At 43.5% G+C, this 71127-nt stretch overlaps 4 protein-coding genes across 6 annotated transcripts; 3 read left to right on the top strand and 1 right to left on the bottom strand.

Annotated features, from left to right (window-relative positions):
* The first annotated feature begins 16775 nt into the window (after positions 1-16775).
* Positions 16776-28670, top strand: LOC123999302 (zinc finger CCCH domain-containing protein 7B-like). Of its 2 annotated transcripts, XM_046304915.1 has the most exons (23): positions 16776-16959; positions 17215-17282; positions 17434-17470; positions 17752-17949; positions 18380-18538; positions 18951-19031; positions 19269-19322; positions 19794-19836; positions 19940-20136; positions 20231-20651; positions 20798-20859; positions 21054-21162; positions 21838-21996; positions 22155-22363; positions 22786-22886; positions 22973-23154; positions 23466-23542; positions 23653-23810; positions 24101-24206; positions 24442-24550; positions 26805-26932; positions 27152-27321; positions 27530-28670. In XM_046304915.1, the coding sequence occupies exons 2-23, from the start codon at positions 17224-17226 to the stop codon at positions 27708-27710; spliced, it is 3000 nt and encodes a 999-aa protein (XP_046160871.1). In that variant the 5' UTR covers positions 16776-16959; positions 17215-17223; the 3' UTR covers positions 27711-28670. The 2 variants fall into 2 exon arrangements, with proteins under 2 accessions (XP_046160871.1, XP_046160872.1); XM_046304916.1 differs by lacking the exons at positions 16776-16959; positions 17215-17282; positions 17434-17470 and having other exon boundaries at positions 17752-17812.
* Positions 28671-39992: 11322 nt separating this feature from the next.
* Positions 39993-44377, top strand: LOC124000239 (thyrotroph embryonic factor-like). Of its 2 annotated transcripts, XM_046306466.1 has the most exons (5): positions 39993-40244; positions 40908-41318; positions 41723-41940; positions 42203-42414; positions 42926-44377. In XM_046306466.1, exons 1-5 carry the CDS (start codon positions 40205-40207, stop codon positions 42957-42959), a joined length of 915 nt encoding a protein of 304 aa, XP_046162422.1. In that variant the 5' UTR covers positions 39993-40204; the 3' UTR covers positions 42960-44377. The 2 variants fall into 2 exon arrangements, with proteins under 2 accessions (XP_046162422.1, XP_046162423.1); XM_046306467.1 differs by having other exon boundaries at positions 42203-44377.
* Positions 44378-51351: 6974 nt separating this feature from the next.
* Positions 51352-58214, bottom strand: LOC123999696 (protein Tob2-like). Its single transcript, XM_046305691.1, has 2 exons — positions 58004-58214; positions 51352-56376 (listed from the first exon to the last, which is right to left on the bottom strand). The coding sequence occupies exon 2, from the start codon at positions 56097-56099 to the stop codon at positions 54885-54887; it is 1215 nt and encodes a 404-aa protein (XP_046161647.1). The 5' UTR covers positions 56100-56376; positions 58004-58214; the 3' UTR covers positions 51352-54884.
* A 1281-nt stretch (positions 58215-59495) lies between these two features.
* On the top strand, positions 59496-70427 carry LOC123999334 (aconitate hydratase, mitochondrial-like). The gene is made up of 16 exons (XM_046304980.1): positions 59496-59775; positions 61320-61462; positions 62485-62743; positions 63261-63353; positions 63600-63758; positions 63889-64039; positions 64204-64308; positions 64460-64551; positions 64667-64772; positions 64993-65150; positions 65249-65434; positions 65532-65810; positions 66055-66246; positions 66364-66496; positions 66906-67027; positions 67147-70427. Exons 1-16 carry the CDS (start codon positions 59740-59742, stop codon positions 67276-67278), a joined length of 2346 nt encoding a protein of 781 aa, XP_046160936.1. The 5' UTR covers positions 59496-59739; the 3' UTR covers positions 67279-70427.
* The last annotated feature ends 700 nt before the right edge of the window (positions 70428-71127 follow it).

Here is a 71127-nt window from a genome sequence, read left to right as displayed (position 1 = left end):
TGCCAGTTTGAAGTCTGTTATAGGCCATATTGTTTACAAAAGGATATGATCTGTGTTGTATGTTGTTCAAAAATGTAAAGTGAAGCAGTACTGTACATGATTGGCTTCGGCCTGTAATTGACAGATTATTGAGGTAATGAATGGTAATAGGGCTGTGATTTGTGTGAAAATATTTTTGAACAAATGAATGATGTGACTGTTGTCATAATATTTTTAATATTAGTTGCACTTACTTGACTATTGTCATTTTGAAGTGTCTTGAAAATGACGTTAAAGATGAAAAGTGAAGCAGTACTGTACATGATTGACTTAGGCCTGTAATTGACTGATTGTTGAGGTTATATACAGTATGAATGGTGAATGAGTAATAGACCTGTGGAAATATTGAAAAATTGAATATGACTGTTATAAAATGTTGAATGATAGTTGCACTTACTTCTGATTATACCATTTGTATAATTGAATTAATTATTTGCTTGTGACTGACAGGTAACAAAATAAAGAATGTGAAAGTGGAACCACAATGTGGCCTTGTTTTTTTGTCATTTTTTGCAAGTGGTAGATCTTGGTTTACATTTAGACTTGGGATTGTCACGCCCTGATCTGTTTCACATGTCTTTGTCTCCAACCACCTCCAGGTGTCACCCATTTTCCCCATTAGTCCCTGGGTATTTATTTCGGTGTTCCCTGTTTGTCTGTTGCCAGTTTGTCTTGTCAAGTCAACCAGCGTGGTTTTCCATGCTCCGTCTTTTTCTTATCAGCTCTTTTGCTAGTTCTCCCGGTTTTGACCCTTGCCTGCTTTGACTCTGAACCCGCCTGCCTGACCATACTGTCTGCCCTGACCTAGGAACTGCCTGCCAATCTGTTACTGCCTGCCTGTCCACGACCATTCTCTTGCCTGCCCCTAAATATCAGAGACATACCATCTGCCTCCCGTTTCTGCATCTGGGTCTCGCCCTGTGCCCTGATAGAACGAACTGGCCATGACAGAGTCAGCAGACTTGGACCAGCTACGCCACGCTTTCACCCTGCAGGGAGGCATGAGGAGCTACTGCTGGACCTTTTGGAAGGGCTTCGTTCCCTGATGGAATGCCACTACCAAGGGTTCGAGGCTAATATGGAGAAAATCAGGGAGTTAGGCAGCCTGCCACCTCTGAGACCCCCCAACCACACAGTAACCTTTTTACTATTAGTGGTGGGTTTGTACAGCCTACCCCAGCTCCCTGAGAACCCTGCTTACCTCCTCCGTAGTGATATTCTGGGGATCCTGGAACCTGCCAGGGTTTATTTTGTTCCTCATTTTTGTGCTGCAGCCATTGGTAGCGTATATTTCTATTTTTAAGGGCGCTCTTCTGGGTTAAGGCAGTATGGGAGCAACAATCCGCTATTTGTCATAATCTGGAAGACTTCATGGCAGAGGTGAGGAAGGTTTTCAATTCTCCGGTATCCGGGAGAGAGGTGGCCCAAAAACTTGAATTACATCAAGACTCCCATAGTGTGGCAGACTACGCTGTAGACCTTTGCACCTTGGCTGCCGAGAGTGCCTAGAATCCGGAGTCCTTATTTGATACCTTCCTTCACGGATGATCAGAGGTGCTAAAAGATGAGCTGCTCTGGAGTTACCGGTGGACCTCAATTCCCTCATTGCCCTCACCATTAGGATTGATGGACATCTACGGGAATGCAGGAGTGAGAGTACCATGAGCTCCTGGAGGTTTTCAGCAAGGCTCGTGCTAACTCCCTTCCTCCACATCGTCCTTACGATTGTGCAATTAACCTCCTCCCGGGCACCACACCGCCTCGAGGCCGGCTATATTCCCTGTCTGGTCTTGAGACCAAGGCCACGGAGGAGTACATTGAGGACTCACTTGCTGTTGGGAGCATTGGTCCTTCTGCCTCTCCTGCTGGCGCAGGATTATTCTTTGTGTGGAAGAAGAACAAGACCCTGCGTCCATGCGTTGATTACCGGGGCCTCAATGACATAATGATCAAAAATCGGTGCTCTCTACCACTTCTCTCCTCGGCGTTCAAACCTCTCCACGGGGCTACCACCTTTTCCAAACTGGACCTTTGGAATGCCTACCACCTTGTGCGGATACGCAAAGGAAATGAGTGGAAGATGGCTTTCAACAGATGGCCCGCTGTTTTCCTGGTCAATAATGTGCTCCGGGACATGTTTAATCATTTTGTTTTTGTCTACTTCAACGATATTCTGGTTTTCTATTGTCCTGCCCAGGAACACATTCTCCATGTTTGACAGGTCCTTCAGCGCCTCCTGGAAATTCAGTTGTTTGTTAAAGCTGAGAAGTGCGAGTTTCACTGCTTTACTATCTCCTTTCTGGGATACATCACTGAAGGGAATGTTCAGATGGATCCGGGAAATGGTGAGAGCGGTGGTGGCTTGGCCCCAGCCCATGTCCAGGGTGCAACTAAAACGGTTTCTGGAGTTTGCTAATTTCTACCTCAGTTTCATTCGGGCCTACAGCAACCTGGCGGCCCCCCTCTCTGCACTCACCTCTCCCAAGGTACCATTCACATGGTCTCCAGCAGCAGACAAGGCTTTTGGGGATCTAAATCAGCGACTCACAACTGCCCCCATCCTCATCCATCAAATCAAAATCAAATCAAACTTTATTTGTCACGTGCGCCGAATACAACAGATGTAAAATGCTTACTTACAGGCTGTAACCAATAGTGCAAAAAAGGTATTAGGGGAACAATAGGTAAGTAAATAAATAAAACAACAGTAAAAAGACAGGCTATATACAGTAGTGAGGCTATAAAAGTAGTGAGGCTACATACAGACTACGGTTAGTCAGGCTGATTGAGGTAGTATGTACATGTTGATATGGTTAAAGTGACTATGCATATAAAGTGGGGCAAAAACAAGTATTTAGTCAGCCACCAATTGTGCAAGTTCTCCCACTTAAAAAGATGAGAGAGGCCTGTAATTTTCACCATAGGTACACTTCAACTATGACAGACAAAATTAGAAAAAAAATCCTGAAAATCACATCCTAGGATATTTAATCAATTTATTTGCAAAATATGGTGGAAAATAAGTATTTGGTCACCTACAAACAAGCAAGATTCCTGGCTCTCACAGACCTGTAACTTCTTCTTTAAGAGCCTCCTCTGTCCTCCACTCAATACCTGTATTAATGGCACCTGTTTGAACTTGTTATCAGTATAAAAAACACCTGTCCACAACCTCAAACAGTCACACTCCAAACTCCACTATGGCCAAGACCAAAGAGCTGTCAAAGGACACAAGAAACAAAACTGTAGACCTGCACCAGGCTGGGAAGACTGAATCTGCAATAGGAAGCAGCTTGGTTTGAAGAAATCAACTGTGGGAGCAATTATTAGGAAATGGAAGACATACAAGACCATTGATAATCTCCCTCGGAGGGGAATCCAAGGGAGTAGTAAAGTGGGGAATCCAGGACAGACTAGCAGGATGACGAGACGTGGGACTGGAGACAGGGACCAGAGTCAGAGCGGGCAGAACTGTAGTGGAGAGGAAAACAAGATCTGAATAGTAACAAACGGCTGGAAACGTAGACTGACTGAGCAGAGACTACAATCTGGCAGTGTGGAAGTGGCAGGGCTGAGTATTTGTAGAGGTCTTGATTATGAACAGGTTCAGCCGGTGGGGATCTGCTCTGACTACAGCACAACTGTCTCTGCCCACACAATCACAGACACAGAGAGAGGGAGAGAGTACTGGGTGAGTGGCGGCAGGTCAAGGAGAAACAGGATGAGCAGTAGAAAGTGTTGCAGGAGCAGATGTGACAGTAAGGACATAGGAGCAGGGAAGGCAGCACGTGATTCATGAATATAAATCCTTCCAATAGAAAGAATATATATATAGTTACAAATTGAATATTAATTAAATGAGTTGACTCTTCACACAGAATGATTTCACTGAACAACAATAGAAAGGGAATATTGTATGATCCCCAATGATCCATCGCATCTCCCAAAAACATTTTCAACATTGATAGTCTAGAAACGAAAGCTTTGGTTGTCTTCCTCTCAGGCTTCCATGTCTTCTCCATGGACATCCTCAATGTCCACATCTTGAACATCAGACTCTGAGGCCTCATCTTCACTGTCACTTTCCAACCTTGTTGAGGATAGCTCGTTGTCAGCCTCAAATTTGCCGTTCACCGAACACGGCCCGGAACCGGCGGGTGAACTTGGGGTAGTGATCCCTCGCCGAGTCTGGACCATTCCCCACTGCGTTGGTCCACTCCAGGGCTCGACCCGTCAGACAGGAGACGAGGACGCCCACGCTCTCCTCCCACGAGGGAGTCGGACGAACGGTAGCCAGGTACAACTCCAACTATAGCAGGAACCCCTGGCACCCAGCCGCCGTTCCACCGTACTCCCTTGGGAGAGCCAGACGCAGGGCACCGGATCCGGATGCTGAAGGAGGTGTAAGTGGTGCTGGTGGAAGAGGAGCTGGAGGTGAGGTAGGGAGGCCAATCCTCTCCCATCGGTCCATCCTCTCCATCATCTGGTCCATTGCCGACCCAATCCGGTGGAGAATGGCCGTATGATGAAGGACTCACTCCTCCATCGATGGGAGAGGAGGTGCGGCTGCTCTTGCTGACTCCATTCAAAAAGGTGCGTATTCTCCGGCACAAAACGGTCACGCCAACATACAGGGCGCATAAAACAGACCAGCCCAAACACAGGACCAAACAGTCCGTAGAACACAAACATGAAAACACATCCACAACCAACAGAGTAACAATCCCGCACAAACCTAGGCGGACCTAACAGGCTTAAATAGACACAAATCAAGAAACAAAACATGGAACAGGTGTAACCAATAAGACAAAATGAAACTAAAAGGAAAAAGGGATCGGTGGTGGCTAGTAGACCGGCGACGACGACCGCCGAGCGCTGCCCGAACAGGTAGTGGAGCCACCTTCAGTGGGTGTCGTGACAGTACCGGCCTCGAGGGCGACCCGGGGACAAGGCGCAGGGCGATCCGGGTGGAGGCGGTGGAAGTCCCTCAGTAATGAAGGGTCCAAAATGTCCCCCACCGGTACCCAGCACCTCTCCTCCGGACCGTACCCCTTCCAGTCCACGAGATAATGTAGGCCCCTCACCTGGCGTCTAGAGTCCAGAATCGCACGTACAGTGTACGCCGGGGACCCCTTGATGTCCAGAGGGGCGGAGGGACCTCCGGCACCTCACCTTCCTGGAGGGGACCAGCCACCACCGGCCTGAGGAGAGACACATGAAACGAGGGTTTAATACAATAGTAATGAGGAAGCTGTAATCTATAACACACCCCGTTTATCCTCCTCAGGACTTTAAATGGCCCCACACGCTGCGGCCCCAGCTTCCGGCAGAGCAGGCGGAGGGGCAGGTTTCGGGTCGAGAGCCAGACCCGGTCCCCCAGTGCAAACACGGGGGCCTCACTGCAGTGCTGGTCAGCGCTCCTCTTCTGCCGTCCACTAGATTGTTTTAACGATTCCTGGACTGCTCTCCAGGTGTCCTTTGAGCGCTGCACCCATTCCTCCACCGCAGGAGCCTCGGTCTGGCTTTGATGCCATGGAGCCAGGACCGGCTGGTAGCCCAACACGCACTGGAACATGTTAGTAGAGGAGTGGCGGAGGGAGTTCTGAGCCACCTCCTCCTATGGGACGTACCTCGCCCATTCACCAGGCCGGTCCACGCAATACGACCTCAGAAACCTACCCACGTCCTGGTTCACTCTCTCCACCTGCCCATTACTCTCGGGGTGGAATCACGAGGTCAGGCCGAGACCCCCAGCCCACCTGGCCTGACGTGGATTCAATCTCCTCTCTGCGCGGATGTACTCGAGATTACGATGGTCAGTCCAGATGAGGAAAGGGTGCTTGGCCCCCTCAAGCCAATGTCTCCAGACCTTCAGAGCCTTGACTGTAGCTAACAACTCCCGGTCCCCCACGTCATAGTTCTGCTCTGCCGGACCAAGCTTCCTTGAGAAGAAAGCACAGGGGCTGAGCTTTGGTGGCACGCCCGAGCGCTGTGATAGCACGGCTCCCACCCCAGCCTTGGACGTGTCCACCTCCACTATAAACGGCAAAGAGGGGTCGGATGAGCCAGCACAGGAGCGTCCGTGAACAGCTCCTTCAGACGACTGAAAGCTCTGCCCGCCTCTGCTGACCAGCGCAAGCAGGCCGCCCCCCTTCAGCAGTGAGGTAATGGGAGCAGCCACCTGACAAAAACCCCGGCTCAACCTCCGGTAGTAATTGGCAAACCCTAAAAACCACTGCACCTCCTTTACCGTGGTTGGAGTCGGCCAATTACGCACTGCTGTAACGCGGTCACACCATCACCACCCCAGTGGTGGAAATGCGATAACCCAGGAAGGAAACGGCTTGTTTGGAGAACACACATTTCTCAGCCTTGACATACAGGTCATGCTCTAGCAGTCGCCCAAGTACCCTTACGCACCAGAGACACGTGCGCGGCGTGTGGCAGAATAGATCAGTATATCATCGATATACACTACCACTCCCTGCCCGTGCAGGTCTCTGAGAATCTCGTCTACGAAAGATTGGAAAACGGTTAGAGCATTCTCAACCCATACAGAATGACGAGGTACTCATATTGGCCATATATGGTACTAAACGCGGTCTTCCACTCATCTCCCTCCCAGATACGCACCAAATTATACACATTCCTAAGGTCCAGTTTTGTGAAGAAGCGCGCCCCGTGAAATGATTCCACCGCTGTGACGATGAGAGGTAGTGGGTAACTAAATGCCACTGTGATGGAATTTTGACCTCTATAATCAATGCATGGATGCAGACCTCCCTTCTTTTTCTTCACAAAAAATGAAGCTTGAGGAGACGGGTGATGTGGAGGGCCGAATGTACCCCTGTCCCAGAGATTCAGTGACGTATGTCTCCATCGCCACTGTCTCCTCCTGGGACAATGGGTACACGTGACTCCTGGGAAGTGCAGCGTTTTGGGTCGCCCTCTTTTTGTGGTAGGTAATTGGGTCGCCCTCTTTTTACAGAAGGCGATAGCCAAATCGGCATATTCAGATGGAATGTGCACAGTGGTGGGTAGTCAAATGTCTTTTTACTGTTGTTTTATTTCTTTACTTAACTACCTACACACACACACTTTTTTTCCGCACTATTGGTTAGAGCCTGTAAGTAAGCATTTCACCGTCCCTGTTGTATTTGGCGCACGTGGCAAATAAACTTTGATTTGATTTGGTATCCCGAGTGAGTCATGTTTCCGTGAAATAGAGAATGTAACAATATCTGATGTCTCTCTGGAAGGCAACACGTGCTCTAATTCCACTTATTATCTCAAGATTGGACATTGGCGAGTCTGACAGTAGGCCTTCTGAGTCTGACCAGTAGGCCACTCCGTCTGCCTCTCCTGCGGCGACTGATTTGTTTTGGGTCGGCCTCTTGGATAAGATCACATGTCCAGAGTGGAGGTCCGAACCAAGGATCCGCTTCGGGAAAGACGTATTCCTGGTCGTAAGGATGGTAAAGTTGACATCGCTTTTATATCCAATAGTTCTCCCCAGCTGTATGTAATAACAGGCTAGGGGGTACAATATGACATTACACAAGGGCCTTAAGGGACATACACACATTTGTAATTCTAACAAATTTTTTGTTTGTTGGCAGAGTATTGTTGGCAGAGGATTTAATTGTCTTAAAATATAGGTACATTTATTTTTGCAAGGTAGTAAAATGTGGTGTTTTGTTTGTAAATTTACATGTGTGAATATGAAATTTGGCCAAAAGAATAATGAAATTAATTATATAAGGGCACTGCATTCATCCACCTCTGGCCTGCTCGCCTCCCTACCACTGAGGAAGTACAGTTCCCGCTCAGCCCAGTCAAAACTGTTCGCTGCTCTGGCTCCCCAATGGTGGAACAAACTCCCTCACGACCCCAGGACAGCGGAGTCAATCACCACCTTCCGGAGACACCTGAAACCCCACCTCTTTAAGGAATACCTAGGATAGGATAAAGTAATCCTTCTCACCCCCCCCCCCCCTTAAAATATTTAGATGCACTATTGTAAAGTGGTTGTTCCACTGGATGTCATAAGGTGAATGCACCAATTTGTAAGTCGCTCTGGATAAGAGCGTCTGCTAAATGACTTAAATGTAAATGTAATATAAAATTGTTTCAACTTACTTATATTATTTCTATCATAAGAAAAAATTCAAGTTTTATAGAAGACACATTTAAAAAGTTCTACCCAATGACATCATCAAAAGTTAAAAACATTTACAAAACTGTAGCTAGGTGTCCATCCAATTGGCGACACATTTTAATGTGAATATTTTAAAATCTACATAAAGAAAATATGCGTTCTTCCCACCAGGGATGTTTCCACCAAACTGACTTTTGCGGATAAAAAACACATTTTTCATGTAAGTTTTCATGTACTGAATAAATAGCAAATGTGGCTACTCTGGTATCCACACATGCATTCTAACCAGCAGTTCACAGATACAGTGTGGATAGGTTAGTTTACATGATACGATTGTATGGATAAGCGCAAGAACGGCAGTCAAGCACCTATCATATGTCACCAGAAATAAGACCCTTGATATTTATTTATCTCAGTCAGTTAGAAAAGCTAAGGCTAGCTTTTTCAAACAGAAATATGCATCCTGTAGCACTAATTCCAAAAAGTTTTGTGACATTGTAAACTCCTTAGAAAATAAGAACACCTCCTCCCAGCTGCCCACTGCACTGAGGCTAGGAAACTCTGTCACCACCGATAAATATTTGGTAATCAATCATTTCAAAAAGCATTTTTCCATGGCTGGCCACGCTCTCCACCTGGCTACCCCTACCCCGGCCAACAGCAACTGCAGCAACTTGCCCAAGACACCCCCCCCCCCCCCATTTCTCCTTCACCCAAATCCAGACAGCTGATGTTCTGAAAGAGCTGCAAAATATGGATCCCTACAAATCAGTTGGGCTAGACAATCGGGACCCTCTCTTCGAAGGGGGAGACACTCTAGACCCAAACTTATGGATCTATATCCATCCTGCCCTGCCTTTCTAAAATCTTCGAAAGCCAAGTTATAAACAGATCACTGACCATTTCGAATCCCACCGTACCTTCTCCACTATGCAATCTGGTTTCCGAGCTGGTCACGGGTGCACCTCAGCCACACTCAAGGTCCTAAACAATATCATAACCGCCATCAATAAAAGACAGTGCTGTGCAGCCGTCTTTATCGACCTGGCCAAGGCTTTCGACTCTGTCAATCACTGCATTCTTATCGGCAGACTCAGTAGCATTGGTTTCTCAAATGACTGCCTCGCCTGGTTCACCAACTACTTCTCAGATAGAGTTCAGTGTGTCAAATTGGAGGGCCTGTTGTCCGGACCTCTCCATGGGGGGTGCCACGGCGTTCAATTCTCGGGACAACTCTTTACTCTGTACATATCAATGATGTCGCTCTTGTTGCTGGTGATTCTCTGAACTACCTCTACGTAGACGACACCATTCTGTATACATCTGGCCCCTCTTTGGACACTGTTAACAAACCTCCAAACGAGCTTCAATGCCATTCAACACTCCTTCCGTAGCCTCTAACTGCTTTTATATGCTAGTAAAAAATAAAAGCATGCTCAAACGATTGTTGCCCGCACCCACCCGCCTGACTAGCATCACTACTCTGGACGGTTCTGACTTAGAATATGTGGACAACTACAAATACCTAGGTGTCTGGTTAGACTGTAAACTCTCCTTCCAGACTCACATTAAGCATCTCCAATCCAAAATTAAATCTAGAATCGGCTTCCTATTTCACAACAAAGCCTCCTTCACTCATGCTGCCAAACATACCCTCGTAAAACTGACTATCCTACCGATCCTCGACTTCAGCGATGTCATTTACAAAATAGCCTCCAACACTCTACTCAGCAAACTGGAAGTAGTCTATCACAGTGCCATCCATTTTGTCACCAAAGCCCCCTATACTATTGACCTGTATGCTCTCGTTGGCTGGCCCTCACTACATATTCGTCATGTAACCCACTGGCTCCAGGTCATCTATAAGACATTGCTAGGTAAAGCTCCACCTCCCCCCTGCTCACTGGTCACCATAGCAACACCCACCCATAGCACATGCTCCAACAGGTATATTTCGATGGTCATCCTCAAAGCCATCACTTCCTTTGGCCATCTTTGCTTCGAATTCTTTACTCCCAATGACTGGAACGAATTATAAAAATCACTGATGCTGGAGGCTTATATCTCCCTCTCTAACTTTAAGCATCAGCTGTCAGAGCAGTTTACCGATCACTGTATCTGCCAATCTAAATATAGCACACCCAACTACCTCATCCCCATATTGTTATTTTTCCTCTTTTGCACCCCAGTATCTCTAGTTCCACATCATAATCTGCACATCTATCACTCCAGTGTTATTGCTAAATTGTAATTATATGGCATATTTATTGCATTACCTCCCTACTCTTCTAAATTTGCACACACTGTACATTTATTTTTTATTGTGTTATTGACTGTACGTTTGTTTATGTGCAACTTTGTTGTTTTTTGTCGCACTGCTTTGCTTTATCTTGGCCAGGTCGCAGTTGTAAACGAGAACTTGTTCTCAAAATAAAGATGAAATATTATTATATATATTTTTTAAATGATTACAATACTGGGTGGGGTGAATATATTTTATATGACATACATTATTTTTTGTTAACTAGTAAATGGCAACCTACAGCAGTGTGTTTAAATCATTTCTAACTTGTTAACAATTTCTGCTAGTTCGTTTTTGCTAACTGAGGAGTGTTAATTCACCTGTTTCCATACACGTTTTTAAAGCATTTCTCTTACAAAGGAGTTGTTTAATCTAACTGCTTAACTATCTATCTGGACATGAAATTGTATTTGGGGATTTTTTTACTCCTTTTCAGATTTTTACAGGAAAATGCCAAGTGTCATGTTTTGTCTTATATTGTCTTGTCATTATGCTTTCCCTTCTGTTCGTTTCCCCCTGCTGGTCTTATTAGGTTCGTTCCCTTTTTCTATCCCTCTCTCTCTCCCTCCCTCTCTCTCCTCTCTCTATCGTTCCGTTCCTGCTCCCAGCTGTTCCTCATTCTCCTACTCACTCATTTAGTCTTTCCACACCTGTTCCCTATCTTGCCCTCTGATTAGAGTCCCTATTTCTCCCCTTGTCTTCCGTTTCTGTCCTGTCGGATCCTTGTATATTGTTCGCCGTGCTGTGTCTTGTTTCCCTCAGATGCTGCGTGTGAGCAGGTATCTGAGTCTGCTACGGTCGGTGCCTTCCCGAGGCAACCTACAGTTTATGGTCGAGTCTCCAGTCTGTCCTCGTCACTATGAGTGGAATTAGTTTTTATGTTTTGTTTTCTGCTCTGATTTGTCTAGGAGTATTGCCTTTTTCCTTTGCTGGAATAAAGACTCTGTTTTCGCCAAGTCGCTTTTGGGTCCTCATTCACCTGCATAACAGAAGGATCCGACCAAGAATGGACCCAGCGACTATGGATTCTCTCTACTCTACTCTCGAGTTCCAGGGAGCGATGCTCGGCAGACACGAGCAGGAATTGTCTGCTGCTCGGCATGCCGTTGAGACCCTGGCCGCTCAGGTCTCCGACCTCTCAGGACAGTATCAGAGTCTTCGTCTCGTGCCACCAGCTACTTCCAGGTCTTCCGAGCCTCCGGAACCTAGGGTTAATAACCCACCATGTTATTCTGGGCAGCCCACTGAGTGCCGCTCCTTTCTCACCCAGTGTGATATAGTGTTCTCTCTCCAACCCAACACATACTCAAGAGAGAGAGCTCGGATTGCCTACGTCATATCACTCCTTACTGGTCGGGCTCGGCAGTGGGGCACAGCTATCTGGGAGGCAAGCGCTGAGTGTACTAACAATTATCTGAACTTTAAAGAGGAGATGATAAGGGTTTTTGATCGTTCAGTTTTTGGGAAAGAAGCTTCCTGGTCCCTGTCTTCCCTATGTCAAGGTAATCGATCCATAACGGATTACTCTATAGAGTTTCGCACTCTTGCTGCCTCCAGTAACTGGAACGAGCAGGCGTTGCTCGCTCGTTTTCTGGAGGGACTCCACGCTAAGGTTAAGGATGAGATTCTCTCTCGGGAGGTTCCATCCAGCGTGGATTCTTTGATTGAACTCGCTATTCGCATTGAACGACGGGTAGATCTTCGTCACCGAGCTCATAGAAGAGAGCTCGCGTTAACTGTGTCTCCCCTCTCTCCGACACTACCATCTTTCCCCACTGACTCAGGTGTTGAGCCCATGCAGCTGGGGGTATTCGCATTTCGACTAAGGAGAGGGAACGGAGAATCACCAACCGCCTCTGTCTCTATTGCGGTTCCGCTGGTCATTTTGTCATTTCATGTCCAGTTAAAGGCCAGAGCTCATCAGTAAGCGGAGGGCGACTGATAAGCGCTACTAGACGGTCCTCTCCGTCAAGTACCTGTACTACCTTACCGGTCCATCTACGCTGGACCGGATCGGCAGCTTCCTGCAGTGCATTAATAGACTCTGGGGCGGAGGGCTGTTTTATGGACGAAGCCTGGGCTCGGGAACATGACATTCCTCTCAGACAGTTAGGGAGCCCACGGTCATGTTTGCCTTGGATGGTAGTCCTCTCCCCAGTATATTATGTGAAACACTACCTTTAACCCTCACTGTATCTGGTAACCATAGTGAGACCATTTCTTTTTTGATTTTTTGTTCACCTTTTACACCTGTTGTTTTGGGTCATCCCTGGCTTGTGTGTCATAATCCTTCTTTTGATTGGTCTAGTAATTCTATCCTTTCCTGGAACGTTTCTTGTCATGTGAAGTGTTTAATGTCTGCTATTTCTCCTGTTTGTTCTGCTCCCTCTTCACAGGAGGAACCTGGTGATTTGACAGGAGTGCCGGAGGAATATCATGGTCTGCGCACGGTCTTCAGTCGGTCCAGAACCAACTCCCTTCCTCCTCACCGGTCGTATGATTGTTGTTCTGATCTCCTCAAGAAGCGTTTTGCATCCGCTCCTATCCTTGTTGCACCTGACGTCACTAAACAGTTTATTGTCGAGGTTGACGCGTCGGGGGTGGGCGTGGGAGCCATTCTGTCCCAGCGCTCCGATACTGACGATGGGGTCCACCCTTGCGCGTATTTTTCTCATCGCCTGTCACCGTCGGAACGTAACTATGATGTGGCTAACCGTGAACTGCTCGCCATCCGTTTAGCCCTAGGCAAATGGCGACAGTGGTTGGAGGGGCGACCGTTCCTTTTGTCGTTTGGACTGACCAAAGGAACCTTGAGTACATCCGTTCTGCCAAACGACTGAATGCGCGTCATGCTCGTTGGGCGTTGTTTTTCGCTCGTTTCGAGTTCGTTATTTCTTATTGCCCGGGTACTAAGAACACCAAGCCTCATGCTTTATCCCGTCTCTTTAGTTCTTCTGTGGCTTCTACTGTTCCCGAGGGGATCCTTCCTGTTGGGCGTGTTGTCGGGTTGACTGTCTGGGGAATTGAGAGACAGGTTAAGCAAGCACTCACGCACACTGCGTCGCCGCGCGCTTGTCCTAGTAACCTTCTTTTCGTTCCTGTTTCTACTCGTCTGGCTGTTCTTCAGTGGGCTCACTCTGCCAAGTTAGCTGGCCATCCCGGCGTTCGAGGTACTCTTGTTTCTATTCGCCAGCGCTTTTGGTGGCCTACTCAGGAGCGTGACACGCGCCGTTTCGTGGCTGCGTGTTCGGACTGCGCGCAGAATAAGTCTGGTAATTTTTTTTCTGCTTCTGCTCCTGGTCTTGCTGGGTCTCAGTCTGTTCCCTGCCACCGCATCTCTCCTGTTCTTGTTCCTGCCCTTGCTGTGTCTCAGTCTGTCCCTAGTTGTTACTCTCCTGGCCTGTTTGGTCCTGTTTGCTCTAAAGCTTTCAGTTCTCTACCCGTGTCTCATTTTTTTTTAGAGTAGTACCCTAGTTTCCCTTTTTATCGTTTTCCGTTACGGTCCTGAGGAGAGGAGTTGGGTTCTTTCTCGGGACGTGCTGGACCGTTTGTGATCTATGATTTCCTCCGTTGCCGCCAGTGTTCCTCCTCGAGAGCGCCAGGAGGCGCTCGGTGAGTGGGGGGGTACTGTCATGTTTTGTCTTATATTGTCTTGTCATTATGCTTTCCCTTCTGTTCGTTTCCCCCTGCTGGTCTTATTAGGTTCGTTCCCTTTTTCTATCCCTCTCTCTCTCCCTCCCTCTCTCTCCTCTCTCTATCGTTCCGTTCCTGCTCCCAGCTGTTCCTCATTCTCCTACTCACTCATTTAGTCTTTCCACACCTGTTCCCTATCTTGCCCTCTGATTAGAGTCCCTATTTCTCCCCTTGTCTTCCGTTTCTGTCCTGTCGGATCCTTGTATATTGTTCGCCGTGCTGTGTCTTGTTTCCCTCAGATGCTGCGTGTGAGCAGGTATCTGAGTCTGCTACGGTCGGTGCCTTCCCGAGGCAACCTACAGTTTATGGTCGAGTCTCCAGTCTGTCCTCGTCACTATGAGTGGAATTAGTTTTTATGTTTTGTTTTCTGCTCTGATTTGTCTAGGAGTATTGCCTTTTTCCTTTGCTGGAATAAAGACTCTGTTTTCGCCAAGTCGCTTTTGGGTCCTCATTCACCTGCATAACAGCCAAGGGCACTCTCTGATGTGTGGAGGTATTTCACTGCAGCTAATGTAGAAGGAAAAGCTGTGTACATGTGCAAATACTGAGCCAAATCATATGTGAAGAATGCAACAAAGATGCAGAATCATCTGCCAAGTGCATAAAGTTTCCTAGCCGCGTCCTCAGAGCATGCGCAGACCAGCTGGCTGGTGTGTTTACGGACATATTCAATCAATCCCTATCCCAGTCTGCTGGACCCACATGCTTCAAGATGGCCACCATTGATCATGTTCCCAAGGAAGCTAAAGTAACTGAACTAAATGACTATCGCCCCGTTGCACTCACTTCTGTCATCATAAAGTGTTTTGAGAGACTAGTCAAGGATTATTTTACCTCCACCCTACCTGACACCCTAGACCCACTCCAATTTGCTTACCGCCCTAACAGGTCCACTGACGATGCAATCGCCATCACACTGCCCTATCCAATCTGGACAAGAGCAATACCTATGGAAGAATGCTGTTCATTGACTACAGCTCAGCATTTAACATCAGTACCCTCCAAAATGGTCATTAAGCTTGAGATCCTGGGTCTCGACCCCACCCTGTGCAACTGTGTCCTTGACTTTCTGACGGGCCGCCCCCAGGAGTTGAAGATAGGATACAACATCTCCACCCCGCTGATCCTCAAAACTGGGACCCCACAAGGGTGCGTTCTCAGCCCTCTCCTGTACTCCCTGTTCACCCATGACTGTGTGGCCATTCACGCTTCCAACTCAATCATCAAGTTTGCAGACGACACAACAGTGGTATGTTTGATTACCAACAATGACGAGATGGCCTACAGGGAGGAGGTGAGGGCCCTCGGAGTGTGGTGTCAGGAAAATAACCTCTCACTCAACGTAAATAAAACAAAGGAGATGATCGTGGACTTCAGGAAACAGCAGAGGGAGCACCCCCCATCAAGTAGTGGAGAAGGTGAAAAGTTAAGTCCCTCGGCGTACACATCACGGACAAACTGAAATGGTCCACCCACACAGAAAGCGTGGTGAAGAAGGCGCAACAGCGCCTCTTCAACCTCAGGAGGCTGAAGAAATTTGGCTTGTCACCTAAAACACGCACAAACTTTTACAGATGCACAATCAAGAGCATCCTGTCGGGCTGTATCACCACCTGGTACGGCAACTGCTCCACCCACAACCGCACGGCTCTCCAGAGTGTAGTGCGGTCTGCACAACGCCTCACCGGGGGCAAACTACCTGCCCTCCAGGACACCTACAGCACCCGATGTCACAGGAAGGCCAACAAGATCATCAAGGACAACAACCACCCAAGCCACTGCCTGTTCACCCCGCTATCATCCAGAAGGCGAGGTCAGTACAGGTGCATCAAAGCTGGGACCAAGAGACCGAAAAACAGCTTCTATCTCAAGGCCATCAGACTGTTAAACAGCCATCACTAACAGTGGCTGCTGCCAACATACAAACTCAAATCTCTGGACACTTTAATAAATGGATTTAATAAATTAAACAACGGCACTTTAATAATGTCTACATATCCTACATTACTCATCTCATATGTATATACTGTATTCTATACCATCTACTGCATCTCGCCTATCCCACAAGGTCCATCGGTCATCCACATATTTATATGTACATATTATTATTCATCCCTTTACATTTGTGTGTATAAGGTAGTCGTTGTGAATTTGAAAGATTACTTGTTAGATATTACTGCACTGTCAGAACTAGAAGCACAAGCATTTCCCTACACTTGCATTAACATCTGCTAACCATGTGTATGTGACCAATAAAATGTGATAAGATCTTTGTTGGTGTTGACCTAGAAATAATAAAAATGCCTTGCTTCAAGAGGTAAGATGAGATGAAACTACTCAATATCCCCATCTGCTGGCCTTTGCGCCAGAACTACAAAGATAATCAATTTTAAAAAAAAGTGAAAGCTATCCTAGCTAGATTAATTTCTCAAATAAAATACAAATGCAAATGTTTTAATTTCGCGTATAATTGATTACTTCCTTATGACATGTCTACACATGAAACATGTTATTCACAGCACACCTCACCCTACCCTTGAAATAATCTCACTAGGACCTTGTGGCAGCCAAGCAACTCAAAAATAAACTAAGGAGGGAGGGAGTTCACTGTTCAGCTGAGGAATTGGAAGTGAAACTCACATGTAAACTGTCCATGCAAAAATACCCTTGCACTGGATGGCTGGTAGCTGTACAGCTCTAAATGCTTTGTGCTGAGATTTTCCTCTGTCCATAGCAGCAAACGTCGATTTATGTGTTTTATCACCAGGTGGGTTGTAACTTCCTCGAATCGTGCCCAGCTAACGTTAGCTAGCTAGCATGAAAACTTGAGACATGGTTAATTATTTATCTAGCTAACGTTAGCTAAACAAAACAAATGTTTGGCTAAACTGGCCAAGTATTGTTTTCTCGTTGCTGTATACTTCGCACGAGCTCTTGAACCTAGTTTATTTATACTGGCTAGTTAACGTTAATTCGATAGTAGACGTCAAAATTATGTTTATGGGCCTTTCTCTTTTTACAGTGTGCAGAGATGGACATGGACCGTGAAAGGCGCCAGGAGGGCATTCAGAACGCCCTGGGATTCATACAGTGAGAAATAAACATTTCCCCTGCAATTCCCACAAGTTTTCAACTAAATTGTAGCCAGTTGCTCTCTTACATGTTATTCATCCTATACCCACAAACGACCATACGGCACTAGTTCACTTGTATTGATAGTTTATCTTTTCCTCTGTCTTAGGTCTTCTTTGCCTTATCCAAAGCCTGAAGACTATAAGGTAGGGATTAATGAATGCGATGACTGTCTTCAATCTTGACCTTAGTCTAGGCATGTCTACACCCCCTATACTGTTCCAAAGAGCATGTTGTGTGCTCACAGTCATGCAGCTTGCCCTTTGCAGCAATTTCTCCTTTTCACATTTGGTCCATGGGAAAAAAGTACCAAAAACAGCCATAATACTGATTAGACACATCCATGTCCTTTATGGCTTTTCCTGTGTACTGTCTTTATCTCACTCCCATGCCATATTCCTCTCCTCTTCCCTGAATGTCCCTCCAGGGGTTTCTGACCCAGTTGGTGTGTGACCTGCTGGATGAGGGGAATGCAATGTTCAGGGAGGGTGAGTGGCAGCAGGCCATAAAGGACTTCAGTGAGGGTGTTAACGTGGCCCACTATGCCCAGGCTGAGTTTCTAGAAATTCCCTCAGCCCTGCTGGAGAGTCTGTATTTCAACAGGGCAGCAGCCTACCACAGCATGGTGAGTCAGAGTGGTGTGTCACCAGGATTATGCATCTTTGATCCACAATATGGATGATTGAATGAGGTTCATGATTCTGTATACAAAAGGTATGAAGTCATCTCTTAAATCGAATATTTAATAGCAATTGTGTTGTAAGCAAATGTGCTGTAGTGGGCAAATATTGAACCAACATTAACCATGGCACTTTCTGTATTTTGTGTTGTTGCATCACATTGTTTCATTGCATCATGTGCAAAATATTTCAGCCTCATTGAACTTTTGCCATCATGCCACACTTCCTCAACATCCCCTTGAAGTTACAGAGCCTGTATCATCTATCATTACCCCATTCTCATTAGCCTGTATTAACCACTGTATGGCCTTAGTCTTTCACTCTGTGGCAGAACCCACACGTTACCGGTCATCTCTTTCTCTCCATCTCTCTCAGGGGGAGTATGAGCAGGGTGTGCAGGACTGTGACAGTGCGCTGGCGCTGTGCAAAGACAGTTGCAGGGCACTCTACAGGAAGGCTCTATGCCTGCGGGAGCTGGGCCGCTTCAGAGAGGCCTACAACTGCAGCACGGGCTGCCTGCTCACTACACCTAACGTGAGTAACATTATGAATTACCCCTTCACATCAGAGGCTGTTTTCTTGGACTAGAAAAGCATGTACACCTTTAAAAGGTTAAGTAGCATATTGTTTTTATCTATAAAAAGTCTAGCACAACTAGCAACGTTTCTTTTTACCACTTTACATATGTCATTTGGGATTCCTCATGATCTGCTAGTGGAGAAGGATATTTTAATTTCATACAAGTGGATTTGTTTCCACATTTCCTTCTCTCCTTCAAATACCTTTTGATGTTTTTCAAAAGAATGTGAGAAGATGTGACGAGGGGGGAGACCTCACACCGTACTTTTGAAGTATCATGTAGCTCAGAATAAGTGTGAAATTAATTTAATAAAAAGCTTATTTAAATGTCAATAATCATTTAAAAAAACTATTGTACTCTTCATAGGACAAACACGTGTATGAGTTGGCACAGGAGCTAGCTAACAAACTGGGCCTGAAGATACGCAAGGCCTATGTTAGCACACAGGTGAGAATCCGTTTCCAAAGCAGAAGGTCTAGATTTAAACAGCATGGCAAATGACCTTACATGATAAGTGGCTTGTATTCAATTGTTCTCAATCTGCCATTCTCTGATCAAATCTGCCATGAGCTGCTTATTACCCTGGTTTAAATCTCAATTTGGATTCATAACAATTGAAGTCATTAAATTTGACATTTTCTTTAGGTTGCCTCTTTATGGAGTTAGTATTTGTTTCCTTTGCAGGAGTCGGCCAAATCTGAGAAAAGTAATGGGAACACAGTTCCTTTTGCAGGAGAGGCAAGTACAACAACTTTCACCATTACACTTTTAAGGTTGCACTATGCAGAAATCGCTCTGCCATTTCCTGGTTGCTAAAAATAAGTTTGTGTAATTATAAGGTAATTAATAAGCTAGTATTGTTTAGAGAATCATTGTACCATCTAAACCGCTCTGAAATATATTTTCCATAACCAAAAATATATTTTTTCAGCTGTTTGAAGCTGGTGTACAAAACCGAAAGTAAAAGACACAAAAACAAAATATAAGAATTGGAAGCATATAAATAGAGCACATAGAAAATATCTATCGCTTTTTAGACTTGCTTTCAAGTAGAATGATAGAAATGTGGTAATAGATCTATGTGAATTTAGTCGGGCTGCCCAAAAACTTGCCACTTAATTAAACTGGTTGAGATTTGGAATGTACTTTGGTTTACCTGTTGATTTATTGTCACTTAAACAGCTGTTGTCTTTCTCTTTTCGCCTCAAGATGTATGGCAGTGGTCTGGATTCCTTAAGTGACATTTCATCAGGTAGTAATTCTCCTGACCAGAAATGTTGAATTACCTATCACATTGTAATGTAAGGACTATCAAAGAAGATTAAACTCACCTGTTCCCTCACCCTGTCTTTCAGTTGTTTTCTCCTGCAAGCCTCTATCTGCCGCTATCCCAGTTAGTGATGAATCCTCTCCCTCTGGTCCTCTGGTCTACTCCAACCTTCTGGGTAGCCCTGTCCAAGGCCCTCGGGGGTTGCCCTTCTCTGTGCCTGAGTCAGAGCACCTGGGTGACAGTGAGCTGATGGGAGATGATCTAGACAGCCTGCTGGACTGTGTGAGTTTGTCTACTGGTTGATGTAATATTCAGATCTAGCTTCCCTGAATCTGTCAATGCAACTTCTCATTCTCTCCCTCTCGTTCTCATTCAGATTCCCCCTCAACGTGCCTTTCCCATCATCCTCCCCCGCTCAGCTTGTGTCCCCATCCAGCTCCCGTTTCCCTCAGGCCTGCCCGCACCCTCGCCCCGGCTCCCCCCAGCCTTCTTCAACTCAGCCATCAGCCAGCTCAACTCTCTGGACACCTTCCCAGGCATCTGTGGGGAGGATGCCCTAGGTGTGCTGAACTCTTTAGATGGCCTTGATGCACTAGACTCTCTAGATACTTTAAACAACCTGGACACCCTTTCAGACCTTGGTGGTGGGGATGCCCCGGCTCCCACAACAGCACTCTATTCACTTGATGCCTTAGATGCCCTGGACAGTTTTTACCCACTTGGGGGTGCAATAGCAGCCAAACCAGTGGTGGTGGGGGGAGGGGGGCTGGACTCCCTCTCTAAGTTCAACCTGCCTGGTGAGTCGATTGAGGGCGGTAATGTCTTGTTAGCTTATAGCAATGTATACATGGTTCATTTTTCTTTTAATGTTTAACACCAAGAAAGTTGTGAATCTAATGTAGATGTTATAATTGATTGTTTTTTGTTCTCACGCTATCTTAAGGTGCAAGAATCTCCGACAATGTTCTCTCTGCAACATGTTCGCCCAAGAAGTCCAAACACACAGTAAGCCATTTATTTCTGTCAGCAGAATTTGCTGGACTCCCACCTGTACATTGTGTACATTTAAATTAAAACATTTATTATGCAACATTTAGGTCACATACAACTTTGTAGATGGAGTTCACCTTTTACAGTGTCATGCTAGATTTGCCTTGACATATTAACTTAAATTAATTTCTATTACCATGCCAATGTAGGTGGTAAAGAATGGCCAGGTCTCCTCCAAGCTCTCTCAGCTTATCAAGAACCCCCTAGCAGCCACCCATGACTTCATGCAGGCCTGTGCCACGTGCTACAGCTGGATAGGTACAGTAGTGGTCATGAATAACTTGCTCTCAGACAGTGTCCTTCCCCCAGTTTACTACTTTACTACTTTTTGTTTTTTTGTAGTCTACTTTTTCTCCCCAATTGGTAGTTAGTCTTGTCCCATCGCTGCAACTCCCGTACGGACTCGAGAGGTGAAGGTCAAGAGCCATGCGTCCTCCCAAACACGACCCCGCCCAGCCACGCTGCTTTTTGACACACTGTTCGCTTAACCAGGAATCCAGCCGCACCAAGGTGTCGGAGGAAACTCTCTGTACAGCTGGCGACCGAAGTCAGCGTGCTTGTGCCCGGCCCGCCACTAGTCGCTAGAGCGCAATGGGACAAGGACATCCTGGCTGGCCAAACCCTCTCCTAACCCAGACAATGCTGGGCCAATTATGCGCTGCCTGCAACACAGCCTGGGATAGAACCCAGGTCTGTAGTGAAGCCTCTAGCACTGCGATGCATTGCCTTAGACCGCAGCGTCACTCTGGAGGCATCCTACTTCTAACTAACAAGACTGACAGTTTCAAGGCCATCATAGCACCGAGGTTCACTTCTCTATTGTTATCATTCTATGTCCCCCCTTAACTCCCCTTTCTCTCTCTGTCTCTCTCCCCCTATTTGCCCCTTTACCCGTATATCACTCTCTCCTCCCTCCCTTTTTCTGTCTCTAAGGTTCAGGGGTCCTGGACTACCAGCACCAGGCAGAATTGGCCCACCGTTGTAAGCGGGACATTCTTCTGTGTAGGATCAGGGCTGCAGAGCACCCTGTCTGGAACAGGGTGCGACCCCGCCCCACGCACAATTTTACTGGGCCGTTTGTGCTCTGCAAGGGTACGGAAAATAACAGTCACTGGTGTGGGAAAGAGGCTCTGTTTAGTTGAAGAAAATGTGTGTGTCATAGGACGAATATCCCAGTTTTAATCTGTGGGAAAAGGTTAGCGTTGGTCTGTTTGTATATGTAGTAATCTAAGTTCCTTCCCTCTGTGCAGAGGTGCTGGAGACTCAGAAGTGTAAGTACAGGGCGGGCTGTACGTTTGCCTACTGCCAGGAGGAAGTAGATGTGTGGACCCTGGAGAGGAAGGGAGCCCTGAACAGAGAGCTGCTGTTTGACTCACAGAGCCCCAACAATGACAGGCCCACACTCAGCATCAAATGCCTACTGCAGCTCCACAACGGCATGTTCATGTACCTCTGTGAGGTAGGACACACGCACACTTGTGCCCTTACCCAGACCCGCCTCCATATGTCCAAGCTTGACCAGTGAAACATGGTAGAGGGCTGCGAGTCCCGACAGGGAGCGTGCAGTCAGACAGACTAATTTGGGATGAAAATATTTTTTCTTGTCCCGCAGATTATTTGGAAACTGTTGTCTTTCTGCTTTGTATGCTTAAAAGCACATGTTTTGCATTATTCACACTCTGCTTCAACTTCAGTAGCCTACCTTTCCTCTCCTAGTTGGGAGTGAGAGTTCAAGTGTGCCGAGTATGTGTGGTCTCATTGAAATAGAGTAGGCTGCCTACATGGGCGGCGAATCACGTGGCCGTTAACTTAAATATGATTCTTGTCTCTGTTTACCTCAACTTTCCCCCTCGTTCTCTTCCCCCCTTTCTCACTCCTCAGGAGTGCTATGACAGTAAGCCCAGGATCATCAGTAAGCACAGTAAGGAGGTGCCGTCCACCTGCTCCAACCCCTGCGCCCGACACCCATTTGACAAAAACAAGTGAGTCGTGTTTGGTCCACACACACACACACACACACACACACACACACACAAACCCTCACTCTTCCCCCCCCTTTGTCCTGTAGGTGCCTGGTGCATGCGGTGAGGTCCAGCAGCGTGCACTACACTAAGATCCGCCCGCTGTACACCCAGTGCCAGTTGGACGTGTGCCGCCATGCCCAGCGCTACGGCTGCCAGCGAGAGGACAGCTGCTCCTTTGCCCACTCTGTCATAGAGCTCAAGTGCTGGAGGCTGCAGCAAGACTCTGGTACAGTCAGATTGATGCACACACACTCATGAACATTGTACTTGGTCTCAGACACAGAGAGACATACTTATTCCTGTCTAATAAATGTGAAAACATTTAAAAATGTTTTTAATGTAAAATATATTTATTTGTAAATGTTAATTTCTAAACTAAAAAGTCAGGAAAATTTCAACAATGTCCAGTAGGTGTCAGTAGACACTGCCATTCAATTTTGTCACAGTTGATAAACACTGTTCATAAATACTGTCTGTAAAAAGTGATGCCTAGGCTCGACTAGGCATCACTTTTCTGTGTATGTTCCTGTACTATAGGCATCACTCATGAAGAAATTGTTCAGGAATCCAAGCGACACTGGCATAAACAGGAGCAGATCACGCACAAACCCAAGGTATAATATCTCATAATATGGTGAGGCAACGGCTCTTGTGTAGTTTGTCTGATTCTCTCTACCTTTTGCCTCTGTTTTTGTCCTCTCTGTTTTTGATTCATTGACTATAGCCGGTGTACATGCCACCACCATCTTCATCCTCAAGTGGTGGAGGAGGCTATAGCTTGAACCTGAAGAAGAAGTTTGTTTGTGGTCAGTGCTGGAGGGACGGGCTGGTCAGCGAGCCGGACAAAGCGCTTAAGTACTGTGCAGCCAAGGCCAGGCACAGGTGAGGCTGCACCCTACCTAGCATCCCTAGCCAGATGGAGGCCAGTGCTTCACTGTATTATGCAACAATTCTATATGACTGACCACTGTTATTCACTATTGTCTATCAAATGGCCAATGTATGTTAGATGTGTAGTCTGAGATATGTTTTTTTATTTTTTATAACAATAGACTGTTCATCTCGGGGACACAAACCAAGGTGTATGGAGCGTTTACAGCAAAGCCCTATGTAATTTAGGATAGTATCTTTCTGGAAAGTCCACCATAACTCTTAAATCTCTCTCCCTGTAGTTGGACGAAGGAGCGTCGGGTGCTGTTGGTGAAGTTCTTCGATGGAAAGAAATGGGTGATGGTGCGGACGTTGCCTTTTGCCAAGACCTACCCCCAGCAGTATGACGTGTGTGCTGCCCCCTGCTACTTCTCATGCACGATCTGCTAGAAATGATTTTTGATAGACTCAACCAAGCATATTATCATTGTCTATTTAACTTATAATGAACTATTATGTTTGTGTGATCATGGGTAACTGTATATATTGGTCAGTTGAATTTAATACTTAATCATTGACACTGTGCAAACTTGTTTCCACAAACATCCTCGCAGTCTGTAACGGCATAACGTGTCCCCCTCAGATATGTGCCAATGTGGTGAAGCAGAAGAAGTGCCACTACATTGGGAACTGTGCCTTTGCCCACAGTGAAGAGGAGAAGCAAGTATGGACTTATATGAAGAACAATGGCTGTAAGTATACACTATATTTTCGTTATCCATTAAACCTTTTGTTCCACATTATCGCCTTTGTTTATGTTGATCTATGAGAGGGATTGGTTCAGATGCCTATTATCCCCACCAGTACACATTAAATCAAATTGTATTGGTCACATACACATGGTTAGCAGATGTTAATGCGAGTGTAGTGAAATGCTTGTGCTTCTAGTTCCGACAATGCAGTAATATCTAACAAGTAATCTAACAAATTCACAACAACTACCTTACACACAAATGTAAAGGGATGAATAAGAATGTGTACATATAAATATATGGATGAGCGATGGCTGTGCGGCATAGGCAAGATGCAGGAGATGGTATAGAGCATTATATACATATGAGATGAGTAATGTAGGATATAAACATTAAAGTGACTAGTGATAGTGATACCTTTTTATTAAGTACATTTATTAAAGTGGCCAGAGATTTGAGTCTGTATGTTGGCAGCAGCCTCTGTTTGTAATGTCTGTTTAACAGTCTGTTGGCCTTGAGATAGAAGCTGTTTTTCAGTTTCTCGGTCCCAGCTTTGATGCACCTGTACTGACCTTGCCTTCTGGATGATAGCGGGGTGAACAGGCAGTGGCTTGGGTGGTTGTTGTCCTTGATCTTTTTGGCCTTCCTGTGACATCGGGTGCTGTAGGTGTCCTGGAGGGCAGGTAGTTTCCCCCCGGTGATTCATTGTGCAGACTTCACTACACTCTGGAGAGCCTTGCGGTTGTGGGCGGAGCAGTTTCTGTACCAGGTGGTGATACAGCCCGACAGGATGCTCTTGATTGTGCATCTGTAAAAGTTTGAGTGTTTTAGGTGACAAGACAAATTTCTTCAGCCTCCTGAGGTTGAAGAGGCGCTGTTGCGCTTTCGTCCCTACGCTATATGTGGGTGGACCATTTCAGTTTGTCCGTGATGTGTACGCTGAGGAACTTGACTTTCCACCTTCTCCACTACTGTCCCATCGATGTGGATGGGGGGGGTGCTCCCTCTGCTGTTTCCTGTAGTCCACGATCATCTCTTTTGTTTTGTTGACTTTGAGTGAGAGGTTATTTTCCTGACACCACACTCCGAGGGCCCTCACCTCCTCCATGTAGGCTGTCTCGTTGTTGTTGGTAATCAAGCCGACCACTGTAGTGTCGCCTGCAAACTTGATGATTGAGTTGGAAGCGTGCATGGCCACGCCGTCATGGGTGAACAGGGGAGGGCTGAGAACGCACCCTTGTGGGGCACAGTTTTGAGGATCAGCGGGGTGGAGATGTTGTTTTCTACCTTCACGACCTGGGGGCGGCCCGTCAAAGTCCAGGACCCAGTTGAACAGGGTGGGGTCGAGACCCAGGATCTCATGCTTAATGGCGAGTTTGAAGGGTACTATGGTGTTAAATGCTGAGCTGTAGTCAGTGAACAGCATTATTACATTGGTATTCCTCTTGTCCAGATGGGATAGGGCAGTGTGATGGCGATTGCATCGTCAGTGGACCTATTGGGGTGGTAAGCAAATTGGAGTGGGTCTAGGGTATCAGGTAGGGTGATGACAGAAGTGAGTGCAATGGGGCGATAGTCATTTAGTTCAGTTACCTTTGCTTTCTTGGGAACAATGGTGGCCATCTTGAAGCATGTGGGTACAGCAGACTGGGATAGGGATTGATTGAATATGTCCGTAAACACACCAGCATCCTGGTCTGGGCATGCTCTGTGGGATGCCGCCTGGGCCGGCAGCCTTGCGAGGGTTAACACGTTTAAAATGTCTTACTCACTTTGGCCACGGAAAAGCAGAGCCCACAGGCTTTGGTAGCGGGCCGTGTCAGTGGCACTTTATTGTCCTCAAAGCGTGCAAAGAAGTGATCTGGGAGCAAGACGCCAATGTTAGCGACGGGGCTGGTTTTCTTTTTGTAATCCGTGATTGACTGTAGACCCTGTCTCGTGTCTGAGCCGTTAATTGTGACTCTACTTTGCCTCTATACTGACGCGTTGCTTGTTTGATTGTCTTGCGGAGGGAATAGCTGCACTGTTTTGTATTCGGTCATGTTTCCAGTCGCCTTGCCATGATTAAAAGTGATGGTTCGCGCTTTCAGTTTTGTGCTAATGCTGCCATCAGTCCACGGTTTCTATTAAGGAAAACTTTTAATAGTCACAGTGGGTACAACATCTCCGATGCACTCGCTCACCAAGTCAGTGTACATCAATGTATATGGATTAGTATTGTTACTTACGTTCTTCTTTGAACCTGTTCCTGAAGTGAAGGATATGCAGCAGATGTACGATATGTGGCTTACAAATCAAAACTGTCCGGCGGATGACACCCTGATCACCCAACACATAGAGGAGAAGCAAATTGTCATGCCAACAGACTATGCCGAGCCAATGGTGAGTGAATGCACTTACTCACAAAATCTGTTTGTTGGATGTAGAACGCAAACAATACATTCACCTTTCTCATTCGTAAAAGCTATCTACCATTATCAAGAAGGACTACATTTTGATAGTGTGTACGTGCATCTTCATGCAATGTATGTGTATGTCTGTCAGTACGTTACGCATTCATAAACACTACGAAGACAGTTCTACTGTGCGCGTGTATTCTAGAGCGGCTTCCACTGTCGTCTGTGTGGGAGGCATAGTAACAGTGAGCGCCAGTGGCAGCAGCACATCTCCTCAGAGAAACACAAGGACCGTGTATTCAGCTGCGAGGGAGAGGACGAGAGCCTCACCTGGACATACCGCTTCCCCGGACTCCGCCTCGCCCTTTGTCCCAGGTAACACTCGCCCAGAATCACAGTACTGGGTCTCAATACTGTATTTCCTTTCTCATTACCCATCAAGAGATGCTCTGTATATGCACACAGAAAACAACTGGGATATGGCAGGGTTCACTTACCAAACCCTTGTCCTATTTGTTCCTATCAAATTTTATCGGTGCACAGTGATTGACATATGCATAATATATATCAATGTGATTGACAGGCTGGAGAGTGGCTGTCTCGAGGGGGTGAGCTGTGACTACGCCCACAGTGCTGAGGAGCTGGTGGAATGGCAGGAGAGGCGGGAATTCCTGCGGCGGAAGCTGGCCAAGGCCCGTGAAGACATGCTCATCATGCCAGACGAGTTTGACTTTGGGAAGTACAACTTTCTCCTACAGGACTGAAGCCCCTGTCCTCTATGTGAGACACTTGTACCTGTAAACAGACAGCAGTTGTCTGTTTTGTTGAAAACCCTGGGGGGTATTTTCTTCATTAGTTCGGTATTAGTTAATACAGTTTATACCTGTTTGAGCTGGTTAGGACTGCAAGTGCCTTACTTGTCCAATATTTTCAAAAGGGCTAAACAAATGAGATCTTGGTGCCTAATTTGAGTGGGGGAAAAAGTAATTTAGCACTGCCATTTAACAAAACCGTACCGATCAAATATCTCCATTAGTCTGTTTAGTCTATGTATGTCTTATTGAGGGATATGAAGAAATAATTTAAGCTTGCGTTCTGATTGGACTCTTTATACAACCCTCAAACATTCACAAATGTTCTTCCATCAAATGAAAACCGATTTGCTGGAAGGCACAAGTTATTCACTTTCACTTTGTTAATGTGTCTTATGCCACTTAAAGCTGCAATGTGTAACTTTCGGTGAACTGAGCAAATTTACATAGAAATGTTAGTTAGAGCTGTCATTCTCATAGAACAGATCATTCAATGTGCCCTATTTCTATGCTTTAATGTTCTTAAGTTTTGTTTTTGTACACCAGCTTCAAACAGCTGAAAATACTATATTTTTGGTTATTGGAAAGATATTTCACAATTAAGATGGTACAATGATTCTCTACAATGATGGTACAATGATTCTCTCTCGCAATTCTTTGCTTGTTTTGTCACAAACTGAAATTAGGCAAAGTATTTTAATTTTAGCAACCAGGAAATTGTGAGTGATTTCTGTATATTGCATCTTTAAAGAATTTGCTGCTGCCATTGTAGACAGACAAACATTACAGAATGTGATCACAGTAATACAGGGGTACTGCAGGATGTTCATGGAAATATATAAAAACACATTTTATTTCAATGTTTTATTCAATATTGTGAGCAACAAGATTAAACATTTTTTTTAAATTAGACATACAATATGAGGATAATACCTTATTTCTAATGATGTGAACTTTATTTCTCAAATCATAATACTGAGCTAATTGCACTCACAGGACAGTGTTTCTCCTATATTCATTTATCAGCGGTGGCTCACGACTCCAAAAAATATGATTAAACATTTTCGGGCTGGTAAAACGTTTTCAGTGTAAACATAAACAACTAAACTAGAAAAGACATAATGGGGCTATATATTTTAAATAAGATCATTTAAGAACAACCACAAAATAACTAACATAGAAAGGGAAAATCTCAAATTCAAAACATTTAATGGAATTAGATTTGATGTCACTCCAATAGCATAAGAACATGTCGTAAGCCATGGCAAAATGGGTAGAATTTCAGAAAATTTGCTTTAAAACTGTAAATTGTCTGTCAGCGACACGCGTATATGCTGGAGTTGGCGTGGGTTTGAAACCTGCCCACTACCCTTTGACTCACCCTGTCTTTCACATTGTACTCTCTTCAATAAAGCAAAAATTATGAAAGGAATGGGACTGCCACACTCTATCAAAAGAAAATTGCTTAAGCTTAATTTTCTCTCAGCCTGATGATAAAATGTGTGGAATTGCAGGAAACTAGCTTTAAAACGGTAACATTTTCTCTCCTCCTCATGACAAACAAAAAATACCAAATTTGTCTCTGCCGTCAAGAGGGCCTCTACAATTAGCGGTCAGACTCTACCACGCCTACCACTACTACTGGCTAAATAGATTGAGGATGCTAACTAAGGCCTTACCTGTATATAGTTGATCTATAATTTAATATCCAATACAAGGGAGATTGGAAGTTCCTCAAATGTGCCTGTAGTAGTAGTTCCTATCTAGCGTATAGACTCACTCATAGTAACCTGAAGACAAGATTATTATCTGCCCAGTAAATTTGAAGATGGGAATAATGTATCTCCGAAATATCTAGTCCTGCACATTAATACATATCGATGTTGGCAAACAATAGGTAATAACACGGTAGTTAAACCTGGCAAAATAATCTTATTGATTTTTATACCTTTGTTCTTTGTTACCAAATCATACTTTGTATTGTTGGGTTCAGAGTATGCTTCTGGGTGTGTCATTCATGTTTTGCAAGGGTGGTGGCCTAAAAACCAAGACTGTGAAGCATACGTAATCTGAGCATTTTCTGTTATTCTGTATGTCAATCGAGACACTGATTTGTTTTTATATATATTTTTATTTAAATGTATTTTATTTAACTAGGCAATTCAGTTAAGAACAAATTCTTATTTTCAATGACGGCCTAGGAACAGTGGGTTAACTGCCTTGTTCAGGGGCAGAACGACAGAGTTTTACCTTGTCGGCAAAGGGATTCGATCTTGCAACCTTTTGGTTACTAGTCCAACGCTCTAACCACTAGGCTACCTGCCGCCTCAGTATGATATGACATAGTTATATGTTACGTTTCGTATGGTATGTGTTCATTTGTGGATTTCCATCACCTGTACAATATGTTCCGAATTAGCTAAATGTATGGTATGTTACAAATTCTAGCTAGGCGTCTAATGTTAGCTAGGGGTTAGAGTTTAGGAGGTAGGTTAAGATGCTAAGAAGCTAAACAGTAGTAAGTTGTTCAGAAGTTGCTGAAATTGTCCATGATGAGATTTAAAGTAGCAACCTTTGGGTTGCTAGACATTCATGTAATATGCCCATCCATCCACCTTACTTTAGTTTTTGTCTTAAGTAACCATACCAAACGTAACATACTAATTTGAGTGTCTCGGATATACATTTACTATGTTAGTCTGAGACCAGGCTGGGTAAGGGTGGGGGTAACACTCTCACTTTTTTGGGGGGGGGTTCTCTTGAAATAATATTGAGATGTTCTGTATACATCACTGGTAATTATGTTAGTGTTAGTTCATAAGCTTTGCATACTGGAAGTGTGTTGAATACCAGCTTTAGCCAGTATAGAGAGGTAATGGATACTCTCGGGATGAACCAAATGGAAGGTTTAAGTTTGTTACTAAATACTATTTCGATGACAATTTATGGCTATAACGATTTTAATTTACATTTTAAAATAATCTATAGAGTGGGAAGTGGTATGTTTCCTACTATACAAAGTCAGTGAGCTGGATCCTGTTGATTTGCCCATAGGTCAGTGTTGTCCAAACTCTGAACGTTTTGGTTTTTGCCCTGACACTACACAGCTGACTCAAATTACCAAAATTGGATGATTCGTTTATTTTTTGAATCAGCTGTGTAGTGCTAGGGCAAAAACCAAAAAGTGGGGTCCCGAGGACCAAGTTTGGGAAACTGTTACATAGGTTTTTGTCCTGGATTAAATTATTCTAATCAAGAGTGAATCACATTGACCTTTATCACATCCATCTATGTCATTGAACTGATTGCACCACAATATATCTACCTATGTTACTTTTTTTCAGGCAGTTTAATCCTTGCTGGCTGGAAACAGTTCTTGAAACTGAAGTACCCCCTCTCAAAACCCCTTTATAAAAGTGCACCCTTGTTAAACAGTATTCACACTGCTCTCGTGACCACGTACTATTTTTAGGTAGCTGCCATACTGATTGAACAGATGGTTAGAGACTGCAGTGTTTGTGCATTTAATTTCCAAAGGAATGAGTTGTATACTAGACCTAAGAAAACAATAATTACTTTTATTTTGTGTGAGCTATTGACCAAATCTGACATGCTAAATAAAACTATTTTTGAGAGAGAATAGATGCCAGATTCTTTTTTACAGTTATTGACAGTTTGTTATGGTTGTGTAAAATTAATAAATTACAATAAGTAACACTAGTGACCAAGGTCTATCTTATTAAAGGACATTTTTTTATGTATATTGTGTAAAAATCTGTTGTGTTCTAGTTAGTGTGGTTCGAATCAATGAGGTTCAAGCGGAGGGTTAATGATTTCCACCTTCAGATCTTGTTCATGATGTGCTGTTTAGTGTCCCGATTGCTTGTGAGTGCGTGGTGAGATGGGGGAGGTTTCGTACCTTTTGTGATCGAATACACAATCCTGCTCCCAACTTGTAATTGGCTGATGGGTATGATTGACGGCCTATACAGCAAACCGAAACGGGATAAATTGAATGATTAGTATCATTGGTCTTTCACAGAGTATTTTGTATATTCATAATACTAGTAGGCGTGGCTACTGAACTCAACAAATTGCCCGCACATTGTATCCTCGTGACATGATTGAAGTGTGTGAATTTGTTATACCCTTGCTATTCTTTTCAACACATTTGTGACAGACACATTTATCCCGATAGAGGGTAACTTCATGCCAGTGACGTTAGCCACATTCATACAGTAATGTTTTAACAGTCAAATTTCATTAGTGTCCTGCAACTTCTTTGTGTTGTTAACTAAATGGACTGATGCAATGTCATTGAAATATAAACTTTGCAGCATGTGCAACATCTTCAATTGCTTAGACATTAAATAATGGCTGCCTGGGTTTATCAACCTTGTTTTATTTACAGCTAGCGCTGCGATGCAGTGCCCTAGACCACTGCGCCACCTGGGAGGTCCGCTCCTTGTTTTTTAAAGTTGAGGAATATTTGACTATGTCCAGTTGACTGAACTGCCTTGGGGTCAAAAAAAAGACCACCCATGGTTAAATGCTGCACTGTCGGAAACTAGAAGTACAGGCATTTCGCTACATTTGATAACAGGAACTGAGATGAGAAACATGTTGGCCAACTGAGGCGTCACAAGCATGGTAAGCATCCCTTTCACTTCCAGCATTATGCTGTTTTTGGCACCACTGCTTAAGGGTGGCACAAATGTGTAGCCTAACAAAGCAGTTTATTTATTTCACCTTAATTCAACCAGGTAGGCTAGTTGAGAACAAGTTCTCATTTACAACTTTGACCTGGCCAAGATAAAGCAAAGCAGTGTGATACAAACAACAGAGTTACACATGGAATAAACAAGCATATAGTCAATAACACAATAGGAAAAAATCAAGTCTATATTAGAGGTCGACGATTAATCGGAATGGCCGATTAAATTTGGGGCCGATTTTCAAGTTTTCATAACAATCGGAAATCGGTATCTTTGGACAATTTTTACACCTTTTATTTAACTAGGCAAGTCAGTTCAGAACAAATTCTTACTTACAATGATGGCCTAGGAGCGGTGGGTTAACTGCCTTGTTCAGGGGCAGAACAACAGATTTTTTACCTTGTCAGCTCGGGGATTCAATCTTGCAATCTTAGAGTTAACTAGTCCAACGCTCTAACCACAGGTTTACATTGCACTCACGAGGAGCCTGCCTGTTACGCGAATGCAGTAAGTTGCTAGCTAGCATTAAAATGATAAAAAACAATCAATCATAATCACTAGTTAACTACACATGGTTGATGTTACTAGTTTATGTAGCGTGTCCTGCGTTGCATATAAATGATGCGGTGGCATTCGCGAAAAAGGACTCGTTGCTCCAACGTGTACCTAACCATAAACATCCATGCCTTTCTTAAAATCAATACACAAGTATAGATTTTTAAACCTGCATATTTAGTTAATATTGCCTGCTAACATGAATTTCTTTTAACTAGGAAAAATTGTGTCACTTCTCTTGCAACAGAGTCTGGGTATATGCAGCAGTTTGGACCACCTGGCTAATTGCAAACTGTGTGAAGACTATTTCTTCCTAACAGACAGCCAACTTCGCCAAACGGGGGATAATTTAACAAAAGCGCATTTGCGAAAAAAGCACAATCGTTGCACGACTGTACATAACCATAAACATCAATGCCTTTCTTAAAATCAATACACAGAAGTATATATTTTTAAACCTGCATATTTAGCTAAAATAAATCCAGGTTAGCAGGCAATATTAACCAGGTGAAATTGTGTCATCTCTTGCGTTCATTTCATGCAGAGTCAGGGTATATGCAACAGTTTGGGCCCCCTGGCTTGTTGGAAACTAATTTGCCAGACTTTTACGTAATTATGACATAACATTGACGGTATTGCAATGTAACAGGAATATTTCGACTTATTGATGCCATCTGTTAGATAAAATACTGAACGGTTTTGTTTTTCACTGAAAGAGTAAATGTTTTCTTTTCAAGATTATAGTTTCCGGATTCGACCATATTAATGACCTAAGGCTTGTTTTTCTGTGTGTTATCATGTTATAACTAAGTCTATGATTTGATGGAGCAGTCTGACTGAGCGGTGGTAGGCACCAGCAGGCTCGTAAGAATTCATTCAAACAGCAATTTTGTGCGTTTTGCCAGCAGCTCTTCACAATGCTTCAAGAATTGCGCTGTTTATGACTTCAAGCCTATCAACTCCCGAGATTAGGCTGGTGTAACCGATGTGAAATGGCTAGCTAGTTAGCGGGTGCGCGCTAATAGCGTTTCAAACGTCACTCGCTCTGAGACTTGGAGTAGTTGTTCCCCTTGCTCTGCAAGGGTAACGCTGTTTCGAGGGTGGCTGTTGTCGATATGTTCCTGGTTCAAGCCCAGGTAGGAGCGAGGAGAGGGACGGAAGCTATACTGTTACACTGGTAATACTAAAGTGCCTATAGGAACATCCAATAGTCAAACGTATATGAAATACAAATCGTATAGAGAGAAATAGTCCTATAATTCCTATAATAACTACAACCTAAAACTTTTTACCTGGGAATATTGAAGACTCATGTTAAAAGGAACCACCAGCTTTCATATATTCTCATGTTCTGAGCAAGGAACTTAAACGTTAGCTTTCTTACATGGCACATATTGCACTTTTACTTTCTACTCCAATACTTTGTTTTTGCATTATTTAAACCAGATTGAACATATTTCATTAGTTATTTGAGGCTAAATTGATTTTAGTTATGTATTATATTAAGTTAAAATAAGTGTTCATTCACTATTCTTGCAATTGTTATTATTACGTCCGATTAATCGGTAGCTGCTTTTTTTTGTCCTCCAATAGTCGGTATCGGTATCAGCGTTGAAAAACCATAATCGGTCGACCTCTAGTCTATATACAGTGTGTGCAAATGGCGTGAGGAGGTAAGGCAATAAATAGGCCATAGTAGCGAAGTAATTACAATTTAGCAAATTAACACTGGAGTGATAGATGTGCAGATGATGATGTGCAAGTAGAAATACTGGTGTGAAAAAGAGTAGAAAAGTAAATAAAAACAATATGGGGATGAGGTAGGTAGATTGGATGGGCTATTTACAGATGGGCTACGTACAGCTGCAGCGATCGGTTAGCTGCTCAGATAGCTGATGTTTAAAGTTATTGATGAAAATATAAGTCTCCAGCTTCAGCGATTTTTGCAATTCATTCCAGTCATTGGCAGCAGCGAACTGGAAGGAAAGGCGGCCAAAGAGATGTTGGCTTTGGGGATGACCAGTGAGATATACCTGCTGGAGCGTGTGCTACGGGTGGGTGTTGTTATTGTCACCAGTGAGCTGAGATAAGGCGGAGATTTATCTGTCAAAGTCTTATAGATGACCTGGAGCCAGTGGGTCTGTAGCAAGGACCAGCCGACGAGAGCAGACAGGTCGCAGTGGTGGCTGGTATATGGGGCTTTGGTGACAAAACGGATGGCACTGTGATAGACTGCATCCAGTTTGCTGAGTAGAGTGTTGGAGGCTATTTTGGAAATGTCATCGCCGAAGTCGAGGATCGGTAGGATAGTCAATTTTACAAGAGTATGTTTGGCAGTGTGAGTGAAGGAGGCTTTGTTGCGAAATAGGAAGCCAATTCTAGATTTAATTTTGGATTGGAGATGCTTAATGAGTCTGGAAGGAGAGTTTACAGTATAGCCAGACGCCTAGGTATTTGTAGTTGTCCACATATTCAAAGTCAGAACATTGATATATACAGAGAAAAGTTGGCCCCAGAATTTAACCCTGTGGTAGCCCCATAGAGACTGCCAGAGGTCCGGAAAACAGACCCTCCAATTTGACACACTGAACTCTGTCTGGGAAGTAGTTGGTGAACCAGGCTAGGCAGTCATTTGAGAAACCAGACCTGGCTGGTGTGTTCCTTGTTCTTCATGATGCTCTCTGCGCTTTTAACGGACCTCTGAGACTATCACAGTGCAGGTGCATTTATACAGAGACTTGATTACACACAGGTGGATTGTATTTATCATCATTAGTCATTTAGGTCAACATTGGATCATTCAGAGATCCTCACTGAACTTCTGGAGAGAGTTTGCAGCACTGAATGTAAAGGGGCTGAATAATTTTGCACGCCCAATTTTTCAGTTTTTGATTTGTTAAAAAAGTTTGAAATATCCAATAAATGTCGTTCCACTTCATGATTGTGTCCCACTTGTTGTTGATTCTTCACAAAAAAATACAGTTTTATATCTTTATGTTTGAAGCCTGAAATGTGGCAAAAGGTCGCAAAGTTCAAGGGGGCTGAATACTTTCCCAAGGCACTGTATCTAGTGGGGGAAAATATAACAGCAGGTACCAGTGACAAGCTCAATTCAGAAGTGGTCTGATGAAGCAAATTCTAAGCTACAGGACAGTTTTGCTAACAGACTGGAAAACAGTGCCTTCAGAAAGTATTCATACCCCTTGACTTATTCCACATTTAGCGTTACAGCCTGAATTCAAAATGTATTAAAGAAATACATCTCTCACCCATCTTCCTTTACACTTGTGTGTGTGTGTATACGGTAGTTGTTGTGAAATTGATAGGTTAGATTACTCGTTGGTTATTACTGCATTGTCAGAACTGGAAGCACAAGCATTTCGCTACACTCTCATTAACATCAGCTAACCATGTGTATGTGCCAAATAAAATTTGATTTGATCTACACACAATACCACTTGAGGACAAAGTGAAAATATGTTTTTAGAAATATTTTCAAATGTATTGATAAGGAAATACAGAACTCTCTCTCACATAAGTAATTACATATTAGAATCACCTCTGGCAGCATTTACAGCTGTGAATGTTTAAGAGCTTTGCACATCTGGGGCCTCATTTATCAATATTGCGTAGAAACTATTCTAAAATACTACTTACGAGTGGAATTTAGAATGTTTGTACACATAGAAAAAATGTGATTCAACAAACAATCCTACCACTGTCACACTCACACCAGTAAGAGAACCAGTGCTTGAACATGACCTTGGCTATTTGCATTTTTAAACACCACTAATTAACCATATGGCCAAAAATATAAACACATCATGCGACAATTTTAAAGATTTATACTGAGTTACAGTTCATATAAGGAAATCATCAAATTGGGCCCTAATCTATGGATTTCACATGACTGGGAATACAGATACACATCTATGGGTCACCTTTAAAAAAAGGTAGGGGTGTGGATCAGAAAACCATGAGGTGATGGCGGCGGCTGAATGGCACGACAATGGTCCTAAGGATCTCGTCACAGTATCTCTGCATTCAAGTTACCATCAATAAAATTAAATTGTGTTTGTTGTCTGATAGCTTATGTCTGCCCATACCATAACCCCAAAGCCACCATTGGGCACTCTGTTCACAACGTTGACATTAGAAAACTTGTCACCCACACGACACCATACACGCTGTCTGCCATCTGCCCAGTACAGTTGAAACTGGGATTCATCTGCGAAGAGCACACATCTCCAGTATGCCAGTGGCCATGGAAAGTGAGCATTTGCCCACTTTTACGATACCAAACTGCAGTCAGGTCAACACCCTGGTGAGGACGACGAGCATGCAGATGAGCTTCTCAGAGACGGTTTCTGACAGTTTGTGCAGAAATTCTTCGGTTGTGCAAACTCGGTTTCATCAGCTGTCCAGATGGCTGGTCTCAGACGATCCCTCAGGTGAAGAAGCTGGATGTGAAGGTCCTGGGTTACACGTGGTGTGAGGCCGGTTTGACGTACTGCCAAATTTTCTAAAATGACATTGGAGTCAGTTTACGGTAGAGAAATTAACATTATATTCTCTGGAACTGCTCGGGTGGATATTACTGCAGACAAAATTCCAATTGCTTGCTCCCTCAACTTGAGACATCGCTGACATTGTGTGACAAAATTGCACATTTTAGAGTGGCCGTTTTATTGTCCCCAGCACAAGGTGCACCTGTGTAAGGATCATGCCATTTAATTAGATTCTTGATATGCCACACCTGTCAGGTCAATTGATTTTCTTGACAAAGGAGAAATGCTCACTAACATGGATGTGAACAAATTTCTGAACAACATTTTTTAGAAATAAGCTTTATGTGCGTATGGAACATTTCTGGGATCTTTTATTTCAGCTCATGAAACATGGGACCAACACTTTACATGTTGCATGTAAATTTTAGTTCAGTATAAATTGATCTTAAATGTTGTGACCTGACTAAATAATAGCCATCTTCAAGTACTGTCTATAGAGTCTATTAGATTGGCATTTGTAGAAGCTTGTCAGAGTCTATATAATGTTGCTATACATTTAGGTGCTCGTCTAGATACAAGCCTACTGACCTATTTCTGGGCTCATATCACCTGTATTTTAACCTAGATAACTATTTGTGGCGAGTTCCTCTCTCATGTACACACTTGGACTTTTGTTTACTCTGTAAAAGTTCAGATGTACTGTTACTGTACCACTCTGTCATGAATAGTGTACAGTGAGTGAACAGTTGAGCTGTTGCACCTGCTAGAATAACATTGCATTGCATCATATGTTGTGTTGCCATAAAGGTTCATATTGTCTGAAGGTCAGACCTAAATCCACTGTACAAACTGTCTTCATACAAAATATGACACTGACCTAAATAGATAATACATAGGTGAACTAAAACTAGAACTCAACGAATCAGATTTAATTCACCCAATAAATTCTAGGTATGTCCAACATGGGCTATTAAGTATTGTTGTTACTTGGAATGACTGGTTTGTACTTTTTTTTAAAGAGCAGTGGTGGAATGGGTTTAGTACATCATGTTCCTGTCTGAACATCCTGCAACAAAAAAACAGACTGATGTTGAAGCCCCATTTTGATGCGCGTGTGCGCGCAGAAATGTGAGAATTCTAGTCTATTATATATCGGAAACCATTATCAATATAACAATTATATTGATGTGGTGTAAGGTGAGGGGATATGACTCATATGTTATTAATACATTTCCAATCCAATGGTAGAACGGTTGCGCTGGGTGTAAATACATGATAGGGACACGCCAGCTGTTCAGTATAGTGCTGCTTTTGCACGTGCCATAACCACGCCACTCAACAGCTTGTCGCTGCACGTGAAGGAGAGAAAAGAACACACGTGTTTTGTTTGGTCACGAGTGTGGATACAAATGTATCAATGTATAATGCATCATGTTGTGCAGAGGAGAAACTGGATGCAATGCATCGTCATATAAAACGTAAGTAAGTATCCAACGTCGACAGGGATCCTCAACTAGATTCAGCCGCGGGCCATTTTTTTCTTGAGTGGGTGGTCGGGGGCGGACAATAATAAACAGTTTTTTTTTTAAAGTACACTGCAAATTAACCGCAAGAGGCCTTAACAATGGCGCTCATTTTAAGAGTAGGGACGTTCACCCCGGTGTCATGGCTAAATTCCCATCATAGCCACCTTATCACCCTCTTCATTCCTAATTGGCATATATCACTCCCCACCTGATAGCTATTGTGTGATGAGAGTAATGGCACAATCCTAGTGCATCACTGAGGTGGGTGCTACTCATTGATGTTGGGTGAGGTGGGTTTCACCCTACGACGATGTAAAGTGATTTGAGTACCTCAATTGGTAGAAAAGTGCTATATAAAATCCAGGAAATTATTATACGACCACATATGTCTATATGAGTGGGCATACTGGGGAACAGATGTTCAAAATTAAAATCAATTGGAGCTGATTTCCTGGTGTTTTTATCTCCAACAATGAAAACATGTCTTATTTTTTTTCTCAGAAAACATGGGGGGGCCAAATAAAACCACCGCCGGTTGGGGAAGCCTGGCCTACTACGATTTGATAGCCTAGTAGTTGACATTAAATGTCGCGAAGCATCATTGTCTTCGTCTCCTCCAGTTCCCAGGGTCAGTGAATGGCCATAGTCATACAGTTCCAGATCTATCTGGTTTAGCTAAATGTAGCAATAATAGGAGTCAGGAGACACAATATTGACATTCTGCACGCAATGTACAGTTATTTTCGTACGAAGGATGGAAACGGAGTGTTCCTTCAGCCAATGAGCTCCCGGTGTGTTCTACTGCTTCTGTTTTGACTGGCTAACCAGCGAGTTTTCTGTCAGCTACTTAATATTAAAAGTTACATATGTGGCCAATCCACGCCAAGTATTTTCTGAAGAGGCGTAAAGCTCATGAATAAGAAAACAGTGCTCGCAGTAGGCTATGACTGTCGGGATCTGTGGTGTTTGTTTTGACAACGTTTTAATTTGTGAAACGGGTTTCAAAGCAACAGACTGAAACACTGCTTTGACTTCATTTATCCACGGATATTGCTAACAGTGCCTGGGAAACTACACTCTAGGCGCCTCTGCAGCCTAGGTCGGATCCACAGAAATCGTTTCCTATTGTTTTGAAGAAGATTATGGACATTCCCCCACCTAATATTCTCGAAGGGGACGATGGTAAGACTAGCCTACTGGTGTCGTTGTGGATTAATTGAGAGATCCTTTCCAATGTACACATTTTGTATGTGAACTGCATAGATCTGATGTGATCGTTGACATGTTGACTGGTGTATGGAGACGTAGTAGTGCTTTTAATGAGCGTTTGTGTACCCTCAAACAACTGGACACATTTGTTAAAATCTGCCAGGTTTGATCATTATATATGACTAGTTCAATAGTTGTTCAAATGTGCCAAGTATAGAGCAGTACTCGGGAAGAAAACCCTTTGTACATTCTGATTGCTGTTCCAGTTTCCCCTGAGGCACTGAACTGAGGGAGGAAAAAAAGAACATAAAGTTCTCACACCTCCCTACTTGTCCTAGAGCACTGCAGTCAAACCATTTTTTCACATACAATATGAGTACATAATTGTCTTGCATTTGAAGGGCAATTAATATTTTTTTCACGTTCGTTTTTGCGTTTAGGGGCTGTGTTGACACGTCCAGATTTCCCCGTTGTTTATGGGTTGATGCAGCCCTCTTTTCTTTTCCCTCATTCTGTCATTTCACCACTTATTTTTTTCTACTTCTCTCCATGACATCAGACTTCTATCTTCCTTTTATTTACCACCCTGTTTGTGTTCACATGGCCGTGCAACCTTCACCCATTATCTCTCCACAGAAATAGAGAAGAAGAAGTTGTGCTCTGCCGATAATGGCGAGGCCGGTGTTGGAGGGGCCAGTGGTGGGACTGGAGGTACAGGCATTGGAGGGGTGTCCGCCTCCCTTACCCCTGCCATCTGGGAGAAGACCATCCCCTATGACGGGGAGACCTTCCACTTGGAGTACATGGACCTGGATGAGTTCCTGCAGGAGAATGGCATCCCAGTCACCCTAGAGGAGGAGCTGCAGAAGAGCCTGGCCCAGGAGGAAACCAAGGGGACAAGACCCCCTTTCACCACCTCTGACACAGAGACCGTCACACTCACCTTAGAGCCAGCTGAACAAGAGAAGGAAGAAGAAGATGGGGACGATGAAGATGCTGTGTCTGGGTTTGAAGCAGTGGAGGTTGAAGTGTCTAAAAATAAAAAAGGTACATTGTTGGGGCCCATTTGTTAAAAGCCCAGACACGGTACCACTGTAACAAATTCTACCTTTGAACTCAACATGCACATACACTGACACTGTAATAGACACTTGCAACATGCTGACACTAGATACTCCCATATTGTATACAAATGTCAAATAGACTTACCCAACGCATTCGACACCTTGCCCGAAGCACACACATGGACATGTACATGTGAAACCTCTACAGCATTAACAAATAGCAGTATTCATATAGTGCTGACCTTAGTATGTCTTAAGGAAAAAATCTAGCAAACAGTTTGAATTTTCTATTAACTATAGCCTTCAAGATTATAAGAACATACTTAACAGCTACCAAAATAAATACAAATATATACTCATCATTGAACTGACTTTGTCTCCCTCTAGAGGGGAAGTCTGCAGACCGACTCACATCCACTCCCATCGACCCGGAGGACATTGAGGTGGATATCAACTTCCAGCCGGACCCCACAGACCTGGTGCTGTCCAGCGTGCCTGGGGGTGAGCTGTTCAACCCACGGAAACACAAGTTCTCTGACGAGGACCTCAAACCACAGCCCATGATCAAGAAGGCCAAAAAGGTCTTTGTGCCCACTGAGCAGAAGGTAAGATGACCAGTGAATATTTGTTTCAGGGAGGTGATGAATGATGGAACTGGTTGTTCTGTAGTAGGATAATGAGAATGTAGCCTCTGCAATTGGGCACCAAATAATCATTGGTTGATGAAGATTGTAGTATCACTATGTTACACCAGAAAAATTAATGAGTGAGTAGTAAGCCATGAAATAAAGGGGCTTGTCTGGGATTAGGGATGTTTCCACAACACGGATTTTTTTTTTTTTAATTAAAATCCTCTGTCTCCCACAGGACGATAAATACTGGTCGAGGAGAAAGAAGAATAACGTGGCAGCCAAACGTTCACGTGACGCCCGGCGGCTGAAGGAGAACCAGATCACAGTGCGCGCTTCGTTTCTGGAGAGGGAAAATGCGGCGTTGCGGCTACAAGTGGCTGAGTTGCGAAAGGACTGTGGTCGCTGCAAGAACATCATGTCCCGATATGAAGCCAAATACGGACCATTGTAAGGGACAAACTTTATCTTTCAAGAAAAGGACCGAAAAATAAAAACACCCCCAAAACGCAGACACAAAGAGAATCTGAATTGCACTCCTTTCATGGTGAACACCGGTCACTGCGTCAAGTTCTAGATCCTTTCCAACACGACAGTGGAGGCATGGATACACACTGTCAGTGAGCCAGGCAGCAACATAGCGAGAGGTGGACATGAAGGGTTGTGGAGAGCGACTGGCTCCTACACATACAGGGACTCAATTACAGACATAACATGTATATTGTCTACTGCTAGTCAGGTCTTATCACTGGCCAGAGAAGTCAGAGAAAGGTGGTGGAGAAAAGCAGGCTTGTGAAAAGAAGCGCTTAAGTTACACACACATTTATACTGCGTATTAACGGGTTGTTTTGTGGACCAAAGCATGAACATCATCAGTGATGAGTAGTGAATATTGAAAGTTGTCCCCCTGCCCTCTTCCCACTGTTTGCAGTAACTGATTGTCTCTTTTCTCTGTTTCAAGTACTCATGCAGAGGCTCTGAAGAAGGACATGTGAACTCTTGATTTATTCATAATTGGGTAGGGGAGAAAACAATGAATAACAAAACGGACAAATTGAGGGTTGCACTTTCGTGATCGTACACAGAGGAAATAATTGATATTGGTCAGACAAAGGGCGAGATAGTGGTGTTTTCTTGTCACAGCTTTTCTATGTCTGTCTTTGTTTGTACCACACACTGAGGTGTGTGTGTGTGTGGAGAATTCTTTGTAGATAGTTTTCTCCCTGCACCACATAGATTGTGTTACCCCTGTTTTGCACTTAACCCTTCCAAAGCAACACCTTGTGGGTGAAGATTAGATATAGGGCTGGGCGGGTACTTTTTTCCTATTACGACATGACCCAAACATTTTAAGCAATTGTTTATACAAAAACTAACTCTGCTTCTAATATCTTTCCCCCAAAAAACAGTATTTTTGTTGGAAAGAGGTGTTTTAAAAAGTAGTATGGCAAGGACTGTCTTTCCTCAGTATGTTTATTGCTCATAGGTCAGGCATTTATAAGGGCCCTCACTGGTGGAGGGGTATTTCATATGTATGTTGGTTTATGTCATTGCTCACTGCAAGTAGAGGGCACTGTATATTTGTGCCTCCTGTACTTTGTCTGGGATTAAGAGTCAGTTATTTTGTCAATACCTGTGTCTTTTTATCTTAATTTACTGCTATTCCTTATGTTTGTTGAATAGCTATTATGATCAATGCTGTATTTATTCTAACAATGCATCTTGATTGATGTGCAACAATCTGTCAGATTTATATTTCTTTAGAGGAAAGTAAACAATGAACCAATGATTAAGCAGGGATCTCAATGGACAAACTGTGGTTTTTGGTTTATTTTTAACCGGTTTTCAACCAGAATTTTACAGAAATATATTTTTTTTCTAAAGACAATTTCCTATTTACCTCATCCAACACTTCCATTGTTTAATGTTCCTATCTTATTGGATACCAATAATTTTGAATGGTTGGGGTACCTATGACTATGTTGACAGGAATTGTGAGCACAAGAAAGGTTGTTTTGGTTAAGTTTGATAAAAAATGATAGGTCAAGGTACAGAGTCGACGCAGAGTTCTGTTTGTCAAGTGGCTGTGCCTCAATTGTTGCAAATACTACATAGCAGACTGTTAAGTAAAGGCACTCAATCTCTTAAGTGTCTGATGAATTTGTGTTCCTGTGCCGATCATTATGATGCATATTAGAATCATACATGTGGCAATAATATTAATTTTACTCTGCTTTGTGTCTGTAAAATAACTATGATAGACAAAATGTTGAAATGGTGCAAAGTCATGTGTGCTTCCAATTAAGTTTCCCAGTAATCCTGCTGCACGAAAATGTGTTAATGGTGTAATGTTTGCATTTGTTTTACACTAAGTGTATGTACTTATGTCTGTAAATTAAAGGATCAAAACAAATATTTACTGAATTTGCTTCAATGGAAGGCATTGCATTGTGCTGACATTCTTATCTTTTATGCTTAGGCATATAGTTGTTTAAACAGTGATTTTAAGCTTGGTGCAGAATCTTGTCAGATCGATAGACCAACATTTAGGTATGATAGTCATTTTAGTATGATATGAAGTTAAAGCTGGATCAAAGCCAGTTTGTATGTAGAAATGAAACTCCTCAAGTTGTCCCAAACTATGTTCATTTTCTTTGTAGAAATTCCTCTACAATCTACACGACAAAGTAAAAACAGGTTTTTATAAATGTTTGCACATGTGTAAAAAATGTAATAAGTATTCAAAGTACTTTGAAGCAGCAATTACAGCCTCTTCTTGGGTATGACGCTACACACCTCCAATTGGATGGGGAGCATCACTGCACAGCTATTTTCAGGTCTCCAGAGGTGTTCGATCAGGTTCAAGTCTGGGCTCTGGCTGGGCCACTGAAGGACATTCAGAGACTTGTCCCGCTGCCACTCCTGCATTGTCTTATTAAAGGGGGATAACCTAGTCAGTTGTACAACTGAAATGTGTCACTCAATCAGATTGGTGCGGGGGGCTGCCTTAATCGACATCCCTGTTTTTGGCCCCCGGGGAACAGTGGGTTAACTGACTTGCTCAGGGGCAGGACGACATATTTTTACCTTGTTAGCTCGGGGATTTGATCCATCAACCTTTCTATTACTGGCCCAACGCTCTAACCACTCGGTTACCTGCTGCTCCATATACAGAGGGTACCGGTGCGCGGGTACAGGTTAGTCGAGGTAATTTGTACATGTAGGTAGGGGTGATGTGACAATAATAAACAGCGTAGCAGCAGTGTAAAAAACAAATGGAGGGGTGGGGGGTGTCAATGTATACCGTCCGGGGGCCATTTAATGAATAGTTTAGCAGTCTTATGGCTTGGGGGTAGAAGCTGTTAAGGAGCCTGTTGGTCCTAGACTTGGAGCTTCGGTACCGCTTACTGTGCGGTAGCAGAGAAAATAGTCTATGACTTGGGTGACTGGGGTCTTTGAACATTTTGGCTGTGTGCTTAGGGTCGTTGTCCTGTTGGAAGGTGAACCTTCGCCCCAGTCTGAGGTCCTGAATGCTCTGGAGCAGGTTTTCATCAAGGATCTCTCTCTGTACTTTGCTCTGTTCATTTTTCCCTCGATCCTGACTAGTCTCCCAGTCCCTGCCGCTGAAAAACATCCCCACAGCATGATGCTGCCACCGCCATGCTTCAACGTAGGGATGGTGCCAGGTTTCCTCCAGACGTGACACTTGGCATTCAGGCCAAAGAGTTCAATCTTGGTTTCATCAGACCAGAGAATCAGGTTTCTCATCGTCAGAGTCATTTAGTGCCTTTTGTCGAACTCCAAGCGGGCTGTCATGTGCCACTCTATCATAAAGGCCTGATTGGTGGAGTGCTGCAGAGATGGTTCTTCCATCTCCACAGAGGATCTCTGGAGCTCTGTCAGAGTGCCCATCGGGTTATTGGTCACCTCCCTGATCAAGGCCCTTCTTCCCCAATTGCTCAGTTTGGCTGGGCGGCCAGAGTCTTGGTGGTTCCAAACTTCTTCCATTTAAGAATGATGGATGCCACTGTGTTCTTGGGGACCTTCAATGCTTTCAGACATTTGTTGGTACCCTTCCAAAGATCTGTGCCTCGACACAATCCTGTCTCGGAGCTCTACGGACAATTCCTTCGACCTCATGGCTTGGTTTTTGCTCTGACATGCACTGTCAACTTTGGGACCTTATATAGACAGGTGTGTGCCTTTCCAAATCATGTCCAATTGAATTGAATTGATACTGATAATCTATTATTGTGAAGAGAATTGTATTGGATTCACCGTTTGTGTACCATGTCTCAGAGGTCTGAACCAAGAGTTTAATATCAAACTCTTTCTTACATGAATATGTCACTTTGATTTGTCTTGCCTTCCAGGTCACCTACTTGGTCATCTTGCAAAATATATTATTTTCTGGAACTAGTACATGTACCCATCTCCTTAAATTATTAGAGATAGACTAATTGTTTTTGCACCCACCATGCATCATGTCTGCAATGGTCATGTCAGGTGAAATGTGTATATTTTGGGATATGAACACTCAGTTTGTTTGTTCGACCTGACGAAGACCCGTTTTGGATGTAAAAGTTGTCAGTAAAGCGGTGAATTGGGAGCTTTAACAGTGTGCTAGTATTCTTTATTAGCCCAGCACCTATGTTTTTAAGGATGTGCGTATGACCACATACTTTTCAAGCAGTTTTCAATCAATCTCAAGGATGATCAATGGAAACAGGATGCATCTGAGCTCAATTTCTAGACTCATAGGAAAGGGTCTGAACACTTAACGTAAATGTGATATTTCAGTTTTAATTTTAAATACCTTTTCACTTTGTAATTATGGGGTATTGTGTGTAGACTGATGAGGATTAAAATATATATATTTTAGAATAAGGCTGTAACGTAACAAAATGTGAAAAAAGGGAAGAGGGTTGAACACTTCCCGAATGCACTGTATATACAAGTATGTGGACACCCCTTCAAATTAGAGGATTCGGCTATTTCAGCCACACCCGTTGCTGACGTGTATATAATCAAGCATGCAGCCATGCAATCTCCATAGACAAACAGTGGCAGTAGAATGGCAGTAGAATGGCATTACGGAAGAGGTCAGTAACGTTCAACAGTGACTTTCTCATATCAAATTTCTCCAATCTAAAATCAAATCTAGAGTCGGCTTTCTATTCCGCAACAAAGCCTCCTTCACTCACGCCGCCAAACTTACCCTAGTAAAACTGACTATCCTACCAATCCTTGACTTCGGCGATGTCATCTACAAAATTGCTTCCAATACTCTACTCAGCAAACTGGTTGCAGTTTATCACAGTGCCATCCATTTTGTTACTAAAGCACCTTATACCACCCACCACTGCGACCTGTATGCTCTAGTCGGCTAGTCCTCGCTACATATTTGTCGCCAGACCCACTGGCTCCAGGTCATCTACAAGTCCATGCTAGGTAAAGCTCCGCCTTAACTCAGTTCACTGGTCACGATGGCAACACCCACCCGTAGCACGCGCTCCAGCAGGTGTATCTCACTGACCATCCCTAAAGCCAACACCTCATTTGTCCGCCTTTCCTTCCAGTTCTCTGCTGCCTGTGACTGGAACAAATTGCAAAAATCGCTACAGTTGGAGACTTTTATCTCCCTCGCCAACTTTAAACATCTGCTATCTGAGCAGCTAACCGATCGCTGCAGCTGTACATAGTCTATCGGTAAATAGCCCACCCAATTTACCTACCTCATCCCCATACTGTTTTTATTTATTTACCTTTCTGCTCTTTTGCACACCAGTATCTCTACCGGCACATGACCATTTGATCATTTATCACTCCAGTGTTAATCTGCTAAATTGTAATTATTAGCCTACCTCCTCATGCCTTTTGCACACAATGTATATAGACTCTTTTTTTCTTTTTCTACTGTGTTATTGACTTGTTTATTGTTTACTCCATGTGTAACTTTGTGTTGTTGTCTGTTCACACTGCTATGCTTTATCTTGGCCAGGTCACAGTTGTAAATTAGAACTTGTTCTCAACTAGCCTACCTGGTTAAATAAAGGTGAAATAAAAATAAAAATAAATAAAAAGCGTGGCACCATAATAGGATGCCAACTTTCCAATAAGTCAGTATGTCAAATTTCTTCCCTTAACTGCTGTTATTGTGAAGTGGAAACATCTAGAAGCAACAACGGCTCAGCCGTGAAGTGGTAGGCCACCCAAGCTCACAGAAAGGGACCGCAGAGTGCTGTAGCGCATACAAATCGTCTGTCCTTGGTTGTAACACTCACTACAGAGTTCCAAACTGCCTCTGGAAGCAACGTCAGCACAATAACTGTTCATCGGGAGCTTCATTAAGTAAGTTTCCATGGCCGAGCAGCCACACACAAGCCTAAAATCACCATGCGTCGGCATGAATGGTGTAAAGCTCAGCGCCATTGGACTCTGGAGCAGGGGAAACGTGTTCTCTGGAGTGATGAATCATGCTTCACCATCTGGCAGTCCGACGGACAAATCTGGATTTGGCGGATGCTAGGAGACCGCTACCTGCCCCAATGCATAGTGCCAACTGTAAAGTTTGGTGGAGGAGGAATAATGGTCTGGGGCTGTTTTTCATGGTTCGGGCTAGGCCCCTTAGTTCCAGTGAAGGGAAATCTTAACACTACAGCATACAATGACATTCTAGACGATTCTGTGCTTCCAACTTTTTGGCAACATTTTGGGGAAGGCCCTTTCCTGTTTCAGCATGACAATGTCCCTGCGCACAAAGCGAAGTCCACACAGAAATGGTTTGTCGAGATTGGTGTGGAAGAACTTGACTGGCCTGCACAAAACCCTGACCTCAACCCCACCGAACATCTTTGGGATGAATTGGAACGCAGACTGCAAGCCAGGCCTAATCACCCAACATCAGTGCCGACCAAACTAATGCTCTTGTGGCTGAATGGAAGCCACTCCCCGCAGCAATGTTCCAACATTTAGTGGAAAGCCTTCTCAGAAGAGTGGAGGCTGTTATAGCAGCAAAGGGGGGGACCAACTCCATATTAATGCCCATGATTTTGGAATGAGATGATTGATGAGCCGGTGTCCACATACTTTTGGTCATGTAGTGTACTTCCTATTTTGAGCTCTATCTTTGCTGTTGTAGTGTTTGCCCTTGGGCAGTCACAAGGTTATAAATGATTCCTTTTATTTTATTTTGAAACATCTTGTAAAATACTAAATATCTATTTAGAAATGAACTGGACGTTAGCTTTTTGTGATGTCAGATGTTTGTTTTTGGTTCCTTATGTTACACGTGTTTCAGGATAATGAAGTCTTCTCAATGAGGTGGTGGGGACTGAATTGTTTCTTTTTACATGGTTCATGAATACAATTACAGTTACTTCCGACCAGATCTGCATAGAAAACTGTTATAAAAGATACCAACTCCAGGCTGAAACAGCCCTTCACAATACAAACAGCCAAGGTCATCCTAAAAGAATAGCCTCTTTGTATGTAGAAAACAGTCCAAAGAAAATTATAACGGTCTCTTTTAACAGCTATAATACTCCTGATAGGATAAATATTACTTTGAGGGCATTTCAAACTTTACCTGTCAAGTGCATTTTTTTCAACTCTTAAATAAAGAATCATTTCCTGTTGTGATTTTTAATCTGTATGTACCCATGTATGGGATATGTATCATGTATATTAATGAAGTGGAATTCAATGAAAGGTGAGCCCTTGCCTTGACCTTGCCTGAACAATCGACCAACAGCAGTGATTTTTTTACCAACGCTGACAGGATGCACATTGTGATGCTGGGAGACAAACAGGGAGCACATCACTCTTCTTGCCTCATGCACACAAACACATGCGCTGTTTATCGCACACGCACACACGCGCGCACACACACACACACACACACACACACACACACACACACACACACACACACACACACACACACACACACACACACACACACACACACACACACACACACACACACACACACACACACACACACACACACACACACACACAATAGAGATTTGAGGTCCTCTGTTTCTGCTATGCCTATCCCCGTACCTCATGTACATTAGTATTCCAATGGAGTATGAGATGTTGCGTAATGATCACATCCACACACAGGGGAGCAGTGTTGCATAAACACAGCCTAAAAGACATAGAGGAGAGGGGAGAGGAGAGGGGTGGTGAGGGACGAGTGTGGAAATGCGATGGGATAGAGAGCAGAAAGGCTAAGGGGAAAAATAGGGATTTGGTGAGAGAACAGAAAGGAGAGGAAATAAAGGGAAGATGAGAGGGTGATGGAGGAGGGGAATGAGATGTGGTGAGTGGGCGGTGAGGAGATAAAGGGAAGATGAGAGGGTGATGGAGGAGGGGAATGAGATGTGGTGAGTGGGCGGTGAGGAGATAAAGGGAAGATGAGAGGGTGATGGAGGAGGGGAATGAGATGTGGTGAGTGGGCGGTGAGGAGATAAAGGGAAGATGAGAGGGTGATGGAGGGGAATGAGATGTGGTGAGTGGGCGGTGAGGAGATAAAGGGAAGATGAGAGGGTGATGGAGGAGGGGAATGAGATGTGGTGAGTGGGCGGTGAGGAGATAAAGGGAAGATGAGAGGGTGATGGAGGAGGGGAATGAGATGTGGTGAGTGGGCGGTGAGGAGATAAAGGGAAGATGAGAGGGTGATGGAGGAGGGGAATGAGATGTGGTGAGTGGGCGGTGAGGAGATAAAGGGAAGATGAGAGGGTGATGGAGGACGGGAATGAGATGTGGAGAGTGGGCGGTGAGGAGATAAAGGGAAGATGAGAGGGTGATGGAGGAGGGGAATGAGATGTGGCGAGTGGGCGGTGAGGAGATAAAGGGAAGATGAGAGGGTGATGGAGAAGGGGAATGAGATGTGGTGAGTGGGCGGTGAGGAGATAAAGGGAGCCAAGGAGTAGCTGACCAAGCATGTTAATGCCAAACATCGACACGCCATAGGAGAGCAGAGCCCAGTGGAGTCACAACAGGGAGTCATGCAAACATCTGACAGATATACTAACACAAACATATTGAGGTGATGAAATTAGGCAATATTTGTCTGGGGTCTAAGTAGAAGAGTGTGTGAGATGAGCTATTTGAGGTTTTCATATCTGGGTTGAATTATTAATCAGACTTCAATTTGTTTACATCAATATTAGAACATATTGCAATGCTATGAAATACATGTTTATTTACTACAACCTCGCGAGGGCTTTTTATACCGCAGGGGAACATAAATACTAGAAGAATTCATGATCACAAGTAGGCCAACAGACAATATTCTAAATCATTTTGTAATAATAATTTTGCCAGGATTTGTCACATTTTGACAAATTGAAAGACAAAAATGACAAGAGAACTGTATTATTTTCCATGCTTACTTTTGCAATTATTTTATTACAAACTTAAAAAAGAATCTGATACAATAAGAAAGTGCAGTAGTAAGTCCCCATCCATTCCCATGGGGGAGCACAGAAAACAGGTCATTGCATTTCAGTAGTGAAAGGTTCATATACATCTACAGGGTGTACAGATCAGATACGAAATAGGAAAATGATAACAAAATACACACAAAAGAGAAAGTACTATATTAATATATCTTACTTTTCAATTATATCCATTTATTCTTAAATGTTAAATAGAAAATACTTCTTTATTACAACAAAATATTCCAAAGTGTTAAATAAAACACATGTAGATAGAAGCAAAAGACAGAATACAAAACTCTGTTTCTCACTTTGATTCAATCCTGGTGGTAGAACAGCCTGCTTTTAGTGTGGATTTAAAAAACAAGTATTTTTAATTACAATACTTGGTGAGGATAGTGTAATCTGTTACTCATTTTTAAATGCAAGACGTATACCAACAGCCAACCACTATACTGCAACAAAACACTGTCCATCCTGTGACCAAAACACCAATGTGAAACATTTATAGTCTTCCTGTAATCCATCAGAACTTCAAGTAGAGCAGCTCCCATCCCTCAAACGTCAGTCCTCTGGCCTTCCCATTGGCAGGCGGTCAGTGACCGCAACATGGCCTCCAAGCCACCACTCAAACCTCCAGACCTGCTTTGCAGGCACAGGGAATTATATACAGCACACATCCAATTACCAAGAGTAATCTGACCATTATTTAAGCAATGGGGGGGCGGCAGCACTTTGGGATGTTCGTAGGGATTTTGGAAGCCAAACATCTCACTGAATCAACAAGCACAAAACAAAAATAGCTCTATCCATCACCAGCCTGTCCACCAGGATTGACCAGTCACTGATCATAATAAACAGCACATTCAATGACGATCCTCCTCCTAAACCTACTTGAAACTCTTGACTTGAAGAAATGTATTGGAATACTTGTGGTTTAAAAGGACTAAGACCCCCCCCCCCCCCCACACAATTGTAGTCTAAAATATGGCGTTAGTTACAGATTGCACTGGACCAGGGTCAGTGTCTGTGTGAGTAAAGACAGTCTTAGTTATGGCTATAGTAGCGGGAGCAGGGGAATGTTACCACAAAATGGATGTGAGGTGAATACTCATCAAGGATTAGACTGCAGGAAAGGGTTTTTTGCTTTCCCTCAGTCTTTGTGTGAGAATGAAATTGGCAGCCAATTGAGTCACAGTAGGACTGTTCAGGCACACAAATAAGGTTAGTGGTATAAAGCAAAGATGTATGGCACTGGACAACATGTAGATGGAATATGAATGAATAAGGGACACAATTAGTAACATATGAGCACTACTAAGGGGATTTGGTATAAATGTGGAGATTTTGGTTTAAGTGTACAAACTATGAAGGAACAGAAATCTTACAAGTTATCAGACTGCCCTTAGAAACAGACTGAAAATGATGCTGTCAGACTCTCCACCCATTGTAAACATTCATCTCTGAAGCTCTTCAAAACCCCAATTTAACAAATTACATTTACCCGTCTTTTATTGGACAAATTCTGTACAAGGTACAATCCACATTCAATACTTTATTTTATACATCTTTATTTTTATTCCCAACTTGCATATATTTAGTTATTTTTGTAAAGATAACTTCACCACATAACTAAACAAAGGAAACCTGAACATAATATATACATATTCCTACTGTTATAACATCTCGCTCTCTCAACTTTACAAATGTACTTAATTACTTTTGAAAAAAACATAGGAAAAATATAGAAAATTTAAAATAAATTACAAATGTAAAAATGACCCCTTCCCTCACAACCATTACATTTATAAAGAGATCTTCCCCTCCCAACCCCTGGATGGAAAGATAAACAAACAGTTTGAATGACGCGCATATGACCGACAATCACAGCAATTACCAGTGTACTTATGTTAGCTTATACACAGATGTTAACATGGCACAATCTATAAAACATTCAGATGGATAGGGACACTCCCCCCTTCTATCCAAATACAAATCTCATTGGAACAGAACCAACATTTCTTAGCAGATGCAGCTGGAACATAATTGGCCAATAAGAAGAAAAAAATCATGTTTAGCGCCTTACATGACTAGGGGGGAGGGGGGGTGTCACATGGCATCTATAGCCCAATAATATAAAGTGCTGGATGGCTCAAAAGGAAAGGTGGGGGCTGCCTGAACCCTGGTGACAATTACTGCCCCCTCGATTACCTTTATGGAGCCAGGGTATCACCACCACCTACATGGGAATGATCTGACATGGCATCATAAAGTGACAAAAACACAGGTTTAGTTAACATTCATAGTCCTGGAAATTGAAAAGGAAAACAGCTTTCATTATATGATGCTGGTCTCCCACTGGAGCAGCAACTGGAACAGAGATTATTAAGGGCTTAAAGAGCAGGGGACATAGCGTGGGCCTTTGGCTGCAACGCCACTAAAGCTCTACAGAAACGTGCTCCGGGTTTTAAAGTATCAGTCTAAAGACATTGCACCCAAGATGCCAAAAAGTGTTAAAATGCCATCGATGCCCCTGCCTTGCCATCCCTTTTTCCTCTCCTTACTCCCTCCCCGTCCTCCTTTCCCTGCAGAGTAAGACCTCTCCTTCATAGTCACGCTAAGCCATTCATCACAATCCCCATTGCTTAGCAGCATCCTATTCCCCTCCAACAACGCCCGTTCACCTTCACACACTGCTGACAGATCCGGTCTGTGTGTGTGTCTGTGTGAGATTAGTACATCATTATATCCGAAGACAAAGATCAACTTGCCTCACATTCACCAAGGTTCGCTGACCTCCCTGGCAGTAATTCTTCCTGTCATGACAGATACATTTCCTCATACCCTGCACATTAAACCCTCCCTTTTCCCAAGACACTACACACAGGCTCCCTTTCTAAGCAAGTCCATGACCAGATTTCAGAGCTGATGAATGGCAAATACTGATACCTCACGCCAAACCAAATCAGACATGTTTCAAGGCTCTAGTAACAGACTCCCCACTATATTCACAATGACCACAAGCCACAGAAGAGCACATTTAACACCTGTTAGCATGAATAAGACGTCACCAAACCCGCACAAACCCCCCTGCATTTTTGGTAACTAAGGCCGAGCAGATTGCAAAGCGCGAAGCTTTCCAAAGCCATCTTACAGGACATTGGTCCCTTTTCACAGCATAACTTCCATACTGCTGTCAATAGACCAAAGCTGAAGGGCATTTTACTCTGCTGAACATTCAATGAAAATGATGCATGTGCAATAGGAGGCTGGTTACTCCTCTGGTTCGAGAAACTGAAAAAAAAAAAAAACATGAATGATATGGAAATAATCATATTGAAATATATAGTGGAGGTTGTAGTAGTAATAAAACAAATTCTACGCTGTAGTATCAGTAAGAACAATTTTCAAAAAGAAAATACTTGAGCATTACTGCCCTACTGCTGCAACAGAAATACTCATAAGAAAAGCTTAGTTGGCCAGCACCACCGGCTGGAAGGCCTGGCTGGGATATTGCAGGTTATACCCCCCTATACCCTCCACAAATGAGGGCTTCTCAATGTAAGAAATCCCACCGCTACCACCAATAATGCCAACAGCTGGACCAGGTGGGGGGCTGGAGAATGGCTCAAATGAGGGGTGGGAGTGGGCAGGGTGAGGGAGCTGGAAGGGGCTTGAGTGTGGTAGTATGGGCGGAGCATCGTTGTCAAAGTATAGGGGCCCTGGGGATGCCGGGTAAACAAACTCTTTGGCATTAGGGGAGAGCTGGCTGGGGATCTGAGCCCCCAGGGAGTGCAGGGAGACTGAGAGGGGCTTGTGTTTCAGCAGCCCTGGGGGAGAGATGTTGGTAGGGGAACGGGTGAGCATCCTCTGTTGCGGGGGCACGCCTACACTCGAGCCGCCAGCTGATCCGGAACCGCCACACTTCTTCATCTTAGTGGAGCCAAATTTTGTGGCGGCAAAACTGGCCGTGGTGAAGGTGATGGGCTGCAGCGGTAGACGGGTGCTGGGCAGTGTGGTCGTTGGCTGCTGAGAGGGGAGGTAAGGGAGTGCCCCACTTGGAGGGGAAGGTGTGGATGTGTTAGAGTGGGCCGTTGGGTTCGTGGGTGTGCTGGAGCTGGGATAGCTGAAAATCACTGGGCAGGATGAGGCCGAGAGAGGTGTGGGTGAGCTGGAGAGGGAAGGAAGCAGAACTGGAGATATCTGGGCTCCAATTGGAACAAACACCTGGGCCTCAGGGTTGAAACCTAAACTCTTGGCCTCCTCTACCTCCATGTCTCCTTTACTCACTCCACTTACTACTTCCACCATTTCGCCTTCCTCACCTAAGCCAGATGGATCCTCCAAGTACAGGACCTTAACGGCTCCATTCTCCCCGATTTGGTAGGACACCTCATAGGGGTCAATCCACACACTCAGCTCAGGGGGGACATTGGCACGCACTTCCTCTGTGTCCAGTCCACTTCTCCTGGCAGCGAGCTCCACCACTGGGTCCCTGGGGGCCCCTAGGTGCAGGCAGCGAAAGGCAGAGCCCCGCAGAGGAGCTTCAGGGTACCAGTGGCCTTCATAGCGCGACAACAGTATCCGCTCCAACTCCTCCCCGAAGAGGTCAGCACGACGACGGGGCAGTTTGTTGTACAGGTAGGACACAATGAAATTCAGAGCTACCTTTACCTCTAGCTGCATGACTGTATCTGGCCAATGCAGTCTCGATAGCCAGGTATTCAAATCAAGCCCAAAATGAGACAATACTGGAACAGTTATCTCTGGCTTGTAGAAGTCTGATGTTTTCTTCTCCACTACATGTACTGCAGGTCAGTTGAAATCCGGCAGAATCTTTAAACCTCTTCCTGGGTGGTCAACATGGACAGACTTGGTGGCCAGGAGGCCAAAACCTAGTCCAACCAGTTGTTTTCAGTTGCCAGGTAACAAGACTTGACAGGTAATGGGATGAGGAGTCCAACTGGTGGAAAAATAAAAACATGGTGTTATTTCTAGGAAGATAAAAGGCAGACCAAATAGGCTCAACAGAAGGGATAATGAGAGAGTGAATGGGTTAGCCAGCCAACATGGAGGGGAGTAACAGCTGCAGTGATCAAGGCAGAAAACCATGATAATCTGCTTCTGCCAGATGCTTCACTACTCAGGATTACACAATTAGAGAAAGTTCAAAATCAAACAGTGTAGGTGTGAGAAGGCTGTGGGTGTACAGTTCACATGTAGGCATGTTTTGCATAATGTAAATGGTAAGGTACTGGCTACAGTGCATAAAGGACACCATTTCCCACCATGCAGCACTATTAACGTCATCACAACACATGCAATACATAGTCCACCTACGCACCATAAACATTGCCCAGCAGGCAGGATTACCCAGCAAGCTAAATTTAACAACTGTATACTCGAGATCTACGAGAATATGGTTATAATGTATGCATCAAGGACGATGAATTTTATATTGTGAATCAGATTAGCTTGAAAAAATATAATTATTGATATGAGATATAGCTACTCTGTTTGCAGGCAGAACATTGCGTCGATGGCTAGAAGATGGGCAAGAACAAGATACAATACACAACCTGACTACACTTCTTATTTAAGACAGTATTTTACTTGTTAAATATGAAGCTCCTTTGAAGAGGTCTGAAACCAATTGGAGATGTTTGGCAGACGGCAAACAAACTTTCATGATCACATTTAAATCAATGATAATGAAGTTTACAGTACAGCTTCAAAAAGCATTAACCACCAGTCATTTCCCATATCCAATGTCATTCAATGTCATCCCTACAAAGCTGTTTTTTCATCTTTTCATATGCAGCTGGGACTTTATGTACAGTACAAAGTAAAACCTGTCATGTATCAAAATGGATCCTAGTTGTTAATTTTGACAATTGACCTATAATGCATACACTGTATTAGTTAAAACAACATTACTCGACCATGAACATGTTTGTTTGTCATGGTTGTGTCCTACTACTAAGTAGACTACACAAGCCAACAGTAGTTACATGACCTAATCTGATAGTTGACATTGTTTACAGTTCATCATCACCATAAAGCACACATCTGTCCACTCACTAACAACGTGGCAAGCTTATTCAAGTGAAAACTATACCTGTATATAGTAACAGAACACATTTCCCTAATAAGGACACATCCCAGTTTGTTAGAAGTGTAAGACCTTCATTTATTTACAATGCCAATTTGTAAGGAGACTAAAAGTGGTGAATGTTGCAGTCTCATGTCATTATATCGACACATGAGCAGGACTACAATAGCTCAATAATAAATTGGTCCTGCCCGAAAACAGGAAGAAATGGATTAGCTGTATATAAGAATAAACACGACTCGAATCTCAAATACGAGTTTGTGGGTCTGTCTAAAAATAAAAATAAACAGAATCTAAAATGGATGACAGAACCAATTACAGAGTCTGTTTCTCAAAAGGCAGGGCATATTTTGAGAGTCCTAAAGCCTATTTGATTAAATCATGATGCACCATCTAGCCAAATGTACGGTTATGGCAGATAAATAAAAATGTATGTCAATGCCATACATGTTTATATGCGGACGCTGTGTATACTTACTAATGCAGCTTGTGTTCAGTTCCTGCGGTTTTAATTCCCGTATTTTACATTGCATTTGAAGGTGATGTGGCTTTTCAAAGTAGTTGTTTAGAGGCAGATATAATGTGGTGTGTTAAATGGGTATTGAAACGTATTATCTTCATACGGTCTCCATTTCCACAACCTACATGATCCCAAAAACTGCCGGAGAAAACTTTAGTGTTTGACAACCTTGCGCATTTATACAGGACTATTTCGCCCACACCCCCTGTTCTATGACGTTGGTCTGAATAGGGACTACTTTCTTGATACTTTTGTAATGTACACTATCAAATAAACTCATACACTCCTATGAGAGAATAGTCGACCCTCAGTAATAAGCCTATAGTTTCAAGAATAAGTAAATCATATGAAATAGGTTACGGGTAATTGAGGATTGCAAAATTATGGTAGTTATGATTGAACATATTGGTATGAACAACGATGCTAAATAACAAAATGCATTTTCTTTATTTTTCCCCACCCATGAGCCACACAATTACATCCATGGCTCTACAAAACCAGAAAGCGAAATCCTAGTTTAGTTGGCGAACGGATATTTGTAACTCCAAGTTAGTACTGTGCCATTGCTAAAAATATAAGCGGTGATAGCAACAGAGTTCCCATTGGCTGAGAAGGGGGAGGACCCGTATTTTATTGGGCTGCAAAAGGGTGTCCAGTCAGCAAGTAAGGGATATGACGTTTTGCAGGAGTTGTGGGTAATGTCGTTCCAAACATATTGCGTTATTCACAATATTTGCTTGAATTTCCCGCTGAGACTTGTTTTGGGAAATGATTCTGCAGATAAAATTACATAAGGCTGTAAAGTTACCATGTAAGATTGGCAAGGTTTCTACTTTTTTTCTACTTTCTCCCCCAGAGTGAACCCTACTTTTCAAAAATGAATAATTGTTTTCTAACTGTTGATATAATTTTTGTATGTATTTTTATTTTATTTTATATGCTATATTTTTTAATATGCAACAACAATCTATAGCCACATAAGGAGAGTGATTAAAAAGGAAAATATTTGGACACATCATTGGTCCAGGACCAGGACAGGTACTGGAAGAAATATACTGAGTAATGAGTATTCTTAAAAGTAATTATTATAATTAGTTTTATAGACTCCAAGTTCTCTGTCAAAATACCTTTTTCAGGAACTTCATTATATGACTGCTGTGCCACATCAGTCATTGTCATCAGTGGTACTATGTAAATATGTCCAATTAATCTGCATCAGTAAAACTCATATCCGGCAGGTAGCCTAATCTCTCGTTCTGCCCATGAACAAGGCGGTTAACCCACTGTTCCTAGGCGTCATTGTAAATAATAAATTATTATTCTCTGACTTGCCTAGTTAGGTGAAATAGACCTTTTTAAACTGTAAAAGTACATCAACTGTACGCTAACTAGGCATAGTTTATTATAGGGAGCTGATGACAACAACCTTACAGATAAGTACTAAACATCAACATCTTACATTATTGGAACCACTTTGATAATTATTGGAATCACTTTAATTATTGGAACCACTTTGATAATTGTATGGAAATATTATATTTTGACATTGCGTTATTAGAGTCCGTCGTAAGGATTCACAGAGATATACACTTGTAGGCAGTTTTAACACACCTGTCAGGACAAAAAAAATAGACGCGTTTAAAGTAGGGTTCCTGACGTCACCTGACAGCAACACAGGTTTGTCAGTGAACAAAATGGCGTCCTACTATATGACTGTCACTCGGCTTCGGGTAACTACAACTTTATTTAATATTAGTAAATATATTCAACACTATGCGTCAAGTACAAATGCTCAGTTAAAAATGAATTACGAGATATTGTTGTCCACAACGATATTTTTTTAAATAATCAATATTATAAACAATCCATTTTAGCGGCTTTGTCGTTTGGTCGCGGTGTCCCAGTAGACCGTTAACGTCACTAACTAGCGCTCCATGCAACGGCTAAAAGTTAGTCTGGGAAGTGTATAATTACGCTTTATCTAGAATGCTGGTTTACAATACAATGTGTTGTCGAAATGCAATAAATTGGATACTTCAAATTGCACCAAATGTCCAGCTGTTAGCAAGGTGATTCAAGGTTACTGAAGTTAAGTGCGCACTTGTCTGATGTCCACGCCTAATAACAGATTGAGTTAAATCACGTAGTCGGACAATGCGGCACCACATTTAGAAATGTAATTGAACATGATATGATCTTATAAAAACCTAATGAAATTATCTGAATGGACACTGTCCAATACTGTTCTGCTACGTCTGTAAAGATATTTGTCCAAGGGCCTGCTAATATGAGGTAGATTTATATTTGATTCGGCAAATTAACATTACTGATCTTTCTCAGTTGGTTGCGATATTCCATTTGCTTACGTCTTTTTACTCTAGATAACTCAAGTTAGACAGGCTGATTAACATCTTATTGAGGACGATTGGCTGTGTTGAAAATGCAATGTTGAAAATCATAACTAGGTTAGGCTACTTGAGCTGTCACAAAATTGTTGTGCTAATGTGTAGGTATTAGGTGTCTCCTTTAGGGCTAAACACTAATTTAACCAACCGTTAGGCTACTCATTCTAAACTTTAGGTGCTGTGTATTTGGGAAAATGAGTGACAAGTATCTGGCTGACAGATTTACTTAGTGTAATGCAATGATCTAGTTTTTACTTTATTAGTCTTGCTGTCGGTCTCCATTGTGTCAGAGCTGATGGAACATAAGTCACATGGAAATCATGCAGATTGTAGATGAGTCATTTTATGGTGGCCTTTTTTTTGTGTGTTTAAAAAAAAACCTTTTTTAAAATTTGGCTTTGGGATTCTTCAACCAACATGAAAATCCATAATGTTGTCTGTCTGGGCCTCTCTGTTGATAATGCCAACATGTTTACTTGAAATGACCCCCATAATAACAGAGCCTAACACTTTGAACATGAGTCAAGTGAAACTTTATCTTGTTCTCTGAGAGTATGAATCCTATATGTCTCTGTTTAAACTTTCTGGTCATTAGGCTATAGACTAGGTCGGGGAAATTCAACTCTTACCCTACAAGGTCTGGAACCTGCTGGTTTTCTGATCTACCTGATAATTAATTGCACCCACATTGTACAGTTATGAGAACGCAGTGGAACTGGCTTTGAGGTCCAGAGTTGAGTTTGAGGAGACTAGGTCCTATGTTTGCAATGATTAGGAACTTTAAAGCCCCTCTTATCCTCTTCCATGATGATGAACATGTTTCCAAGTTTGATGTATCATTACTAAAAATATACCCCCCTTTCCTTTAGCTTGTCCTTGGAGAAGGGGCAAGGCGTCTCCATGTTTCGGCAGCCTTTAATGCCAAAGCCAAGGTGGCCATGAGCCGCTTTGAGCCTGGCACCAGCATCAGCTATGAGAAGCTGCATGAGAACATCGACATTGTGCGCAAGAGGTCAGTAGCTTCCTTTCCAACCTCACACCCAGCGCTCCTCAGTGTTCCTCTGTTAATAACCATGTTACGAATCCCTTTTGGCCCGACAGTCTAGGGGGGATGGTAATGAGACCCGTAACATAACTCATGCAAATTATTATTGTGACAAAGTAAAAGTGTGCACGAAATAACCACGACAACAGAAATCTACCGTCAAACTCTAGGTTTATTTATAAACACACGGTAATGGGGGGAGCAGGAAAAGGGGCTGAGCTGGACCCAAGGAAAGAAACAATAAATATACAAAAACACACCCCTAAGCTAGACTAGCCTACTTTAACAACAACTAACTAACTAACCAAAAATACAGTGGGTGGTCCGCCCAGTTCTAACTAGTGTATTTAACAAAGTTCACCTACGGGTAGTGTATGCCCATGGGCGACTTGCTTGGTTTCCCCTTTTCCCACCAGCAAACAAACACCATAACCAAAAACAATACTCACAGGTGATGACAAAGTGCTATGGAGGTGCTTTAAACAAAAGAGAGGTTAAGACACAAAGCGAGAGTGAAACACAGAGACCTACAGACATGGCATTTACAGAGAGATTGAGCTAGAGATTGAGCTGAGCTTTAGAACAAACAAATGATGGGGTTTTTAAACCATGGGGAAGGAACTGTGATAGGTCAGGAAGAGGAGGAGGTGTGTCTTCTGATTGATGATTGATTGTTGACTGATTGGGGAGTGATGATTTTCACCTGTGAGGGGAGAAGGAGAGAAAAGAAACACACACACAGGATACACACACACAGGATAACTGTATCCGTAACAAACCACTACTACTATGACATGCCCATTACAACTGCTCACTAAATCCTTAGACATGTTAGCGTGTTGACTTCTCATGTACAGCAACACTGGCCACACTGAGCCAACTTTAGATTACAAAGCATTCCTCCTAGTGAGTTAACCTTTTTAAAATGTATTTTAGAAGTTAAATTCTAGCCACAGTGGCCTCCAATCCCCGCCCTCCTCTCACCTCAGGCTCAATCGCCCCCTCACCTTGTCGGAGAAGATTGTGTACGGTCACCTGGATGACCCTGTGGGGCAGGACATTGCCAGGGGCCGCACTTACCTGCGCCTGCGTCCGGACCGTGTGGCCATGCAAGATGCCACGGCCCAGATGGCCATGCTACAGTTCATCAGCAGCGGCCTGCCCAAGGTGGCTGTGCCCTCAACCATTCACTGTGACCACCTGATTGAGGCGCAGATCGGAGGGGTCGAGGATCTAAAGAGAGCCAAGGTCAGTAGGGAGCAGAGGAAACTCAAGTGCCTGTCCAGATGTTTTTGGGCTCCAGCTGATTTCTGTTGGCTGAGATTTAGGGTGTTCTACAGAGGGATCATCTTTTCCATGGTATCACAAGTTCCTAGGGGTAACCAAAAGTTTATTTAACCTTTATTTAACTAGGCAAGTCAGTTAAGAACAAATTCTTATTTACAATGACGGCCTACCATAAGTATTGCATTGGGGCCAAGATGACCCAAATGAGAGGGAATGTTGGTTAACTGCTACACATACACACACACACACACAGCGTCACATATTTTTTAGACAAAGCGAAGCCCTGAGGAATATTTAGCATTGGTGACACTTACTACATCCAATTCCAGAGGTCAAATTGAGGGACAGGGATTAAAGGGGAATTAAGGTCTGCAGCCAAATATGTGCTGTGAACGTTACATAAAGGGGACTACCAGCTGAAAATATATTCTCCTCAACTGACACCCCAAACTCTTCTCCCTGGTCCTTTTTAATCCAGGAAGTGAATCAGGAGGTTTACAACTTCCTGGCGACAGCTGGAGCCAAATATGGAGTTGGCTTCTGGAAACCAGGCTCTGGAATCATTCACCAGGTACTGGAACTAAACTGGTTAGATTGAGCTGCCATGAGACTAATTTTGTATTTGAACAATATCCACTTCTGAACTTAGATTAACAACTAGATTGGAGCTCAGGAATACTGTTGTGAAATGAGTAGCAGAATATATTGTTCACTCGTGATATCAAACCTGTTATACATTCAGATCTCAATGTTATTGAGATCAATACTTCAAAGGATTGTTGTGCATTGGCTAACATATTTCACTTACCCTTGACAGATAATTCTAGAGAACTATGCCTACCCAGGAGTCCTGCTGATTGGTACAGACTCCCACACACCTAATGGGGGCGGCCTGGGCTCCATCTGCATCGGAGTGGGTGGCGCTGATGCTGTCGACGTCATGGCTGGTATCCCATGGGAGCTCAAGTGTCCCAATGTGAGCTGCATGACAGTGAACCACCTCACTACATTCCCTTCACCCACTCATGTATCTATCTCCTTCCTACATGTATTTAAAAAAAACAGACCTTACACAAATGTAGTAATAACTCCATCCTCCCCATCAGGTGATTGGAGTAAAGCTGACTGGTAGTCTATCGGGCTGGACCTCTCCCAAGGATGTTATCTTGAAGGTGGCTGGTATCCTGACAGTGAAGGGGGGCACTGGAGCCATCGTGGAGTACCATGGCCCAGGCGTTGACTCCATTTCTTGCACCGGTGAGGCCAAAAGATAGTAAGGTTTACCTGAACTAGTGAGTAAACTACTCTATGCTGTTTGTTTTAACACTGCTTGTTTCAGTTGTTTGTACATTGGTTTGGTCTTGATTTGGTGCTAGTTTACATAGAAACTTGAAGTGACTTTTCCCACCTCCTGGTTGCAGGTATGGCAACTATCTGCAACATGGGAGCTGAAATTGGGGCCACCACCTCTGTTTTCCCCTACAACCACCGCATGAAGACTTACCTGAATAAGACTGGACGTGCAGGTTAGTACTCACAATAAGACATTCTGGAATATTTTTAAAGCCTGTTATTGCACAATATGTTCCGTGTCAGTCTCGCAGCCACTGATACACATACAGCATAGTCCCTTAGCATTTTTGTTTTCTCTTTTGGACTTTTTCCATCTACTTCCAGACATCGCTGCCCTGGCTGACAAACATAAGGATGACTTGGTCCCTGACAAAGGCTGCAAGTACGACCATGTCATTGAGATCAACTTGAGTGAGGTGAGTCCACTCTGTTATTAGGCTGACATCCATTACTTTTATTTCTATAATATATTTTCAAGAATTAACACACATTGTCAATGCTAACTGTTTGTCTGTCTTCTGTCCCTGGCAGCTGAAGCCCCATATCAACGGGCCCTTCACTCCTGACCTGGCCCACCCAGTGTCTGAGATTGGTGCTGTGGCTGAAAAGAACGGCTGGCCCTTGGAGGTCAAAGTGGGTCAGTATCAGCACCAGCAGTCATACGGTATCTTTAACACTCCCTTAAAAAGTATACATTTTGCTCTCTGTTAATATTAAAGGAAAGCCCTATAATAGGAAAGTACAATAACATTTTATTATCATATATTTGCAGACATATTTACATAACTGTTAAAATCACCTGCGTTTCTCCTGTCTTTATTAACCTGATTTCCGGTGGTCCCTTGTGGTCCCACTAGGTCTGATTGGCAGCTGCACCAACTCCAGCTATGAGGACATGGGCCGCGCTGCTTCCCTGGCCAAGCAGGCCCTAGACAAAGGCCTGAAGTGCAAGGCTGCGTTCACAGTCACCCCCGGCTCTGAGCAGATCCGCGCCACCATCGAGAGGGATGGCTTTGTGAGTTCAAACCTTTTGGGGAAAAATGTCCATTGCCTAACTAGTTGCTCTTTACTTGATTTGTACGTACATTCTTATGTTTGTTTTTTCTCCTTCAGTCTAAGATCCTGAGGGATGTGGGTGGAGTGGTCCTTGCTAATGCTTGTGGACCCTGCATTGGCCAGTGGGACAGGAAGGATGTGAAGATGGGGGAGAAGAACACTATCGTCACCTCCTACAACAGGAACTTCACTTCCAGGAATGATGCCAACCCTGCCACTCATGCTTTCGTCACATCTCCTGAGGTACCAATAATTACAACACACACACACTTCTTATATTATGACGTCCACACTATGTCCTCCTGTAACTGCCTTAATAACCCTCTCTCTTCCTATACAGATTGTCACAGCCTTGGCCATCGCTGGTACCTTGAAGTTCGATCCTGAGACTGACTACCTCACCGCGGCCAATGGTGAGAAATTCAAGTTGGAGCCACCCAATGGCGACGAGCTGCCTGCCCGTGACTTTGACCCCGGCCAGGACACATACCAACACCCCCCTGCCGAGAGCGGCTCTGTTATGGTGGACGTCAGCCCCACCAGCACCCGCCTGCAGCTGCTGGAGCCCTTTGACAAGTGGAACGGCAAGGACCTTGAGGACCTGCAAGTGCTGATCAAGGTGAGGGAAGGGGAGAGGTGTATGTCAAGATGGCTATATGATGAGGAAGGCCTCTTCTCATTGTTTGGCTGAGTTCTATCCTCCACCAAGGACCATGGTTGGAATTGAGAGGCCTTCAACGGTGGCTTTATAACTATTAAAGAGTTAGAAACCACAGAGTTGTCAGATGTTTGTTCAGGCATGTGGTACCACATTTGGATGGCCATTTACCCTACGGTCTCTTTTCTTTCTTCCTGTTCCGCAGGTGAAAGGCAAGTGCACCACAGACCACATCAGCGCCGCTGGCCCCTGGCTCAAGTTTCGCGGTCACCTCGACAACATCTCCAACAACATGCTCATTGGAGCAATCAACATTGAGAACGACGCGGTCAACAAGATCAAGAACCGGCTGACGGGAGAGTACGGGGGTGTGCCTGACGTGGCTCGCCACTACAAGGTGTGACAGACAGTGACTGTCAGGAGAGGACCTATAGAGGCTGTTGGGCTGTCCCAGAATGACAGTATTTAAATTAGAATCTGATTTTAAGAAATATTCCCTTTCTGCTCCCGCCAGGCTAACGGTCTGTCGTGGGTGGTTGTGGGGGATGACAACTACGGGGAGGGCTCGAGCAGAGAGCACGCAGCCCTGGAGCCCAGACACCTGGGAGGCAGGGTCATCCTTGTCAAGAGCTTCGCCAGGATCCATGGTACGCTTAGATGTTACATGTGGAGTCACCAAGAGAGAGGAAAGGGTATAGGGGTGTGGGGGGGAATGTGGGTGGGTAGCGTGAGAGGAAAACCTTTTGGTGGGAACCTGCTCAATCTGAGACTATCTGTGCTGAGACGGAGCTCATGTAGCTATCATGAGACCCATTGCACAAGAGGGGAAACGTGGTTAGAAACAAGATCACTCACACACTTTGAATGTGCACATTGTTCTCTATGACCTTGACTTGGCATGTAATGGATCTGTCCCGCTGTGGTAGAAGGCCTCTCTGTTTACACAATGGAGCTCGATACGAGCCAATTCCCAAAGCTCCCTCTTGTTCCCCACTTTCTTTTTTTCTGTCTTGTTTTCTTTATTTTCTCCTCATTGCCATTCTGTCCTCTTCTCAGAGACCAACCTGAAGAAGCAGGGCATGCTGCCCTTGACCTTTGCTGACCCCACCGACTATGACAAAATCCGCCCTGATGACAAGCTCTCCATCACAGGCCTCGCAACCTTTGCCCCCGGCAAGGTGAGCGTCATTGACCATTCAACCACCCAAATTACTTCCCTCCATATAATGGGGATGGGACTTGGTAGTATGTGTATTTTACACGGATGCCTTACAGGCCAGCTGTCTTTCTCCTCTAGCCCCTGAAGGGAGTGGTGAAGCACGGTGACGGCAGCCAGGACATCATCACCCTGAACCACACCTTCAACGAGAACCAGGTCGAGTGGTTCCACGCCGGCAGCGCCCTCAACAGAATGAAGGAGCTTCAGTAACTGAAGGGACCCAGGAGGGGCGGAGGAGCACAGAGAGAGGCGGGCCTGGAAATGGGGGGGGATGGGCGGTAGCAGCCTGCCTAGCGTAAACACACCCCATGCCGCTGTACAGATGAAATGCTCGCGCACACATACAGGATTACTGTCAAAGCTCTCCCCACAGACAGGTAGAGCTGTATACGCACACACAAGCTCTGACATAACACACACAAGAACCCTTGTTTTTGTTTCAGCATAGCATTTAAGTGTTCCCGTTCTAGGCAGCACTGCTCTTGTTGGCAGTACAAATGTGTAATCACATTTGTCACGCTTTTGCCATTGACTGTAGTGCGGCAGTATTCAATTCATTCTTACCTCACAAACACACTGCTAGCTCTCCATATCTGGTCTGTAGCTTGAATCCTGCTCACATTCCTTTCCCTGTCATAGTTGTTGTGTTAAGCTGTGTACCTGGACCTCCACTTGTTTCCTCCAACACAGACAGAGCTGGTTAACCCAGTTGTACATTTTAATTCACTGAATGTATCCTTCTCATTCCCAGGATTTGCAACTCTTGTTAATTCAATATTACTGCTAGTGAAGATGAATGTTAATATTTGTTTTGTTAAGTCCACCATAGTTCTAGTGGGCCTCAGGAGCTGCACATTTGTCCTGTGACTGACCTGAATTGATCTGTTTTAGTCATTGATTAGAGAGCAAGTAGCCTAATAACTGTTCACAGAGTAGATTAAAGGCATCAATGGAACCATTAGATTGTGGCCCCAGGACTAGGTTGTAGTGACAAGGTCAATCCTTCTACAGAGTGTAGTGTAATCATACCTTTTCTGGCGTTTCTCTTAACCCATGGCATTTGGGGTACCGTTTGTCACTCCTTTGGATTCCACACTTTAAATCTCTACTGCTGTTTTCTCCACATGCTCCATTTGTTTCTACTTGAGGGCTATTGCATGAAGTTATATTAGATCCTAGCAGCCCTTTTCTGTGTGTCTTTGTAGGTGGGAGTAAAATGCTGTGTTGTACTAGTCTTGCCATTACTTTCCATGTGCGTGTCCATATATGTTAGCTAGCTAATCTGACCATTGCCTGTCCATATCCCTGTCTGGCTTTGTGCTGCTCCTCTGTCCTTGCTAATACCAGAGCTCCACGCACAGCTTGAGGGACCTCTTCTTACAAAATGAACGCACGATCTAGTTTCCAGACTGCTGTACACTAGCGCTATATGTAGTAGTATTGTAGACACTCATCCACGCTTTCACTTATACATCGCAAATGCTGCACTCCATAGCATCTTAAAGCAAGGATGTGATTTTTTTCATTTGAAATTACAAGATACAATGATAACTGTAATTTGAGAAATGTATACCATTATCTGATTTAAGTTATTACATTTGGCTAAAACTCTTGCCATTTTGTATCTACATTTTGCCACTTAAATGGTACATTGTGTGTTTGAGGATATTGCAGCTAAGTCTTTAAGTGTGACTGTTTTTAAGTTGGCTTTGAGGGGGGCATGACCACCTATTCATTGCATTTGTTGTCTTGTCACTAAGGACTAATTTACTTTAAAGTAAGTTATAATCAAAGTATTCATTTGCTGCTATCAAATCAACATTTATTTTCATGTCAGTTTATTTTGCATGTCAGTGATTAACTGAAGAGCTAACTGTCTCAGTTTTTGTAGTTGCAGTAGGGTGTAATGAAAGTAGAAATGCAATGCCTATTTTTGTCGACTAGCATATTGACTTCAGTGACAATATATTCAGATGAATGGCAATAGCTCTGTCAAACCCAAATGTATTTAAAGGAACTTGTTTTGGGCCTGTGTGTAAATGTGTTATAGAGGTGTACATATGCACTATTATAAAAGGGAGAGAGGGTGGGCAGTAGCTGCCTGGTTGAATGCAGAGCCTTTTGTTCTCTGATAAACTCACTGTATCAAACGAATCATTTAATCTCCCATCAATTATCTTTTGTTAATCTGAAGCCTAAAATAGTTTTTCCATTCCCCTCTCCAATCTAAGGGTTTCACAACTTGTCAAACGAATTAACAGGTGGTTGTAGGTTTTAAATTAAAAGTCAATTGTTGTTGACGCACTAAAGTAGGGTTGTACTGTACGTCTCAATGTTTTGTCGGTCTTGGACCTGTGCTGTACAGTGGTCCGTCTTTGTATGATGCTGCCAGGTGAATGTTGGAGTCGTCATTGTAAAGGGAGAGACTGGTCAGGTGAGACATGCCTAGGTTTTGTTTTAAAGTTATTTGATGCAGATGAAGGAACCCCTGATTTGAAACAGTATTGGCTCCAGATCGCAACTTTAACCCATGTTGTATGCGGTTTAGAGCACATTAACCAACTTGTTATACTAATTCGTCATTTGCTTAACCTTAGCAAAGTTAACATATTGCTGATGAATTCTCTGGTCTGTCTACTGAAGTTAATCGCCAAAGATGCCTCATGAAAATGCTCCATTACATACTAAAACAAACATAAGTGTTGTTACGAAGGTTTGCCATTCTGTGTAATTTCTCCATGTCTATGAACCCCATGTTTGAGTATGAAGATGACCAGTGTAATTGCCAGCAGCATTAAGTTTGTTAGTTGTGTGGCTTTTAAAAAGAAATTCATACCGTCTTAAATTCCCAAGTATTTAATGCAGTCTCTAAATGGAACCGTTCCTTTGCATTGTAATTCATAAGAATAACAGCCACCCGTGAAGCAGTATGCAATATACAATATGTTGATCCCTGGTTTAAATTGGAGTTTCTGAAATGCTACTGTGACGTAACAAAGCAAATGCTTAGTTGTACTCTTTAAGTTGTCTTCAGGAAATCCAAATCCTGAACTGCTTTGTTTTATTGGCCTAGCTATTTATTTTCCATTTAGAAACACTGTCAATGATTGAATTCATAAGAATGCAAATTTTGTTTAGACACTGCAAACAATTAAATGTAGAAACCCATTGACAGGCTTTATTTAATGTAATCTCAAGTGGTGAATTCTGCTTCACAGATTTTCTGTATTTGTTTTGATTTTTAAAGTTGGTTTTGTATTAGGTGATTTGAATGCTTGCAGTTTCATAGCGTGCAAGATTTAAAAAGAGATTATAGGATATTTCCTGTGTTAATATTTAATAAAGATGAATAAATCTTTGTTCTAATTTTTATTTTTTGAAAGTTTAATTAGATTTAATTCAGCACTTTTATAGTTACTGTACAAGTAATACAGTTAAAATACTACACAATTAAGCACTGTGAATATAGTATAGCTTAGCCATAATAGAGGCGGTTTCCCGGACACAGATTGAGCCTAGTCCTGGACGAAGTACTTTCAATGGCTATTTTCAGTCCATGACTATGCTAAACCTGTGTCTGGGTTTTTCCATTACAGCACCATTGTGTTGCCAGTGAATATGTTAATGTAGACTCTAGTGTTATTTTTTTTTTTCGAGCAGGGCTGTGGAATTGGCAACACAAGTCAGTTTTTTACCAAAAAGGCTCAGAGGTAAGTCTCGAGAGGAAATATGCAATTATGGTGCTTTTCGAATGAGACTTAACCCCACACTAGAGATCTTCACGGGTCCTAAAAGTTGGACCCAGACCCAAGGCCAATTTCCCCCTTTTCTCCCCAATTTTGCGAAATCCAATCTTGTTCCATCACTGCAACTACACTATGGACTTGGGAGAGGCGAAGGTCGAGAGCCGTGCATCCTCCAAAACATGACCTTGCCAAACCACTCTCCCTCTTGACACACTGCTCGCTTAACTCGGAAGCCACCCGCACCAATGTGTCGGACGAAACACAGTTCAGCTGGCGATTGTAGTCAGCTTGCAGGCACCTGACCTGCCACAAG

Source organism: Oncorhynchus gorbuscha, linkage group LG16 (assembly GCF_021184085.1).
Source record: "Oncorhynchus gorbuscha isolate QuinsamMale2020 ecotype Even-year linkage group LG16, OgorEven_v1.0, whole genome shotgun sequence".
NCBI lineage: Eukaryota > Metazoa > Chordata > Actinopteri > Salmoniformes > Salmonidae > Oncorhynchus > Oncorhynchus gorbuscha.
This window is presented reverse-complemented; position numbering and strand designations above follow the sequence as displayed.

Coding starts and splice junctions, on each gene's coding strand:
- LOC123999302 (XM_046304915.1), top strand. CDS start 17,224: ATGGACATGGACCGTGAAAGGCGCCAGGAGGGCATTCAGAACGCCCTG. Junction 18,539..18,950: donor GCCTGCTCACTACACCTAAC/GTGAGTAACATT, acceptor TACTCTTCATAG/GACAAACACGTGTATGAGTT. Junction 26,933..27,151: donor CAGACTATGCCGAGCCAATG/GTGAGTGAATGC, acceptor CGTGTATTCTAG/AGCGGCTTCCACTGTCGTCT.
- LOC124000239 (XM_046306466.1), top strand. CDS start 40,205: ATGGACATTCCCCCACCTAATATTCTCGAAGGGGACGATG. Junction 41,319..41,722: donor AGTGTCTAAAAATAAAAAAG/GTACATTGTTGG, acceptor GTCTCCCTCTAG/AGGGGAAGTCTGCAGACCGA. Junction 42,415..42,925: donor GAAGCCAAATACGGACCATT/GTAAGGGACAAA, acceptor CTCTGTTTCAAG/TACTCATGCAGAGGCTCTGA.
- LOC123999696 (XM_046305691.1), bottom strand. CDS start 56,099: ATGCAGCTAGAGGTAAAGGTAGCTCTGAATTTCATTGTGTCCTACCTG.
- LOC123999334 (XM_046304980.1), top strand. CDS start 59,740: ATGGCGTCCTACTATATGACTGTCACTCGGCTTCGG. Junction 63,759..63,888: donor GGGAGCTCAAGTGTCCCAAT/GTGAGCTGCATG, acceptor CCTCCCCATCAG/GTGATTGGAGTAAAGCTGAC. Junction 64,040..64,203: donor TGACTCCATTTCTTGCACCG/GTGAGGCCAAAA, acceptor TCCTGGTTGCAG/GTATGGCAACTATCTGCAAC.